Source organism: Cervus elaphus, chromosome 16 (genome assembly GCF_910594005.1).
Source record: "Cervus elaphus chromosome 16, mCerEla1.1, whole genome shotgun sequence".
NCBI classification, from domain to species: Eukaryota; Metazoa; Chordata; class Mammalia; order Artiodactyla; family Cervidae; genus Cervus; species Cervus elaphus.
In genome coordinates this window covers 37,075,027-37,135,974 of record NC_057830.1, presented here as the reverse complement: position 1 = coordinate 37,135,974, position 60,948 = coordinate 37,075,027, and the positions used below count along the sequence as shown (strand labels likewise).

Sequence of the window (60,948 nt, the reverse complement as noted above, 5' to 3'; positions counted from 1 at the left end):
TAAACACTTTGATTATATATCTGATAATTCTTAAAATAATGGCACTTTTCCTAATTTACTTGGGTGCATTTGTATTTTGTGTTATTCTTCATGCTTGACTTGGAAGTGGGCTATTCCCTGGCTACAAGCAGACACTGATCACTGATCAGGCAGTTTTCCAGATCTTTTTGGGAGATTGTTTCCGTAAAGTTTGGGTGTAGGTGTTGAGATAAACATCGTCAGACAGCTCTCGGAAATTCTTTGATTTAGCAGTAGCTATGATGATTCTCCTCCATGACACTAAGGGTTAGTTTCATATATTTACAAAAAACAAAACTGCTTAAAAATTAAAATGCCTCTATAAAAGGAATGCTATTATAAATTACTGTAACAATATTCTTAAGAATCAATTTTTAATTTCTTTGATGTAGCAAACTATAAGCCCAGCCACTCATGGTCATGGTTAATCTTTTTTTAATTAATAAAAATTATACTTAGAGTAAACGTAGTCTTGTCAAGTTGCGTATAGTCTCCCATTCTTTTGACACCTACAAACATTCATATTCTGTCCCTCTGTCTTAACCTTTTTGAAAAATAATAGAACTTTCATGCTTTTAATCTCGATCTTTAGTGGCTGGGCAATAGTTATTATCTAAATCTCTGTATCTATATAAACATGTTTATGTAACTATTGGATATTAAGCTTTCTTCTGTGAAACCCTTAGACTTTTGGAATAGAAAAGTGCATTCACACTTTTTCCTTTCAGATTAAGTGAGGATTTTTTAAAAACCTCAAATGTAAGACTTATTCTGGTCATAGACATTCCTAAAGAAAACAATAAAATTGAGGTTCTTACCTTTTTTAACAGTATTTATACAAGTAATGTGTTTATTCTTGGAAAATTATTTGTGAAAACTAAACAGTTACTGATAAAAGTATTTTTAGTGAAATTTAAGCCATTACCTTGCCTGAGGGACACTGCTTCAGCATCTTTCTGCCACAGAGAAATTCAAATGGAGATAGTGTGTGTACTTGCAGAAGAACAAAACCAAGCCCCAACCTTCAGAAAAGAAAGGTAGCGCTAGGCAATCGAGAATGAAGTCCATTTACTGTAGTATATAAGAGCACTACTATGTCAGGTACGTATATGTTCAGATGGTTTATAATTAAAGCTGTGTGTTTGTGAGAGAGAGAGACACCATGGTTTAAAAAGGTTTTTTACACACCCCTCCTCTCCAAAAAGCCTTGGAAACTGATTCTGCTTCATCTTACAACTATGCATATAAGGTCAAGGCGTCTTTAGTCTTAATCAGAAGTTCAGAGAATTTATAACATCTTGGGATTCTCAAGTGTTAGTTTTAAGTGTAATAATAAATTGAGTTTTGTCTGCCTGACATTATTGCACAATAGTTTTAAACTATGTGACCTACTATGTAAGAATTGCATGCCTAAAGTTAATAATACATATGAAAAGGCCACCTTAGCACAGTACCTATAGAAAAGAAGACACTACAAAATTGAGTTTTCTCCAAAAGAAGGAATTCGGCAAACAAAAATATGTGAATAGCAGCCAGTTACTTGAGGACTTTCCCACTAGGGGGCACCAGTTAAGCCTTGACCAACATTTAGGAGGTATTTTTGAAAATGCGTAAGTGAGATACCAAAAGAGCTTCATTATTAAGAGCTACACTGGGAACCAAACAAAGGGAAAGTCCAAAGTGTATTTATGCCCAAACAAAACGACTATTCAACACAACCCTGGAGTGAATGACTGAGGGGCGACCCAGATGTCCGCTCTGCTCTCCATCCATGGTCTGCCTTACTGGAGAAGTAGCAAAAATGACACAGAGAGAATTAGGAGCTGCCTTTTCTTTCAGTCAGAGATTACTCAGCCTGCCCCCTTCCCCTTGCAAAATCAGATCCTTATGTACCGTAAAGGAGACGGATTTCATGTTGCTCTTAACTCTGGAATGTCTAAATTGCTTTAAAAAAAAAAAAAAGTTAACTTTTTTCTTCTGAATACATGTTCTTCAGAAAGAACAAAAAAGAAAAAATACCCCAGGAGTAATTTAATCATGCAGAGAAAATTCCCATTCATATTTGTATGTACTTTTGTTGGCTCTCTTCTGGGCGTACTTGAAGCCAGATTTCTCCTCCAAATAGCCTCAATTTGTGGCTGATGCATTACTTAACTAGTCCTGTTATCAAAAGAGATTTTTATTTTCATTTTTGCAAGTGGAAGTATTGGAATAGTGAACATACACACCAGCCTTGGTGTGTAAGATTTTTAGGATACATTCCTAGAAATTACTGTATTAAAGGATATGGGTATATTTATGATTTGGTACATACTGTCAAATTTCCATTCCAAAAATGGAAGTTCTGTCACAAATATACCCCTAACTAAGGATAAAAATCTCATGCTTTATTTTTGTCAATCAGAAAAGGTAAAAATGATAAGCCGAATTGTGTTTACATATTTCTAGTCAGATATTATCTCCTATAATCTGGCTACAAGACTATCACCCGTGTGCTTTATAAGTATTTCTTCCCAGAATGAGGCTTGCTTGTTTTTCTTTTCACAGAGCTTTTTGAAGAGCAGAAGTTCTTAATTTTCACAAAAGTTCACTTTTTCAACTATTTCTTCAATGGGTTATGCTTTTGATGTCATATCTAAGAAATCTGCCTAACAAGGTGACAAAGTTTTTAAATATTTTAGAAACTTAATAGTTTTCAGTTTTTACATTTAGTGATGTGAATGTGATCCGTTTGAGTTGGGTTTTATATGTTAATATAAAAATCATATGTACCATATATAGATTAAGGTTCATTTTTCTTTGCACCTTTGTTGAAAATCGGTAGACACTATTAGTGTCTATTGACTATTAGTTATTAACTATTAGTTATTAGTCTATTAACTATTCTGTTAAGTTTATATGTCTGAACTTTCACTCATACTACATTGCATGATCACGGTAGCTTTGCATAAATAATGCAGCTATGTTCTTTTTGAAAACTTTTGCTAATTTTAGATCCTTTGCCTTGCCATATACAATTTAGAATCAGCCTGTTGACAAGAACAAAACCACCTACTTGGATTTTGCTAATGATTTGCATTGAATCCATAGACCACTTCAGGAAGAGAGGACATCTTAATATTTGCCCTCCAGTCCATGAGTGCAGCATATTGTTCCATTCATAGAGGTCTTTGATTTCTTTTATCAGTGTTCTTAGATTTTAGCATACAGATCTCGCAAATATGTTATCAGTACTTGTTTTCTCTGTGTGTGCTTTTATAAATGGTACTTTAAAATTTTTCAATTTCCAAAATGTTCATTGCTAATATCTAGAAATGATTGATTTTTGTATATTGACCTTGTATCCTGACACTTTGCCAGATTACTTATGTAGATTTCTTTAAAGTTTTCTACATAGCCATGTCTGCAGATTATTATTATTTATAATAAATGTTTTATTTTTTCCAGTCTTTTCAGTTTTCCTTTCCAATGCCTTTTATTTCTTGTCTTGCTGCACTGGTTAGACCTTCCATTATGATGGCGAAAAGAGTGGTGATGCCAGACACAACCTGCTTCATCACTGATATTGGGGAACAAGCATGCAGTCTTTTAGCATTAAGTTTAGTAATTGTAGGTTTTTGTAGATAGTCTTAACCAGGCTGAGGAAATTCCCCTTTACTCCTAGTTTTCTGAGCATTCTTAATCACGAATGGATGTTGGGTTTTGCCAGATGTTTTTTCTGTATCTATTAAGAATGATCATGTAGTTTTTCTTCATTATGTTGACATGGTGAATTACATTGGCTTTTAATTGTGGAACCAGCCTTGCATTCCCAGAGCATTGCTGGATTCTTTTGCTAGTATCTTGTTGAGTATTTTTGCTTCAGGTTTCATGAGGGATATTGTATAGTTTATCTTTTAATGTCATTGTCTGGTCTGTGTAGTATTGACCTCATAAAATGAGTTTCCCTTCTTACCTATATTATCAAAGACTGTAGGCAGAATTCATATAATTTCTTCCTTCAGTGTTGGATAGAATTCATGAGTGATGCCATTTGGGTCTCTTTAGAAGGTTAACTGAGTTTAATTTTTTTTGAAGACATAAAATTACACAAATTATTACTTCTTAAATGAGTTTTGGCTGTTTTCCCTTCAAGGAAATAGTCCATTTTACATAAACTGTCCCACTTAGGAGCACAGTTAATAACACTCATTTTTTTAATCTGCTCAAAATACTATAAACTGGGATTTCTTTAATTTTTTATTTTATAGTCAAACCAAAGAGTTGTTCATTTATAGTTAGAAAGGTCTTCTCCAGCTTAAAATGAGAAAAAGTTACTTTATGTTCATATTTATATTTGATGCTTTTATTTCTTAATACATTTTAATTTCTATTACTGGTGTTCCTGTTCTAATTCTGAACTTCATTAAAGGTTATGAGATAAAAATTACTACAGGTGAAGTGTTCACTTCAAGATACCAAATAATGTCCCTCTTAGCATTAGTTAATCTTGACCTGTACATCAAAGAATTACTTTATTGTTTAAAGGGAACTCAGACTTCATTAAACCAAACTCCTCATTTGAAAGATAACACAATATAAAATTGTTCTGTTGAGGGTCATGTTAGCTGTGAGTCACTACAAAGAAAACTGCAGTATCTGTCCCTTTTGAGAATTGAAATGTATTATTGTTTTATTATTCTCTGAATCTCTCAGCAGAGTTGGCAGAATGAACCATCATAATTTGAAGTTTTCCAAGTGACATTTTGCTTCCTCACAGGATCTTCGAAAATGTTAATGTATTAGCCCCAATCTAGATCAAACGCTTGCTGCCCAGTTTACTTAGCACTGCCTGAAAGGATCCACTGATCAGGCCAGGCAGCCATTGCTTTCAGTAGGAAAGAACAAGGTAATTAGGATGTGGTGAAATGCCACACCAGGAGCGCTGCCAGTCCAAGAAAATATTATAAAGTCCTTTCCTCCTGTGAGCCTCTTCACTGTCTCAGCTGGCAGCCGAGTGCTGACGGAGCGTGCAGAAAAGTTGATCCGGTCACTGGATGAGAAGGCTTCTCAAAGCTCAGGCTTCAGTTCTCCCACGTTTGCTTACCTTCCTCCCTTCTGAAACCACCGAGTTCACACCTCTTCTGCTTTAGAATTAGGGCCAAAACAAGGCAAAATTATTTGTAATTGGCTACGATATGTAATCAACTCTCAATATAATTTATAACGGGCTTCCTGGGTGGCTCAGTGGTAAAGAATCCACCTGCCAGTCGATACAGGAAACGCAGGAGATGTGGGTTGGAGCCTCGATCAGAAAGATACCCTATAGGAGAAAATGGCACCCCACTCCAGTATTCTTGCTTGGAAAATCCCATGGACAGAGGAGCCCGGTGGGAATACAGTCCATGGGGTCACAAGGAGTTGGACACGTCTGAGCAACTGAGCACACACACACACCCACAATAATAAAATGGTTTGCAGAGTACATCATGGTTTTGTCTCATAAACATCTCATTTGATGCCTACTACATCCCCGAGATGGTGAAAGAGAATTACTTTTCCTAGCTGACCCTCGATCAAGCTCAGAGAGGATGTGACTTGCCCAGCATCTCATCACTGGAAAGCCTGGACTCAGACTCAGTTTTTCTTACTCTGGGTCCCATGTTTTTTGCTCTATCTTACACACGATGCCTCTCTGAGATTAAAGACATATGTATTTTTACTTAATTTCCATTTCGTAATGGTAATGATGATGATAGTTGCACTTTACTAAGGATTTTACACAAATTAACATTTTCTCAAAGTAATTTGCCCAGAGCCACATGACTAGTAAATACCACCCAATTGGGTCATCTCCAGAGCCCACAGTCTTAACCACTACTTTAATAGACTGCCAGGAAAGGAAGATAAAGATCAAGTCTATCCACAATTCTTCCTCTCAGATATCATTTCTTTTGCTTTCATATATATACAAAAGTTGGAGGGCTATTAATACTGTTCTGTAAACTATTTTCACATGATGGCCCACATTTTCCCATCACTGATCAACATTTTCATTCTTCATGACTACATTACAAGGAAGTACCACTGTTATTAAATTAACTTTCTGTTGGCCACATCTAGACTTTTTAATCTAAGTTTTTTTTGTGACCAGTAATACTGCAATGATTATCCATGGACAGACCTCTTTAATTATTTTGTTAGGCTAATTTCCTGAAAGTGGAAGTTCTAGACCAATAGACTACATTTAAAATCTGGATGCAGTCTGCACCAGAATGGTTGTAGACAAAGCTTTGTTACGTAATGAGACAAGTTAAGGTCCTAATTTAGCTATCAGTGTTATAGGTACCAAAGCAATTACCAAAAATTGTGGATCAAAATGTCCATTTCCTGACTGACTTATATCACTTGGTCCTTTAATTTTTCAAAAGTTAATAACAATGCAGTGTTCTCAAACTTGACAAAACTTCAGAGATCAAGGCAAAACATTTTCTGCATGATACAATTATGGTTCTTCCCTTGAAAGCAAAGTAAAACTATAATTTGAGAGAAATCACTCCCTGGATTAACATACCAGCATTAACGCAGCATTTTTTTTTTTTTTGGTAGGAAACATTCTTTCCTACCAATCAAATGGTAAATAATTACACCTAACATACTGAACTTTGCATAAGCCCATAATTGATAAGTAGGAACTCTGTGATTTATAGTAAAAAGTTCCAAAGGAAGGATGCCTGGCAGTGCAGCCGGTTAGGATAATGCAGACTGTATCCAGGTGGGATCTCTGTAAATTTGGGTAAAGAGGAATCTGGCTCAACTGGAGCCGTTTTTCTAGACAGTGCCTTGGAGGCTAAGAAGCAAGACGATAATCAGAACACTGGCAGCTTCAGTCACGTGTGTGGAAATGAAGAGGGAGCGCAGAAGTATCGAGTCTGTGCTTGGCAAACGGTTCCGGGTCCAAGTACCACCCGTATTGCCATCATCATGTGTATGGTACTTAGCAAGTGTCATGGTTTTCTTATTTATAAAGTAGTGACAATACCTAACTCCTAAGATGGTTGGGAGAATTAAATAGGAAATTAGCTCTATGAGATAGTTATAAAGTCTGGCTCAGATTAAATGAACAGTAAGTTTAGCTGCTGAGCTTCCCAGGTAGCACAGTGGTAAAGACTCTGCCTGCCAATGCAGGGAACATGGATTTAATCCCTGGTCCGGGAAGAGCCCACTTCCTGTGTAGCAAGTAAGCCCCTGTGCCACAACTATTGAGTCTGTGCTCTAGGGCCCATGCTCCACAACAAGAGAAGCTACCACTTCTCTTGCGGCATGAGAAGCCTGCATACCACTAGAGAATAGCCCCACTGGCCACAACCAGAGAAAAGTCCATGCAGCAACAAAGATCCAGCACAGCCAAAAATAAATAATTTTTTTAAGTTAAAAAAAATGGGTAGAAGTACATCAAAATGTTGCAACTAAACAAAAACATCAACAACAAGAATAAAAACTCAGAATCATGATTTTAATATCAGACAAGGTTGGACTGAGGACAAAACTAGGACCAATTCATAATGATAAAGACACAGTTATGAACATCTATGCATCAAATAGTGAAGCCTCAATTACAACAAAATAGAAGAAAGAAACATCAGGAGTGAAATGCTGACCTCTTGAAATCCACAGAAAGAGGGAAAAATAAAAAAAACAATTATTAAGGTAGTTCCAACAGATACATCAAATGTGCTGTCTTCAACACAGGAATCATACCTTCTTTTCAAATATTCATGGAACATTTCCCAAACGGAACCATAAATTAGGCGCCCAAGAAAACCTAAGAGAAATCGCCAAACTAGAAGTAGTACGAAAACATACTCTGAACAGAGAAAAATTCTTAAAACACCCAAATAAATAATGAATGGAATAAGTATCAAATCTAAGAACTTAGGAAAAATCAGACGTAACTAATGAGCATAGGGTTTCTTTTGGAGGTGACGTAAGTTGAGAATTAGATTGTGGAGATGGCTGCACAACTCTGTAAATAAAACACTGAGTTGTGAACTTAATTAACCCATTTAAGGTTAATTGTACAGTATGAGTTATATCTCAAGTAAGCTGATAAAGGGCTTTCCAGGTGGCTCAGTGGTAAAGAATTCACATGCAATGCGGGAGATGGGGGTTCGATCCCTTGTGTTGGGAAGATCCCCTGGAAAAGGGAATGGCAATCCACTCCAGTATTCTTGCCTGGGGGAATGCCATGGACAGAGGAGCCCGTCAGGCTACAGTCCATGGGGTCATATAAGAGTTGGACAGGACTTAGCGACCAAATAACAACTAAGCTAATAAAAAAGGATTTCAGAATCATACGGTTAGGAAGAAGGAATTGGGTTAAAAAAGCCAGTAAAATAGATATACCATTAGGTAATATAATCATGAGAAAACAACATTCCAAATAACATAACATAAGAAATAAAGGTAACATCCTACAGAACCAGAGCTTACCCCTCCCTGCTAAAAACACTAGATCTGAATGTTTCCTTAGAGGAAACAGAAAGGTAATTTCAATTTTATCTACTTAAGACCACAGAAAAGGAAACCTTCTGTGGTTTTTTCTTTTTTAATGAGCATAAGATCATACCAAAACTTAAAAAGATGAAATGTTTAAGATCTTTTTGAAGAACGACTTTGAAAAATTTTAATAAAAACAGAATATGAAGGGATATCAGTATCTGAATAGAAGACAATTTTGTAAATATGTCAATAATCCCCCCAGAGTTCATCTGAAGAGTAATTAAATAGTCATAAAAACATTTTAAAGGACAAATGAGGAGAGACTTTCTCTAACAGTTATCTGATAGATATATTGTAGAGACACTGAAATGAACTCCTGTTTTTGTGGAAATTTAAAATGTGATAAGGCTTCCCTGGTGGGTCAGATGGTACAGCGTCTGCCTGCAATGCGGGAGACCTGGGTTGGGAAGATCCCCTGGAGAAGGAAATGGCAAGCCACTCCAGTACCCTTGCAGGGAAGATTGCATGGACAGAGTAGCCTGGTAGGCTACAGTCCATGGGGTCGCAAAGAGTTGAACATGACCGAGCGACTCCACTCACTCACTCAATATGGGATAAAGGTGTACTCTCAAGTCAGTGTCAAAAGGATGGCTTAAGAGATACTGTTGGATCAACTGTGAAGAACTGAAGTTAAGCAATTTACAACATACAAAAATAAGTTTCAGATGGACTAAGGTATAAGTATAAAAATCCAACCTATTAGAAAAAAATTCTAGGGAATAGATATAAAATCATGGTGTGAGGGTATTCCCAAGTCATAAAAATAACAGATTCGATTGCCTCAGCATAGTGAAATCCTGGGCTTCCCTCGTGGCTCAGTTGGTAAAGAATCTGCCTGCAAAGAAGACCCGGGTTGGATCCCTGGGTCAGAAAGATCCCCTGGAGGAGAGCATGTCAACCCATTCCAGTATTCTTGTCTGGAGAATCCCATGGATATAGGAGTCTGGTGAGCTACAGTCCATGGGGTCGCAAAGAGTCGGACACGACTGAGCGACTAACACTAGAGAACCCATTATAGTGAAACAAGGTTAAAAAAACAAATGACAGACCGAGAGAAACAGATGCCACACATAAATGAGACCACGGAAACGACAAAGACACGGAAATAGGACGTAGATGGAGGGTCAAGGAACATGATTTACGGTCAACCCACCTATAGGAAACAAGGTTTCACATGTCCTGTTCCAGAATGGGCCAAGTCATGCGATTTAGGTGACTATATTCTTCTCTGTTTTCCCATTTTAAAATTTCCCATTTTTAAAAATAATGATTACGTGTTGTTTGTAATTATGTTTTGTTTTTTTTTTTTAATTGTTTAACAACTAAAAAATCTGGCCTGCCTTATATTGTTCCTTGTTTGGCGTGTTCAGTGTTCCACTAGCTTGATTTTAGATTTATGACGGGAGGCACTTCCCTTCTGTCATCACGATACCTATTTACAGGTAAATATCTGAAGAGTCCTTAAGGAAATTAAAAAAGAAATGCTCACGGGTTTGATAAAACAATGTTGATCCCGCAGGTGTGGGAGGCCTGCGTGTCAGCACCAGAGGGCCTTGCACTTCCTCATTACACGTCTCCTCATCCTCTATCCCAGTTACAGCCGCATACCTCACTCCATCCTGCCAGTCAATGACACGCAGGAATTCATTCCTGGCGCGCGCGTCAGCGCGACTCCCGCGTCTCCACGTACCTTGCTCGCCTGGGCACGCCCCCGCTCCGCCCCGTCGCTTGTTGTGTTGTCCTCACGTGGTCGGGGCGGGTCCTGACGTCAGGGCGGGGGAGGGGCTGCGCAGGCGCGGAAAAGGGGGCGGGGGACTCGGCTTGTTGTGTTGCTGCCGGAGAGCCGGAGACGGTCCTTGCTGCGGGGCCGCAGCTCTTCCAGCCTCCTGACAATGTCGTCTCACTTAGTAGAACAGCCGCCGCCCCTGCACAACAACAACAATAACTGTGAGGAAGGCGAACAGTCTCTGCCACCGCCTGCCGGCCTCAACAGTGAGTGCTGGGCCAGCGGACTCGGTAAAGGGGATGGGGGAGGAGGAGCTGCTCGGGTCGCCGCCGCCAGCTCCGCGCGGGGGGCGGGAGGAGAAAACAGCCCATTGGTCAAGACCGAGGATGTGCGGGTGACTGACAGCTCCCGTCACCGGTCAGGAGTAGTCGCTTCTGTCTTCCTCGAAACCTGACTCCGCTCCCTCCTGGGGTCTTGGATGGGGAACGCTTTGGGTTCGCGGTTGGGGAGGATAGTTGGGTGGGAAGACGAGGGGGTCGAGTGGATCTTACCTGTGGTGGGCCCCAGAGAGGAGCCAATCGGGGCGTGGAGGGGTGGGCCTTGCGGCGCGGGAGGGAGGGTGGGCGGAGCGGGCAGCAAAGGGGACGTGGGCAGAGATGGGGACGTGCGGCTGGGACGCCGGGGGATGGACGCGGGCAGCGGGCCGAGAGGAGGGGGTGGCCGAGGGCGGGCAGGAGGTCAAGGGTGCTGGGAGCTTGGGCCAGGCCCGGCTGACCCCACCTCTTTGGGTCGGCCTTTCCCCTGGGCTCGGAACGTGAGCCCTCTTGTTGCGTTCTTTTGTTAGCACAGGCCGGCCAGGAAAATTATTTGGTAATTTAGTGGTTACTTGTATCACGTGAGGGTGGGGGTGAGGAGGCTGTGCTACTTTAAAAAAAAAAAAAAATGTTTCAGAGTTGCTCGAGTAATTTTTTTTTTTAAACGATCGTGTTGTGTGTCCTGTAAACCTGATTTTGAACAGCCTCTTGAACCGTCCAAGATTGCACAAATCTTGGCGTCTGGGGCAATGGATTTTCAGAAACGGGACTGAAAACTCATTCGTTTTTAATGTGCCAAAGCGGTCTATTGAAAATCAATGCCAATATCGAATTACGACCAAATAAAGTTGCTTTTCCTAACATTCTGGTGCATAGACGTCTTGTTCTGAGGTTTTTCCCTGTTGCCTTTAAAGCTCGCTGAAACTCTTGGGAAGGTTCTTGCCTAACCTTCCTGTAATTTACCTTTTGAAAGAGGTAGTTGGGACAGTTAGCATATGGCCACATAAAGTCATTTAAAAATCAGTTGGATGCTTAAATGACATTTAAAAGCACTGCAAGATCTTTGATCAAGGAGAGGTGTTCAACATGGACCAACAATTATTTTAAAGAAGAGAGTTCCTTTCCTCACAATATTGAGATAGAATTTAAGTATTTTAAAAATGTTTTCAATGCTTATTGTTCTTGCTCCATCTTTTGATTAAGTGATTCCTTACATGTTGGCTTCTCAAAAATTTGAAGTGTCTTATGTTCTGGGATATAAGGTTTATGTATTATTTCCCACAGTAAATTAGGATTAATTTCTTTGTCTTTTAATGTTATTTTCCTCACATATTAATATGCATTTTTAAATTATGAAGACTTTTTTTTCAGCATACTCTTTTAGAAGCATGTGATTTTAAAATGGAAAGAAACATTAGCAGTAGCTGTCCACTGTTCTTTACTGGTAAAGAAACAGGTCTGTTTAGAATGTATAAACAACAAAGTCCTACTGTATATGGTACAGGGATCTCTATCCAGTCTCCTGGGATAAACCATATTAGAAATAAATGTAAAAAAGAGTATATATTTATGTGTGTAACTGAGCCACTTTGCTATACAGCAAAATTTAGCACATTGTAAGTAAACTATGCTTCCCATTTAAAAAGAGAGAAACAAGTCTAGACTCAGGTGTGTTGTCCAAGTTCACCACAGGCTAGATCCTAGAGCTGAGGTTTTACTTTCACCCGATCTAGTGTTCCTTTCAGGACACTCCTCTTCAGTGGCCCACAATCCCCTGATCTTGTGTGTTTCTTATTTATTCCCTGTGTTATCCCACCTGATGTACAGAGGTGAGCTGCCTATGGATCTCTTTGTAGTGTACTGTTTCTTGTTTGCACTCCAATTTTTCTGTGATACACATTAGCTGTTTGGTTAGTATATGTCCCTGACATCACAGAAAGCAAAGGAATTTTTCTTTACTTTTGGCCATGTAACAGAAAAATGGGGTTGCACTCCATGTGATGATTTTCCTCCCTGTCCTGACAGACCCCTGAGGTCTTCGATGTCCTTGACCAATCAGGTGCCGATAACATTTGTATTAGCTGTTACAGAAGTGCAAGGATGCTCAGCCTGTATGTGTAGTATCAAAATGTTGCTTCGGGAAGTCTGCTAGATAGAAAGTATTTTGTTGGAGCTAGGGTGAGCTGCTTTGAAATGTTACTGAAAAGCTTTTAGATGGTGCCACATTTCATTATGCTTCTCTTGCCTTTCACTCCTTTTTTTTTTTTTTAAGCCCGATATACAAATCTGGACTGAACAAAACAAGAAGGCTTATTGATTCCTTCAAGTGATTTTTGGACACTCTGGAAAACAACTTATTCAGGCATCTAATACTACCCAAATTGCTGATAAGTTGAAGTTCTTTGTTGGGCAAAGTTGCACAAGTCTGAAAAACAGGAGATGAACTCATTGTACAGATAATCTGTGGCTTGGGATTTTATCTTTAGTCCAGGGGTCAAAGCGGAGCTTTACTAGCAAATTACTGAAATTTTTGGAATAATGAAACCTTTCTCTGACTTTTTAAAAAAAGTTTATCCGTGTAGAGGGACTGTTTGCTTTCATTACAAATCAGTGGAGCAATATCTGAACTACTTCCAAAGTTAAAAGAATATTTTCCAGTTGCTACTTTTAGTTTAGAGAAAACTATCAAGTTGCTTAAGGATATTTGACATTTATGTCATAAAATTCAGTAGGTAAGATGAGGAAAATTACAGTAGTAATCCAGTTTTTGTTATTGTTTCATGTAGGCAGTACAGGCTTTTTTTGTTTGTTTTTTTAATCTTTTAAACATCTTCAGCGCTGGTGTGGTTCCCCATACCACGTGGTTCCCCAGTACTGCAAGAAGTACTTTAAGGCTATAATACGTGACACTTCAGTGCCTTATAATACATTTTTTTGTTGTTGTTGTTGTTGTTTTTTTTTTTTTTTTAAGAAAAATATCAGTGACTGTTCTCAGCTGGATTCCAGCATCAGGTACTTGAAGTAGAAGAAAGGTTTTGAGGAAAGAAAATAAGACATAATGAAATGTGTTACCCTGGATTAGAATGAGTTGCACATGGGATTGAAAAATTGGGGAAAGAATGAGAAAAACTCTTTTGCCTTCTCTCCCCACATTCTCTCACTTTCCCACTTCCCTTCTTGCAAGAGGATTGAACTGGTGATTATAAAATTTTAAAGAGTAAACACACCATACAGTCATGAATGTAATCACAATTACTGGGCCAGCCTTCGCAGTGAACTGTGTTATACAATGTAGAGGCATGCATCTCTGAATCCTCTTAGCAGTTCTCACACTTCAACTAGAAAATAGCTCCTGTAGTGTGTATATGTGCAACCTGACGCAACAGAACCATGGTTAGTTTATAAGTAGTCTTTTAACATAATAGAGCCTCCAGTTTTTTATTTTAAAGCTTATTTATTAGGAAGAGAATTCATTGAGGTTTTTCTTTCAACTTTGTAATACTTGGACAGCACAATGCTCATATCTTGCCTTGTTTCCTTTCCAAGGAAAAAGGGACTTGGTAACCTTAGACCAGGCAGGAATTCTGAGGCTGCAAATCAGGAATGAAGTAGGTGATGAGAAAAAGGCATGTGTAGTTCATCTGTTGAGAAAGACAAGTCTGCCTTTTTTCATTTTTACTCAAAAGATAAAGCTATTATGTAAACATTTAATGGATATGTGTGTCTAACTTGCTCTGCACTGAGTATTTCCATAGATGATATTACTGGAAGAGAATTAAGAGTTAATGGCAATCTTCTTTTTTAAGGCTTTTAATAGATCTTGGCAGATTACTTGGCAGAATGTTCATGGAAGTCCTGGTTGTAATAACAAAATATTAAGAGACAGTCACTTGGGTAATGATTGACTATTGCTATTTGGATAATGGTTAAAGCATGGTATATGTTTATGATGAGATGCAATGCAAAAGAATAAGGTAAAGCAACATATATTGACATTGAAAAACATTAAGTTGTTAGGTAAGAAACACTAGTTACAGAAAAGTAGGTGCAATACAGTTCCTTTTTTTCTCTTTTGTAAAAGCAAAACACAAAAAATGAAGTGTTTTCTGGAAGTCTGTATATGAAATTATTTAAAGTAGTTTCCTTTAGGAGTAGGAATGGGAGGTTGGGAAGAGGTGTGAATTTGTCCTTCATGTACTATTTACATTTTCAAGGAATGCATTAATTTTGTAATAAGTGTGTTTTAAAAGATAATGAGAAGAACTATAATAGTAACTAACACATAGCACTTTATTTTCATTATTCCTGTCATCCTCCCAACAACTCTATGAGGTAGATGTGTTTTGTTTTGTTTTGTTTTGCTTTCTCACTGTGTGTAGGCAGCCCTTCTGTATTATTTTAATTTTTTATTTTATGTTTGAGCATAGCTGATTAACAGTGTGGTGATAGGTTCACATGGACAGCAAAGGGACTCATCCATACGTATATATGTATGTATTCTCCTCCAAACATCCCCTCCCGTCCAGGCTGCCTCTGTGTGTGTGTGTGTGTGTTTTTAATTGAGGTGTAACTGAGATACAACATTGTATGAGTTTCATGTGTACAAAATAATGATTTTATTTATTTATTCTGAAGTGACCACTACAGTTAAGTCTAGTTACCATTCATCATCACAGTTACAAAAAATTTTTTTTCTTATGGTGAAAACTTTTAAGAACTACTTTCTTTTCATTCAGATACACAATGCAGTTATTAACTATAGTCATCATGCTGTTTATCACATGGTGATAGTACCAGGACTTATGCCAGAGGCTTCTTCTTCTTCTTCCTTTGAGATAATCTTCACGCAGTAGAGGTGGTTGCTTCCCAGGTGGCGATAGTGGTAAATGACCCGTCTGCCAGTGCAGGAGACAGAAGAGATGCAAGATCCCCTGGAGGAGGACACGGCGAACCACTCCAATCTTCCTGCGTGGAGAGTCCTGTGGGCAGAGGAACCTGGGGGCCGTGACTGAGTAACTGAGCGCGCACACGCATTAATGCAGTTGCAGGGCATTTTCACCAAGCCTTTTTAGGCGTGTCTCCTCCAGTTCCTACACTCTGATTACTTACATACATTTAATGTAGAAAGTGGAATTTACATATGGGTTTGGAAATCCTTCAAAAAAAGGCAAGGTCTCCAAACCCTGGTATTGTTACAACCTTTTTTCTCCCAATCAGCTGCTTCCAGTGAATGTTAATTATATTTTAGGGAAGACTGACTTTCACAGAGATCCTTCTAGAACTCCTGGTTCCTTAGTTCTACTTCTACCAGAGCAACTCTGGCTTTTTGTTTATTTGTCACATTGGGCTTCTGAATAAGAAGAACTGGTCCTATTGGTGTAAATTAGGTGTTTTCAGTCCTAGAAAAGAGTGGGAGTAGAAAACAAAACAGTTTGTTCATCATATACCTTTCTCTGTCACTCTTTTCAGTTAAATACTTGCCTGTTGTTGTTCAGCTGCTAAGTCATGTTCGACTTTGGCTACCTGTGGACTCTAGCACGCCAAGCTCCTTTATCTGTCCTCCACTATCTCTCTGAGTTAGTCAAATTCATGACTCAGTGATGCCATCCAACCATCTCATCCTCTGCTGCCCCCTTCTCCTTTTGCCTTCAGTCTTTCCCACCATCAGGGTCTTTTCCGGTGAGTCAGCTCTTTGCATCAGGTGGCCAAAGTGTTGGAGCTTCAGCGTCAGTCCTTCCAGTGAATATTCTGGGTTGATTGCCTTTAGGAAAGAAAATGTTTTGACAGAGCTGTAAACTTAAGGATGCTTTTGGTATATTTCTTACGCACTCCAGATGCCCTCCAAGCATAAGCATTTAGTTAAATGACCTTCAATGTTAGATCTTTCTTAGCTTTGCTAGTGGAATTTGTTCATCCATTTTGAGTACTGTCCAGTCTGTGTCCATTTTTGTGTGTGGACAGAAGAAGACCTAGGAGATTTCTCACAATTGTGTTGTCTGACAATACAGTGCCAAAGACGTGGTGGTGATGATGGGATTCTGAAAGCCACTGTGACTGCCTTGGAGGGAAAGGAAGGAAAAGGGAACTTCACTTTTATGGAGCAAACACTGTACATTACAAATATCAACTCTTAACTAGTGCATAGACGAGCATCTCCTGTTTACGAGACACTTTTCCTGTATTTCTCTGTTTAGTCCTCACAGCAACGCTGGGAGGAAGGTACTTTGTTATCATCTCTGTTTTACAGATGAGGCAGCTGAAGTCACAGTAAGTGGGAAAGTCAGATTTCCAGCCAGGGCTACCTTTTGAGCTTTTCCTTTGTAGACCGGTGATATTGAGTTCACTTCTGGGTCTGGATTAGCCATCACCTCATTTAGGGTGCAGTTTAGGGTTTGAGCCTGTTATTCTGACTTACTGGTAGGAGACTGTTCAGTCACAGAACTCTTTCGAACACTTCTCCTTGGAGTTTACAGGAACGGTTCCACCAACTTGTATGATTACCTTTTCTAAAACAAAATTTGTTGTAAGGAATGGAAATTATGAGAAGAAATGTACCACTCTCTCTTTTTGTTGTGAAGTTGCCTTATTGGCTATTGTTGTCAATTCTTACTAAAATTAAAGGACCTCCTTGTAGTCCGCACTCACGGAGCCCTGTTTTCAAGACCAAGCCAAACGCCCAGGGCCCCGCCCCTTTCCCGTGGCCCCGCCCCCTTTCCGTCAGAGGCCGCAGTGTTGCCCATGCGCAGTCCGCCCCCGACCCCGCACTGGCTGGCTTCATGAAAACCCTAGGCGGTGGAACTTGGGGGAGCGAAGAGAGAAAAGCCGTTTGCAAGGTATGTTGAGTGCATAGAGGAAGAAGAAGGAGTGGAAAGAACAAGGTGTAAAAGAAGGGAAGAAGCTGATGTGTGGGACGGGAGGGCTTTTCGCATTCTCACCTGATGTAGCAAAGAGCCAGCTGCGTTGGTTTTTATGCTCCAGACTCACACAGGAATTGACATGTTTACGATCGGCTACAGTTGCCTCCCCAGGAGCTTCTCAGTAGTTTGTACCAATTAGGGCACAGTTGCTAACTACTAAGATAAACTTTATGAAATTTCTAAGCCAGATGGAGACTAGACAACTAACTAGATAAAGGCAGACTATGGAAAATGCATACATATGTAACTAAAATATTAAAGGTAAGTAGCCTATCTGGTAATAGCTACTTATTTTCTGAAAAGCAACCTAAAAGTTCTCCTGCCGTGTTTATTGTAGATAAGTTTTAACCAAAAGAAAACTGGCTGAAAGACACGTTTCTTAAGTTCCTCATTTTAGAGTTCCAACTGCTTCTACATCGGTGGATTAAGCAAGAACCTTCAGGAACAGAGCGGTGTAGGTCTTCCGACTTTTATTGCTCCTTGTTTATTTTCTTGAGAATACTTGGACCTCTGGTTCCAGGCGAGCCAGAATTCTTATCTGAATTCACCATGGCCGCATGGTACATGCACACTCGAGCCTGCCGTTTGCTGTGGTTGACGGCAGTTATCTGACTTGTCCAACAGGTTCCTGGGTGGAGCTCCCCATGAACAGCAGCAATGGCAATGATAATGGCAATGGGAAGAATGGGGGGCTAGAGCACGTGCCCTCCTCATCCTCCATCCACAATGGGGACATGGAGAAGATTCTTCTGGACGCACAGCATGAATCCGGACAGAGCAGTTCAAGAGGCAGTTCTCATTGCGACAGGTGAGTGAGATCCGTGTTCTGGTGGAGTTCCGGACACGGGCGGGTTGCCACGTTAATTCCCATTAGGAAAAATAAATTGCTTCTATCCTCATTTGACAGAAATACAGCTCCCGATTTCTTGGCAGCATGTGTATAAATCAGACAGCCAGCTGACAAGGACATGAGTTGCCACTTTTTCCTTAGTTTCCTTCTTCAGACTGTATCATTTTCAGATATTTATCAGGCAGTGATACAAAGGTTTACTTAGAGAATTAATCTTTCTCCCATTTTCCTTTGTCCTTTCATAGATCTCTTTCTGCCTTGAATACAGTTACCTTTGTACGTATCTGTCCTCCCTTATATAGTGTTTGAGGCTTTAAGAGGCAGGGGTCCAGCTTCACTCTTGACAGTCATGGGCTGGCATATAGTAGCCACTCAGTAAATGTCTGAGTTGCAGGAACTACAAGCTGATTCAAGCTATACCAGTATTTGTCTGATGGAAGCACCAACCAGGGTCTGTAAAGATAGTTAATTTTGAAGGCTATTGAATTACCTTAAAGCTCAAAAGTTTTCTCGTTTTCCTATATTTGGCTTGGGGAGAGTAGTTCTTCTGATGAGGGACTGCTTGTTTTGAGGGAGTTCAGAATACAGATATATATGAGGAGACTGGAACGGAGTTGTTAGTTTACTTCTCAGTACAGCCTTCTCTTTTTTCCAGACGGACTAGGAATTACATTAGCAGTATATCAAACAGTTCTTAGACTGCTGACAGCTCTAGTATTAGCACTTTCGGGTATTGGATGATCTGGCTGATGAGAGTTCACTGACACTGGCCATATAGAAAATGCAGATACATAGGAAATAGATTACGGAGCCATCTCGAAATGTAAACAGTGATTATCTGTAGGGGATGCAATGCTGGCCATCGGCCTTCTTCAGAGTTTTTATACTTTGTAAAAATTGTGCATAGTACATGTTTCTTACCAGAAAAAGTAGAAAAGGAGAATCAAGAGTTAACTCATATTCAAAGTTCCTGCATGACGGAGACCCACTGCCTTTACTGAGGCCACAAAGGACCGGTCTGACGGCCTTGTGGCACGCCCCTCACCCCCAGCACCTCGTCACATCGCTCACATGTCCCTGGGCTTCTGAGGAGCCAGGATGGCTCTTGTCACGAGCAGATGGCGTGCCTCAGAGCAGCTTGCCGCCAGGTATAGGAGTTCCAGCAGAAGTCTGTTTCTGTGAATCACTTTTATATTATGGTGCATTTATGTTGTGGGACTCGCTGATGAGCTTCTGAAGTTTTCTGCTGGTTATGGGCCTACTGATAAGGCTTTTCTTATACATTCAAATATGCAACCCTGGATCATGGGAACTGGCGAGTCCTTTAGCCTGCCGTTCCCTTGGTGCTGTCATTGAGCAGAGAAAAGATTCCCTGCCTGCCCTTCTGGTCATCTCGTGTCATTTATGTGTGTGTTTAGTCAAGAAGTCATGTCTGATCTTGTGTGACCCTGTGGACTGTAGCCCACCAGGCTCCTCTGTTCATGGGATTCTCTAGACAAGAATACTGGAGTCAGTTGCCATCTCCTCCCCCAGGGGATGTTTCTGACCCAGGGATGGGACACATGTCTCCTGCATTGGCAGGTGGGTTCTTTACCTCTGACCACCAGGGGTTGCAGTTATATTTGTGATCTGATACAAATTCATCTTCCTGTGAACATGTTCCAGTTGGGTTTCTAAACATGTTAATTGATGTGTGGTAGGTGCTCTTGGACACTTTTGTGTTCTCACTGACTCATCTTCAGGCTCTAGGTTACCAGTCACCCCTCAGAGGAGGCCTCAGATGCTAGCTCAGTGATGCTTTCTGGGGATATCTAACACTTGAACATTTAAAAACGTCTTTACAGCTCATGTCATCAAAATTGCCAATGTGTCTGTACTTGAAATTGTTACGAACTGTTTCTTGTAGGCAGAAGTGTTTTAGGAGTGTTGGCTGTTAGTTCCAGAGTTAACTTATGTGTTCAGTCCAGTCACTCAGTCGTGTCTGACTCTTTGTGACCCCATGAACTGCAGCACGCCAGGCCTCCCTGTCCATCACCCACTCCCGGAGTCCACCCAAAGCCATGTCCATCAAGTCAATGATGCCATCCAACCATCTGATTCTCTGTTGTCCCCTTCTCCTCCTGCCCTCAGTCTTCCCAGCATCAGGGTCTTTTCCAATGAGTCAGCCTTATGTGTATTTTTTTTTAATTTATTTTAAAATATTTATATATTTAGTTTTAAATATTTCTTTATTTATTTGGCTACATCAGGTCACTCCAGAGCACACAGACTCAGTAGTTGTGGCGCTCAGGTTTAGTTGCCCTGCAACTTGGGGGATCTTAGTTCCCGGACCAGGGATCAAACCCACGTCCCCTGCTTTGCAAGTCGAATTCTTAACCACTTGACCACCAGGGAAGTCCCTATGTATATTGTTAATTTAAAAATTATCCTGTAGCTATATGATTGCCACTTGGGGAAGGAAATGGCAGCCCACTCCAGTATTCTTGCCTGGGAAATCCCATGGACAGAGGAGCCTGGGAAATCCTATAGTCCATAAGGTCACGCTGGGTCAGACATGACTTAGAGACTAAAACAAACAAACATGATTGTCACTGCGATTGTTAGAAAATAACCTCTGTGTGTTTTGCTTTCTGTTCCAGCCTGTTGTCGGAGTTTCCAACCTATACACTAGATTCACCCCGGGAGCTTTTAAAAATACTAGCACAGAGACCCTGTCCCTAGAGATTCTCATCCTGTTGTCAGGCAGGAGAGAATTTTAAAAGCTTCCTAGCTGATCCTAATATGAGCCAGGATAATAATGCACACCAGATTATTCCGAACAGAATAGTGCTGTTGGGCTCAGCCAGTCAGTGAAACGCTGAGTGTTAATCTAAGCAAGCTTCCTTTGGGCTTGCCATGGTAAGAGGAGTGTAGAGAAGAGCAGTGCTTCTCTGGGGTTCTTGACTGATCATTTGGCTGCCTTGTCCTCATCATCATGGCTCTGTGAGGCTGGCCCCTCGCCCAATCTATGGCTGTGAATTCAGCAGTGTCAGCAGCCTAATGACAGTACACTGAGGATAAGAGGCCCTCGTTCTGCTGGGTTCCTGTGCTATAGCCTGAGATTTCTACTCCAGTTCAAGACAGACATTTTCTAAATACGTTAATATGGTGGTTTGATACAGAACCAGCTTTTCCCTTTTCCTACCCTCATTGTAGAATCTCTTATGTCAGTTGTGGGACTTTCCTGGTGGCTTAGATGGTAAAGAATCTGCCCGCAATGCGAGAGACCTGCGTTCCATCCCTGGGTTGGGAAGATCCTCTGAAGAAGGGAATGGCTCCCCACTCTACTCTAGTATCCTTGCATGGAGAATGCCACGGACAGAGGAGCCTGGTGGGCTAGAGTCCTCAGGGTTAAACAGTCGGACACAACTGAGCGACTAATACTTTTCACTTCACTCATGTCAGTTATAATAGTCAAAGACTCCTAGACCTAATATCAGACACATTTCTGGGGATCTCACTTTCTAGTCAGTCTCACCAGCATCTCTGTGTATTACCATCATACACATGCTCTTGGCAGCTCTAATAGTCATTATCAATTCCTTTGAGCAAGTTAAGCCTGGAGCATCCTTCACGCCCACTTGAGTTTAAATGTGGGGAGGTGGGTTGTGAGTGAAAGATGCAGTGACTCGCTGTGGTTACACAAGGACTCATCACTGCCACTCAGAACAGCACGTACCACGTTGTGTTCATCTGTTGTGTCCAGTACAACTCATGGTCATGTATCTTTGTCTAAAAGTTTGTCATTCTTGGAATACGTCTTGTAGTTGCTAAAGGTTATCACTTGTTATAAGCTTTTATAATTCACTCTGCAATATCTCAGAGTTAATATTTCTAAAAATCAGTAAAGTAGTGGTTCTCAGACTTCTTGGTCTCAGTACTCATTTACACCCGTGAAACTATGAGGGACCCCAAAAGGGCTTTTATTTATGTGGGTTGTATGTTTTGATATTTACTGTAGTAGAAAGTAAAACTGAGAGCATTAAAAAAGTATGTGTTCATTCAGTCAATGATAACAAACCTACCATACCAAACAACAAACGTTACCGTAAGTAACTTTTTCAAACAGAAAGTAACTGTTTTCCATAAATAAGAAATTTGTAAGAATAGTGGCATTGTTTTATATTTATGCACATCTCTTTAATATCTGACTTAATAGAAAACAGCTGGATTCTCACGTGCTGTTGCGTTCTCTCTGTCATGATATATATAATGCAGCCTTTGGAAAATTGCACTGGCCTCTCATGAGCAAATGAGCATGAAAGAGGCACATAAATCCTAATGGTGTTGTAAAAACAGTTTTAACCTTACAGACCTTCTGAAAGAGTCTTTAAGAGCTGCTTCACACTTTGAGAACTACTGGTGAATTATTTAATGATGAGAGAGCGTTGAGAAAAAGAAGCCCAAACTGGAGTTTCTGAATTTGAAGATCCTTTTACCGTTATTGGGGAAAAGAGTAAAAATAAGAAAATGTGACAGGCTTCTGTCTTTGGGTGATATTTCCATCGCATATTTATCATTGCAAAGGAATTTAGCACCACTGAAAAATTTTAGATCATTTGGACAGTAAGAGTGCTCAGTTTTAATTTTTATTACACAGCATTATGGTATACTTTCTGATTTGCTGCTTTTTCAAAGCCATACGACTGTAACCTTTAATTTTCTAATATCCAATAGAGGCTGATTTATTTGACAAATTGAAAGAAAACTAACAGCTCAGTGTCTTTTTCCTCCAGCCCTTCCCCACAAGAAGATGGGCAGATCATGTTTGATGTGGAAATGCACACGAGCAAGGACCATAGCTCTCAGGTGTGTATGTGTGTGTTTAATTTTGTGGTTGACAGTAATTAGGAATATGCAAATCCCTAAATAAGTCTGGTTTGCTAAAATATAGTAAAGAATATGAAGACTTTAAAAAATAGTTTGAAGCCATTTTAACTTACTGAGGCTCTCATGTTGAAATTTACTTAATGCCTATGGTCATGAATGTGCTCCCTTACAACCCAGAATTTGGGATCCTGTCACCTAAAAGAACTGGGAAATTCTTTTGTCTGTATCATTCCAGTATTCCAGGCTAGTGTCTCAGGTTTATAAATATTTGAAAACTGAGACTGACGACTTGTTTAAGGTCACAGAATAAATGAAAGTTGTTGTAGAACCAGGTGTGAAGCTTTTTTTGCACCTGGAATCAAGTCAGTGACTGTTGCAATGATTTTCAGCAGCAGGAGGTAAAACTCTCCTGAATTAAACACACCAAGTTCCTTGAGGTAAAGAAGTTAAATGTTGTTTCACTAGGAGTTGACACTGTTGTAAATATAGATGAATATAGTATTGAAAGCTTACAGAGGTTTTTATTATAAACCTTTGATAAGTAATGGATGTTAATGATGTAGAATGTTCATAACCAGCCCTTGACTTTATTGACATGTCAGATCACCTCCCAGTGTCAAATCACCTCCCAGTGTCAGAGTGCAAATTCCTGAGAACAGGAAGCATTGTTTTTTTCCTCCCATGCTCAGGTACCTGAAGAATGTGTGTTGAGTGAGTGTTTCAGTGAATGCTAACAAAAGCCGTTTTGTGGGGTTCTCTCTGCAGTGTCCTGGCTCCCTTTGCACTGGAAATATTTTGCATGTTACCTGGGATCCACCCAGTGTTCTTTCTGTTTGAGAAGCTGTACACTTTCTCCCTGTTGACTGTGCTTCATTTGTGCTGTTTTCTAAAACCTCGAAAATCTAGGGGACTGACTACTAACGATTTTACAATGAGCTTTATGTTGCAGAGAAGCTCGTAGCCCCAAGGCATTCATGCGGGGAGCTGGCTGCCTGTGATTGTGGAATTGCTCGCCTCTGTCCATCAGTTTTGCTGTGTGCAGTTAGCTGTAGCTAACAAGGAGAAGACTCTATGAAGCTTCCATGGGGGAGGGAGGGGGTGAAAAAGTGTACTAAGGAATCCCAGGATGGAGAAGTGAAATTAACTGTTTGCTCCAGTCTTTCCCTGAGTTAGCTGTCTCCATCCATATAGCCTTTTATACAGACAAGTCGAAAGTCCAGAGTTAGTGGTTCCCTAAAAACATTTTGAGGAACATTTGCTCGATGGGAGGCTCCATAAGGTAGTTCTGAAGTCAGATATCTGGGAAATACACTGCAGTTCCCAGGTTCACTCCCTTTCCCTCTCCAGTGGTACCAGGGCATGAGAAACACATTAAAGGCTCTGGAAATTCCTGCAATAAAGAAGTCTGTTGATTTCCACCAAGTGCAGGCGTTCCTCGGTATTCTCAGGGGACTGGTCCCAGGACCACCCCCACCACACCCGACACCCCAGTCCACGGATGATCAAGTCCCTCATGTAAACTGGCAGTGCAGTCAGCTTCCATAGTTGAGGATGTGCGACCAACCCATACTGAGAGCTGACTGCTTCCCAGACTTACCTGACCTTATACCTCCCTCCCCCTCTACACATACCTTTTCCCCCTAATAATCTACCTGGTAACTAACAACCACAGATAAGAACAGTTCTGGCTCATGGGGTGGCAGGTGTACAATTAGGCTCACCTGAGAATTGTATTTTAAGTGGAATTCTAGAGCTGACTGCATCCATCCTAGAATTCAAAAGGAATTTGTGAAATTCAGGAGAGAAAAGAGTTTGGTCTCTTGTCAGATTGTGATAGGATCGCTAGTGTGATCCCTATTCAGAAACAAGTACCTAAAAGAACACTGGTTATCATCAAGCACTGCGTAAGTGATGCTAACAATCAGATCAGTCTATTTAAGCCAGGTTATGTTTTTCAAAAAGCAGTCTAACTCCTGTAGAAAAACATTATATCCTTCAGAGTAGGACTCTTAGTAAGGGAGAAATCAATAGGTGTAATTTACTTACACTTTGAAAAAGCTTTTTTTTTTTTTTTTTTTATAGGGTTTGAGAAGGAATGCACCATCTCCCTAAGAAGTTTAATATTCCTTATTCAAGTTCAATCATCTCTTTAGAATGGGAAAAGTGATAGTACTTGTTGAACCCGAATTACTATCAAAATTAAAAAAGCTGACCATATTTGTTTAGCCACAAACCAATCTTATTTAAATCAGGACTGTCCAACAGAATTATTCCATCAGCCGTTCATGATCTGAATTCTAGTGTGTGAGATCAATTTAAATATGGTACACATAAAAAGTCATGAGACACTTCTGTTTCATAATAAATAAGGCAGTGGCCAACTATTACTCATTGGTAGCTTTTTTGAGATAAGCTATCAAGTCCTCCCTCTCTCCCTTCTTCTTAATGCCAGCAAAGATCATCTTTGTTCCAGGGATGTACTTCTTGGGATTCTCCAAGTACTCCATCAGCGTCTCCTCTCCCCAGGTGATACCTTTGTTCTTGTTGGCATCTGTGTAAGAGAATCCAGCAGCCTGACCCGTCTTTCGTCCAAACAGACCATGGAGGTTTGGCCCAGTCTTGTGCTTGCCTCCCTTTTCCACAGTATGGCACTGGGCACACTTCTGAACAAAAATCTTCTTGCCCTTCTCAACATCACCCATTTTTAAATCGTTCTTTCTCTGGGCGCGACCGAGAAGTTCCCGCTCGCAAGCCGAACGCCCCGCTTTCTCTGAAAAAGCTTTTTATATTGCTTGTTTTTAATTGAAGAAGAGATCATTTAGTGTTTAGAAGGATGAATTTTTTTCATAAATGGGAAGGAAGCTTAGGGTTAGGAAACAGTTAAAAACAGTTAACAAAGGCCTGTTACTTGCCCTTATTGAATATTTTTATATTGCCCACATGAAGAACGTATGACGTTTTTAGCCTTTTTAGGAAGACAAAGGAAAGGTGCTCATTTACTAGAATTTTTTTAAAATTTTAATTGGAGGTTAATTACTTTACAATATTGTGGTGGTTTTTGCCATACATTCACATGAATCAGCCATGGGTATACATGTGTTCCCCATCCTGACCATGCCTCCCACCTCCCTCCCCATCCCATCCCTCAGGGTCATCCCAGTGCACCAGCCCTGAACACCCTGCCTCATGCATCGAACCTGGACTGGCGATCTGTTTCACATATGATAATATACATGTGTCATTGCTATTCTCTCAAATCATCCCACCCTCGCCTTCTCCCACAGAGTCCAAAAGTCTGTTCTTTATATCTGTGTCTCTTCCACTGTCTTGCATATAGGGTCATCATTACCATCTTTCTAAATTCCATATATATGCATTAATATACTGTATTGGTGTTTTTCTTTCTGACCTACTTCACTCTGTATAATAGGCTCCAGTTTCATCCACCTCATTAGAACTGATTCAAATGCATTCTTTTTAATGGCTGAGTAATATTCTATTGTATATATGTACCACAGCTTTCTTATCCATTCATCAGCTGATAGACATCTAGGTTGCTTCCATGTCCTGGCTATTGTAAACATAGTGCTGTGATGGAACATTGGGGTACATGTGTCTCTTTCAATTCTGGTTCTTCAGTGTGTATGCCCAGCAGTGGGATTGCTGGGTTATATGGCAGTTCTATTTCCAGTTTTTAAAGGAATCTCCACACTCATTTATTAGAATATTTTTTCAAGTTTTTCCCACATTATTTTCAGTTCAGTGAAAGAGGTGACAGTATCCCCATGAATAAACTGGAAAAACGAAGCTTTGTCTTTTAAGTTACTTATCTAAGATCCCCAAGGAAGTAAGTGATAGGCCAGGGCTGAAACCCCGGCTGTCTGGGCCTGTGGCTCCTGTTGTACTAAAGTAAGTTGATGAATGGGATTGATTTCAGGAGCGCTCACAAGGTTGTAAGAATGAACCGAGACGTGTCAGGCAAGTTGTTCCTGGTACAGGGAAGCCTAGGGTGTAACGTGTTTAGGAGAAAGATTGTTCAAACTGGACTTTTAGGATGATGGTCCTCGTGAATCTCACGTTTGTAGCAGAAAATAGACCACAGATTGTCTCTCAGAGGCAATTCTCAAATGTGTTTCTGGGACCAAAGAGGCCAGCATGGGTTAGAAGATAATACACGCTGAAAATGCCTTCCTTTTCTCTCCAGTAAAACTGTGGTTTATCTGTACGTGGTATGGAATTTAATATCCATGTTTAGAGGCCTCAGAGAGCTTGGGGTGGGCCAAAGAAGGAAAATGTAAGCGGTTAGAAAGTAAGGGACTTCGACATGATGACGCACTGAAATGATCAGAGTCTTCTATTATGATAGATGTAGATGTGGGGCGAGGGGTATTGATTTGGATAAAGGCATGACTCTCAACTCTCACTTCATTAGATGAAGCACATTTTTACAGTATGCTAAAATTCTAAGAGTCAGAAGGCAATTTAAAGCCTAAAACTGGTAAATTTAAGGTTAATAAAAGTAAGCAAAGGATAGTGAGTGAGGAAAGTTTACAGCCCTTATTCTTAAGGTCAGCATTCTAAACTAATCAGGGTTTTGTTTGTTTGTTTTTTCCCTAAATCATAGTCTGAAGATCATCATCTCTAAAAATTACCATAAAATCTTATTATATTTTCATTCTTTTGGAAAGTATGAAATATGACCTTATTCACAAATTTAAATCTAAATCTTTGAGTGGTTTTAGAAGAGTTGATTGAGACCAAGGTTAGAAACTGAAGTGATCCACAGTGTGTTGAATGAGATACTGTGTGACAGGCTGATCTCTAAGTAAATTGTAGCGGTTGATCACTTTTGATTTAGTGTTTTCAGATTTACTCCAGAGAGCCAACTCATGGTTCCCAGTCATCTCAAAACCCAGTGGGAACAAGCTTAATCCAAAGGCTACATCGTGTCATTCTGTGGAATTTGTCAAGCCCAGCGGAACTAAGAATGATAGTACCAGAGTAGCAAAAATCCACAGGGATTTAATTTCAGTTTGACAGCAAACGGGGCCATCTATACCTAGAGATTCTCTGAAGTTACCTTCCTGGGGCAGCTGTTTCATAGAGAATTTTCATAACTACCTACTGAAAAGAATGAAAGTTTGGGTCAAAAAGTTAACTCTGCCCAAACAAAAGAATATCAAAATAATTCTTATCTTTGAGATCCTTTGGTTTCGGGTCATTTGAGACCCTTTGGTTTTGGGTCATAGCTTCATATTCCTGGAAACTGAATAAATAAAATCTGTCATTTTTCAGAAATTGTTCATCCCTGTGGGTTCTGTTGAAAGAGAAGCTATTGGAAATTTTGATTGTTCTTAGGCTGAAAGTTTAGGTTCTCATTAGCAAGAAAAAGATTTGATATGAAAGCTGTCAAATTCTTACTCAGTATTAAATAATTACTTTTTAAAACTTTTGGCTTATGTAGTTTGTTGTTCAGTTGTTCAGTCATGTCTGACTCTTTGCGTCCCCATGGACTGTAGCCTGCCAGGCTCCTCTGTCCATGGAGTTTTCCAGGCCAGGATACTGGAGTAGGTTTTCGTTTCCTTCAGGGGATCTTCCCGACCCAGGGATTGAACCAGCGTCTCCTGTGCCCCCTCACTGGCAGGCAGATTCTTTACCAGTAGTGCCACCAGTTTTGAATAAACTTTGGGAAATATTTGGATAGCAGTTTCTCTAAAAACTATAATCTCCTTCCAGGGACTAAAACAAAACCTAATCCCTAAGAGTGGGGGCTCTAGAGACAGTTTGCCTGGGTTTGGATATGGCCCTGCTACTTACTACTCATACAGTTTTAGGTGGTTATTTATGTCTCAGTTTCCTCATATGGAAAATGGAATAGTGATAGTTCCTTTTTTTTAATACGGTTGTTTTAAGTAGAGGTTAGTACATGGAAAGTGCTTAGATTGATACTTATCTCTTGGTAAGTGCTTAATAAATACTATTTATTTTAAATTATTTGTTAATAATTATTTAAATTATTTGTTTCTGCAGCACCTCTCCCAGTTTTTTTCTTTTCTATTTGTTAGCATATACTTTTTGATATGTTCCTTTTAGTTTTTAATTATGAACATTTTTGAATGCATACAAAAGTAAATAGAGCCTATTATGATGGCCATCCATACATGTATCACTCACATTCAACAATTATCAATGCTTTCCACACTTCAGTTAACATTATGTCCTAATGTACACTTTTTTCAGATTCATATTCTTTTTCTTAAATTGAGATATAATTCAAGTTTCAGGTTCATTTTATGTTTATATAACCACAGTGAAACTCACTCAAGGTTTTTTGATTTTTTTTTTTAAGATATTAAATACTCTGATCTTAGATTATTTTATCAGCCTTTTTAGAAACATGGCATGTTGCTTACATAAAAATTACTGATGCCCAAGTTTATGATTCTTGTATATTTTCTGTCCATATTTGTCTTCTGTAGTAGGAAGGCTCTATCTTCCTTTTCTCCTTTTTTAAAGTGTGCGTTCTTCTCTACAGTCAGAAGAAGAAGTTGCAGAAGGAGAAAAAGAAGTGGATGCTCTGAAGAAAAGTGTAGACTGGGTGTCCGACTGGTCCAGTAGACCTGAAAACATTCCACCCAAGTAAGTCGGTCCATGTCCCTTTTCAGTGGACGCAGTGCAGTGGTGTGGGCCCACTAGCACCTGAGATGCATTTATCCCCTCTGCGTTTCTTCCCCCAGGGAGTTCCACTTCAGGCACCCTAAACGTTCCGTCTCCTTAAGCATGAGGAAAAGTGGAGCCATGAAGAAAGGGGGCATCTTCTCCGCAGAGTTTCTTAAGGTGTTCATTCCATCTCTCTTCCTCTCCCATGTTTTGGCTTTGGGGCTAGGGTAAGTACTGGTCAATGGCTGAAGTTTTTTCCATTCATTTTCTGCACAGATTTTGTTCTCAGGATGTAAAGAATACATGTGAAAGCAGTTTGTGTTGTTTTCCTTTTTATATGTTAGCACAAGTGGAGTGAACTTAAAAGAATGAGTTGATACACTATTGATACACACGTTCCCCCCACCCTTCCCCACTCTGAAAGTAGAGCGTTTCTAGGAAACCTTCTGTAAGCTGAAATGGTATAAGGTGAAGCAGCGGTCACCTGAGGACACGTCTTGCTAGCGGGTGCAAGATGCCTTGAGATAAAGCACAGATGCTCACAGACTCGGTTCAAATCTCTGGAGGCTGGGTGCTGAGATGCTGAGTGTGGTCCCTAGGAAGGAGCTTGACAGGGCAATTCTCACTGCGTGGGGTGCCCTGTCTCCCTCACAGCTCTCTTCAAAACCAGTCCTGAGTGGTATTTTCACTTTTGCATTTTTTTTTTTTAATATAAGTGAAACTCCTCTTCAGATTTCTTTCAGTGAACAAAAACAGGTACTAATGTAGGTCTAACTTACGTAGTGAAGTGGCGGAAACCAAACTTTAGAAAAGCGGGGTACACCTGTCCCAACAGGGGTTTGTAATAGTAGAGTTTTTTCCCCTCATTTGAAAGCAAGTTGCTTCTGTGATTTAATCCCCTTAATGATCATTTTTTTAAGTGAACTCTTCTGTATCTGATTTTTCTTTTTGGGTTTTGTTGCTGTTGTCTATAAATTACCCAGGATCAGCTGAGTTTGAAAGTAGATGAACCTTGAGTGTGTAAAGCTGGGGTTGGTGTGAATATTTCTTTTTCCTAGGTGGGAAAGCACACTTTTCTTGAATAGTCCTTGCGTGAAACTGGAAAATTGGTTGAAACTGTTAGTACAATTCTTTTCTTCTTACAGTCTTTTTTTTTTTTTTTTCAATTTTTCTAAAACTGCACATTTACCATAACTTGTTCATTTTTCTGGCATGTCTTTTAAATTCTTTGTTCTTTTTGTCTTTGTTTTTAATTTGAACAATTGAGGAAATATATTTTTTAAATACTGGGTTGGCCAGAAAGTTTGTTCTTAACATAACATCTTGTGAACAAAACCCAAACAAACTTTCTGGCCAACCCTGTATTTTAGGAGTTAGGCACTTGCTTTTACTTCTATTCAGGATGTATCCGGCCTTCTCTTTGAGCATGCCCAGTGGGTCATTTTCTGTGTAGAATGCACAGAAGATACACATCTTTTAACTTCCCTGTAAGGAGCTCAGCCTGTGGGAGAGATGTTCACAGTCGTGAACTTGGAAACACACCTGACTGTCTCACACACCTCTTCTGTGTTTCTGGGTGCCTGCTTCCATGAGGGTGAGGACAGCCTCGGCACGCAGCAGGACAGGGAGTGTGTGAAAGTTGTGTGTGGTTGGTGTGGGGGCAGGCTCAGAGCTCAGGCTCCCCGCCCACCCCAGCCCAGGGTTGACTGCACAGAAGTTCATTTGCCCTCAGGAGGTTGGCTGGCTTTTGTACCTTGAATTATCTTGCTTTTATGAATCTTTGGACTGTTTCTTTTGCTGGTGTAACTATTGATATAATCAGATGGAGAAAAAAAGGATTTTGAAAAGTATTATTGGGGGACACCCCTGGGGGTCCAGTGTGTAGAACTCTAAGCTTCCAATGCAGGGACCCGGGTTTGGTCCCCAGTTGGGAAACTAGATAGCCCACATGCATGCCACCGCTAAAAAGTCAGCATGCTGCAAGGAAGATCCCACGAGCTGCAACTGAGACCCAGCACAGTTAAATGTAGAAAAAATGACGGTTTCATTACACTGGGGTGTGGGCTGGTTCTATTTTTCCTTCCCTTCCCTTCTGCTTCAGTTCTATCAGGGTAAAACCCCTGCTTGGTGTGGGAAAGTGATACAAGGCCCTTAAGAGTTAAGCTGGTATACTGCGGGGGAAGGGAGGGCTGAGCTGAATGGAGAGAGTAGCAGGGAAACAGACATTACCATATGTAAAACCAGTAGCCAGTGGGAATTTGCTGTATGATGCAGGGAGCTCTGTGACGGCCTAGATGAGGTGGGAGTGGGAGGGGGAGCTTCAAGAAGCAGGGAGCATGCGTTACCAGTGGCTGATTCATGTTGATGTATGACAGAAACCACCACAATATTTATTGTAAAGTAATTAACCTGCAATTAGAAGTAAATACATTTAAAGAGAAGAAAAGAATCATGAAACAATATTTTTAAAAAAGAATTAAACTGTTAGAACATTTTAAAGCACGGGCAGCTTTGTAATTAGGTAAATTGCTGTATTTTTTAGCTTAAATGTCGGTATAATTTTTTGTGCACCACAGCAGACCACCTCAGAGGAGGCTGGCTCTGCTTGTCTCTTCAGAAGCGTCTGTTCTCCCTGGCTTGACTGTGTCTAATCACTGCCCTGTGCTGTCCAGTCCTGCCCCACGAGTAAACACAACCACATAAAACCAGTTTAGCTGGCTGGTGACTGGCTTCAGGTAAGTCAGTAATGGTTTCAGGGTGTCAGGGAACCATGCACATAGACCTCTGGAGAGCCCTTTTTTGCAAACGGCTGAAGACGTTCCTTTGAACAGTTCAGGCTGTGGCCAGGACGGTACAGAGCTGTTGAAACAGATGAAACACGCACACTCTGTTTCCCTTTCAGCATCTACATTGGAAAACGACTGAGCACGCCTTCTGCCAGCACCTACTAAGGGAAGAGAAGAGTCCCCGGGCCAGCGTGTGACTTGTGAAGTGGTGTCTTGTCACAGTAGTTTATTTGAACTTGAGACCATTGTAAGCATGACCCAACCTCCACCCTCTTTTTACATATCCAAGTTCCAGTAACTCTCAAATCCAGTATTTTATTCCAACTCTGTTGAGGCATTTTACTAATAACCTCATTCCCTTTTTGGCCTGTAAAACACTTTAGAATTTCCTAATAAGAGTTTACTGTCGTTTAGAAATTTGCAAGGGCTTCTTTTTCGCAAACGCCACCAGCAGATTGTAATTTTGTCAAGAATGCCATTGTCTTCTCTCAGTACCACCAGATCTAGGCCTGCACCATTCATGGTATAAATCTTCCTCTTGCAAGATAACCCCACCTGTCTCTTCAAGTGAGACCAGGTTGCAAATGATATGAAAGCTTTGTTGTTTTGTTTCTCAAGACAAAGGCAAACTTCCCTAAGCTTGAGTTTATAGTTATGAAAAAAGAAAACAAAAACAAATAAAACAGACGAAATACAACACAAGGGAAAAAAATATCCTGGGCAATAAAAAGTTATTTTAAACCAGCTCTGGAGCCACTCTTTGTCTAAGCCTCTTAATGGCGCCTTTTTAATTTGTTGGAGGCAGGCTACGTAAATGATAGGTATAAAGTACAAGAACTAGAATACATTAGCAGATTTTAATACTAGTAGGTTGTAATGCTGTCTTTTCTATAGTGTAGAATCTTTATTTCTGGTAAGGAATGTCTCAGGCCTAGAAATCTATGAAATTGCTTTGGGGGTTTGTGCGTGTGTGAGTGTGTGGTATTTTTATGTTTATTAGCTGCATGTGAATTTTTCACGACTTGGAATTTTCTTTCCTTTTGAATTTTTTCCTCAGAGGCTTTGGAATGAGTTCCAATTTGTGGTATAAATACAGGCTTCTTGTTTTAGGAAGCATCGCTTACACTCTGAAGCCTTTCAGCTCTGAAGACAGTTGTCTCAGAGTTATTTCAAGCTCTTGGGAAACTTGGAAAACCAGACCTGGGTTGTGGGAACAGTTTGACAGAGCTCTGAAGAGAAGCCATTGGTTTTCTCCTGCTCACTCCCTTTCTCGTGTGTACCACACAGCCTGCCTGACCGATCCCTGTGAGTCCACAGGCGCCGGCCACTTCCTCCTCCCGTAGCCATCTTTCCAGTTCCGTTCGAGCTCCGCAAGTCCCAGAACACTCAACAACTTCCTCTCATGATACACTTCTGTGTTCGTTTCTCAGATGTGAAGCTTTAGGACCAAATTGTTAGAAAGCATCAGTTACCATTTATTTCAAGGAGGTTTATTGGCTCTCTGAACACACAGCATGACTCTGAAGGGATGCTGTTATATGTGTCATATATAAATAATTACTGTTTGTAGTATAGACATTGAATATTTAGAGAACCATAGGGAAACCAGGTTGACTTGAACAAAAGCACTCTGAACCATCAGGTTTGCTAGTTTGCAGAAACTGTCTTCTCTCTCACATCAAGTTTTGTAAAGTTGATGTGTTATAGTGGAAAATAATGTATAGCTTAAACAAAAAAAAAATTAGTTTCTGATCTCTTTATTCAAGAATACATCTGGATATCTTTAAGGAAGACGGTGTATCCAGGTAGTCTTCTGAACTCTGGCATTTTCTTTCTAGTTTTTGTTGTCTGAACAGTCTCGGCCGTCTGTTTATTAGGCCTTGTTTCCGTGTCTTATTCACAAATCTGATAACACCTGATTTGCCTTCTATAACCTATTTATTTCAAGTCTTCATTTTTCTTTGGGAAGAAAGTACATCTGCTGGCTTGTTGGACTTTGAAAAGCCTTGAATAAAATTGGAAAGGCCGGTAAACTTAAGCGAACTAAAGAGCTAAACTGTTCTGATACACAGTTTGTATTACATTGAGTATCATGGGAGGGAAAAGTAAAATTAGAGGAAAGCAAGTTTATACAGACAACACAGGACTCTCTTTTGAAATTCAATAGTAATCCTATCAGGAGTGTGATTGAGTACATTTATGGGGTTTTTTTGTTTTGTTTGTTTTCCAACATTGAAAATAAATGTAGTTCTGCCCCTTTTCTTCAAATAGCTGTGAAATTTTGGACTATTACTTAGAACATGAATACGCGATCACAGTAGAACTTAATCATAAGATGAAATCATGCAGTATTTATCAATAATCTTAATGTGTGGGATAAATGTTTATGCTCCTCCCCAGATTTGTTTTGATTGGAGCCAGATTGTGTGATTGGAAAGGAGAATTGGACAATGAACAGTTGACATGTTTTAAGATCGTTTAAAAAGCTTTATGCCTGTTCACAATTTGGGGACAAAAAGGCAGGCTTCCTTTTCCTATGTTTGATGAAAACTGGCATGAGATATTTGTAAATATAATCAAGAGCAAAACTGCACAAACTTGCACATTGACGAGTGCAGCAAGTTATTCTGATTGCAGTAAAAACATTGACTCTTCTAAACAATGAAAACTGAAGATTTAGCCAGTCAGATGAATCTTCAAGTGAACCAGTTGTTGAAATTATTGGACTTAACTGAGCCAAAGTGATTATGCATTCCTCATCTATTTAGTTAGCACTTTGTATCATTATATACAGTTTACAATCCATGTATAACTTGTAGCAACAAACATTTTGTGCTATTAAAGCTATCACAAAACTCTTTCTGTCAGTATATGATTTTATGTCCCGTGTGTTGCCTGGGAGTTGAGGGGAATACCTGTCTACATACACATTTTCCATTGAGTTGCTCAGATCCTAGAGGACCTGCCAGTGTGCCCAGCGCACAGGAGTGGATGACGTCCCTGCCCTCCTGGGACTGCTACCCTGGGGTTGGGGAGACAGCCATCACACGATAAAATCATTGATCATGTATGAGGTACGACGGGGCTATGTGTTTAGAGCAGGGGTCCCCAACCTCTGGGATCTCATGCCTGATGATGATCTGAGGTGGAGCCGATGTCATAATAAGAGAAAGTGCACAGTGAATGTAATGCACTTGAATCATCCCGAAACCATCCCCCCTCCCACCCCTGGCCCTCGGAAAAACTGTCTTTCACGAAACCAACCCCTGGTGCCAAAAAGCTTGGGGACTGCTGGTTTAGAGCATTTGTTCTGCCAGAAAGCATCAAGGCGTTGCTTCCAGAGGAGGGAATCTACTGAAGGATGAGTATTCAAAAGGGATTACGCACGTGCCTGTAACTGACATGTGAAAATACATTCCAAACATAAAGACGTTCATTGTGGCTGGAAAACATGGTGGGTAGAGAGGACACTGAAAATGTTGTGAAGTGGTGGACCAAACCTGAAGTTTACATGCCCTCGGAGGGGTTGAACTTATTTGAATAGTGAGATACCTTTCAAGGGGTTATTTAAAGCAGGAAAACACTTGAAGGCAACTTTTAGATGGTTATGAAAGGTGATGAGCACCAAGGCCAGGAGGCCTGTGAACTCTAAGGAAGGAATCACGCCGCACCCTCAGCTGTGACCCTCGGCGTGGGGAAGGTGGGCTGGGATAGGTGTGAGAGACAAAGCCAAGTCCATGGTAAGGAGATGGTTGAGAGAGGAAGAAGGCATGTGTGATCTTTTTTTTTTCTTGGCCCTGAGTGTTTATTGATGCCATTAACTGAGAAAGGGTCGGAAGAAGAGTGGAGTGGTAGGGGGAGAGCGAGATGATTTCAATTTTGACTACATTTCGCCTGGTTTGAGCTTACCCAGCAGACCCTGTTTTAAAATTTTTCCCTTTTTTGGCCTTGACAAAGCACCATGTGGGGTCCTAGTTCTCCCATTAAGAATTGAGCCCGTGCCCCCTGCAGTGGAAGTGTGGCATCCTAACCACTGGCCCACCCACCAGTGAAGTCCCTGAGACCTTGTATAGAACTAGAACTCAGGAGTGGGGTGTGGAGTGGAAATGAAACAGGCACACCAAGACACACTCGTGTGTGTATTATATCATGTTTGAAGATCTGGACATGAGGACAGATGAGGGAAGTCAGGAAAATAGTCCAGTGCAGCGTTGGAGCAGAAGAGAAGCTCAAAAAGGTGAGTGATGTAAAATAGTGTGGTGGGAGAACCACCCCTCCCTGCAAAGAGGTGGTGACCAGCCCTGTCCAGTTTAAGAGGGTGAATTGGAAAGAAGCTTCTGAACTTGGCAGTTAAATCACTGCTAATCTTTGCAAGAGCGTTTTCTGTCAGAGCAAAAGAGAGGTCCCAGGTTAAATTGAATTGGGTCAAAGATGAATAGCAACTAAGAAAGTGTTGACTCTTCTGAGTCAGTTTGGAGATGAAGGGGATAGGATTGTTTGCTTAGGTTGGGGTATAGAATGTGGGAGGGGTGAATGTAGGATTAGGAGAAAGCACAAAAGGAAATACTGAAGATGCAAGGGAGCAGATAAATAAAGGTCCTCTGGGATCTTGACCCGGAGAATCCTGTGGACAGAGGAGCCTGGTGGGCTACAATTCACCGGGTCACAGAGCCGGACGTAACTGAGTGACTAACCACGCACAAACAGGACCTTATCCGAGACAGAAATTAAGAATATATTTAGGACTCAGAGGAGATTAACGTTGGAAAGGGGGAGAGGAACTGTTGGAACCATTCAAAATTCACTGACTCCAAACATTTACAGTAGGAAATGATGAGATAGGTGAGAAAAGGTGAAGAGAGATCTGTGAGGAGCACAAAATAGAGGAAATTCACACATGATGGGCTCTCTCTCCATGAAGGCTAGGTCTTTAAAGGTGCGGATGGTGGTAGATGCTGAAGGAAGATGGAACTGTTTTTCATCAGTATCTCCTGATCTGAAAGCAGCTGGAACTAAGAGCAGGAGACTCCTGGAGCCTTTTAATTGCTCCTGGCGTCTTCCCCCAGCACTCCTTGAGGTTGAGTCAGCTGGAAGCTCAGACCAGGTTCTGCCACCTTTCAGCCTAGATGATGCTTTTGCGTTTTCAGCTGTCTCGGATTGGACTAAATGATGTCTTGGGACCTTTTAATTATGTAATTGCTGTCAATAAATTACAGTTTGGTCTAAAAAGCAGAATTGAGAATAGCAGAATGATGTATGGGCATTATGGATATCTTCTAAGCATTCCTTTATATTTGTTGGTGGAACAAGAAAGCATGTTTTTCTGAGTCTCGCTATGTCTCTTGGTAAATGGACGAGGTAATGAACCAGAATGCAGAGGAAAAGCTATATATTCTGGTTGCAGAAAAGCGAGGATTCCAAATAACAAATGATTTAATCATTAGTGAATTAGTAAACCCCATTCCTGATATTTAAATTTTTGTGTGTTTTAGCCTGGGATTGTTTATTATAGCTCTGCTCTGTGAGGGTTATGAAGTTCAAAGTCACAGCCACTTTTCTAGATTAATTCTAAAACAGTGAAAACTTTGGAGTGGAGAATTTGTAAAGATTACCATATCATCTACTTCATTTGTTATTATTTCTTATTTAGAAACACAAATGGAAAGGTCATGAAATTCATCAGTTTATAAGTTCAAATAAAAAGGCCTCATTTCTCCCCCTGAGAAGACAGGAGGCACTCAGCCAGAAGCCAGTGGACTGTGCTCAGTCCTGTAAACAACCAGAAAGAGCATCTGAGCTGCTTCCAAGAGTTTTGAGTAAGTGCTAAAGGATAGTTAAGCTGCTGTTCAAGGCTTAGACTTGCAAATGCAAATTTGAAGTTTGCCTAAGTGAAATGAGGCTGGAAGCTTGGGGTGAGGGAAGAAAAGCTACAAGTCACATCAGAAATCGTTTGCTTACCACTTAGTAAAAGATATACACACACACACCCCTGCCGCCACCCCCCACCCCCCACACACAGGCAGCTCATATCATTTCTTGAAATGCTCAACAAACAAAAATGTCTTTACTTCTTCAACCTCGATGAATTTGACCTCCACTTCATGTCCTGTCCTCTATTCTCACTCATACAATGAATATGGAAAAATTGTAAATATATTGCATAAGGAAAAAAATAACAGGCTTTTCAAAAAAAGCTCTAAAAATGATTCTTCTGCACAGCTAAGATTTTGACTCCCTGACTCACAGGTACATGGGAAGGATGCCCACAGCTGTAATCATGGCAGATCTCTACTGGACTCCAGATCCACATATCCAGCTACTATTGACATTTTATTTTATTTTAAGATTTTTGTTTCTTTTTAAAAAGTTTTGGCTGTACTGGGTCTTCACTGCTGCACTTGGGCTTTCTCTGCTTGCATTCGATGAGCAGGGGTTCCTCTTCATTGTGGTGCTTGGGCTTCTCGTTGCAGTGGCTTCTCTTCCTGCAGAGCATGGGCTCTAGGGCATGTGGGGTCAGTAGTTTTTGCACACAGGCTTAATTGCCCTGCAGCATGTGGGATCTTAGTTCCTGGACCAGGGATTGAACCTGTGCCCCTGCATTGCAAGGTGGATTCTTAACCACTGGACCACCAGGGAAGTCCTAGCACTGGCATTTTAAATTTCTTATGTCCTGAACTCATCTTCTTCATCTTCCCTTCCACATCTTCTTATGTTGTCTGTGAATTACACAAGTATCCTTTCAGCTGCCCAAATCCACAGTTTACCAGTTATTTTCCTTCTCCACTTCTCCAGTCTGTCACCATGGGCTATTAATTCCACCTTCAAAATAGCTCCACCTACTTCTCCCCACTTTCCCCTACCTTAATCCAGGCCACCTCTCAACCCCTGTTGTTGGGCCACTGTGAGAGCTTCCTAACTGATCTCCTTGACAGCCAGAGTAATTGTTCTCAAGTACAACTCTGATCAGATCACGGTGTCACCCTTAAATGGTTCCCTGTTATCCTAAGGGTAAAATTTCCTAAGTTTGCTGCCGAGATTCCTGGCTGGCATAGTGGTAAAGAATCTGCCTGCCAGTGTAGGAGATGTGAGTTTGATCCCTGGGTCGGGAAGATCTCCTAGAGTAGGAAATGGCAACCCACTCCAGTATTCTTGCCTGGAAGATTCCCTGGACAGAGGAGCCTGGTGGGCTACAGCCCATGGGGTCTCAAATAGACGAGTGATGAGCAGGCGAGTTTGCTGCCAGGCCCTTCCCATCAGGTCTCAGCCCGTCTCAGCCTTAACTCTCCAGTGGCTGTTCTTCACTCTCGCCCCCACACAGGTCAGACTGACCAGATCTTCATGCTCTTCTAACTCTTGGCCCTTGTGAATATGGTTTCCCCTGCCAGGATAGCCCTTCCCCCTCGCATTTGGCATTTACCCCCATTGCAGCACAGCTCGCCCTGAAATAGGACAGTCTGTTTCCATGCCTCGCAGGCCCTGGGGCTCTCTCAGTTAAGCGCTGTATCTGGCTTGTTTTCCACAGCGTCCCAGAACTGACAATGCTTGTCACCACATGCGTGCTAAAAATAGTGAAAATTACTGAATTTTGTGTTCAACACATATACACAGAGCTAGTTTCAGGCTAGTTTTATTGAATTTGTTGTTGTTTAGTCGCTAAGTCATGTCTAACTCTTTGCGACCCCATGGACTGTAGCCCACCAGGCTCTTCTATCCATGGGATTTCCCAGGCGAAAATACTGGAGTGGGTTGCCATTTCCTTTTCCAGTGGATCTTCCAAACCCAGGGATTGAACCTGTGTCTCCTGCATTGTAAGCAGATTCTTTATCACTGAGCCACCATGGAAACCTATTTCTTGGATTTACCAAGTGAATTTTGTTTTTTTAAATACACACACACACACACACCACAGAGCTAGTTTCAGGCCAAGTCTATTGAATTTACCTGAAGTGGAGTAGCAAGTATTTCGAGATAATCTAAGAATTAGGGAGGATTGAACTCTAGGGAAATTGTATAGAGTGGCAACAGATTTTTGAAAAGTTTCATTTTGGAGAGAGAAGAGGAAAATGTTTAAGAAACACTTAAGAAGGGAGGTGGGAGGGGGGGGGGATCGGGATGGGGAATGCATGTAAATCCATGGCTGATTCATGTCAATGTATGACAAAAACCACTACAATATTGTAAAGTAATTAGCCTCCAACTAATAAAAATAAATGAAAAAAAAGAAAAAAAAAAAGAAAGACTTAAAGAATAAAGCTCATGGAAATCTCTTGAAGCCGCATGGGTGAAGCTGATTATTTAGCCTTCTAATTAAACCCAGAATCTATTCCCCATGTTGTGCAATATATCCTTGTAACTTATTTTATACCTAACAGTCTGTGCCTCTTACTCCTCTACCCCTGTACTGCCCCTCCCATCTATGCCGGTAACTGCTAGTTTGTTCTCTGTATCTTTGAGTCTGTTTCTTTTTTTGTTATATTCACTAGTTTGTGGTATTATTTAGATTCCACATATAAGTGATATCACACAGAATTTGTCTTTCTTTGACTTCCTTCACTGAGCATAATGCCCTCCAAATCCATCCATGTTGTTGCAGATGGCAAGATTTCCTGAGAATTTTTAAAATCAGTGTTTCTAACACGTCTTCACTGCCTGCTGAGAAAAACTGCATCCGGTGAGGATTTTCTTTTAGCTGAGCATTGTGGTTGCTGTTACTTAATAGACTGCTATATTAGGTAATTTTATAGATGAGGGAATCGGGGCTCAGAGGTCTTAAATAATTCACCTGTATTACACCATTCATAAATTAGAGTTGACATGCTAATTTTTAAAAAATCACTTTTCAGGGCTTTTTTTAAAATCAAGTGTGTGGAGTTTCTTAAGTGTCTATTTATATCCTGAAAATCACAGCTTCTAACCCAAACATTAGATTTCTGCAATAACTAATTTTCTTGAAAATACTTTCAGCTGTTCTAATGGTGCACACGGGCTCTGTTGCTAAGTTGCATCTGACTCTTTGTGACCCCATGGACTGTAGCCCGCCAGGCTCCTCTGTCCATGGGATTTCCCAGGCAAGAATACTGGAGTGGGTAGCCATGTCCTCCTCCAAGGGATCTTCCCAACCCAGGGGTCAAACCCACGACTCCTACATGTCCAGTATTGGCAGGTAGATTCTTTACCAACAAGCCGCCTAGGAAGCCCAAATCCAGGAAATAACAGAATCGAATCAAACCCTGGGCAGTATTGTCAGAGTGAGTGGCATATTTTGTTATATTGGCAACATTAACATGCCTTGTGCAAAGATAGATTTTTTTGAAGCTTCAAGCCATCCATGTGGGCATCGCCAAGTTCAGCGTCGGGAATAAATCTGAAAAAGAAAGCCCATACACATTTTAATGATTTCTGAAAGTTAATTTTCATATCATATGTGCCTTTATCCGTGTTATAACGTTCCTGCCAAAGAATCTGTATTTTGGGTGGCATGTAATTCAGGCTGAGAACAGCATGAAGAAACTGTCAGTATCACTGGCTTCTTAAACATTGCTGTCTTAGCCATGTAATTTAATAAATATACATCGTTTTTTGAGATGAAGAGTGAGGGGCAAGGGAAGGAAGACTGGAGGGAGGAAGGATATATGAAAACACTGGGGGACCATTTAGCACCGATCAGAAATTGAATCTTATATTCTTTTAAAAAAATTTTTTATTGAAGTATAGTTGCTTTACAATGCTGTGTCGGTTTCTGCTCCACAGCAAAGTGAATCAGCTGTGTGTTTACATATGTCCCCTCTTTTTTTGGATTTCCTGCTCATTTAGGTCACCACAGAGCACTGAGTAGGCTTGGGCTCTTACATTCTTTAATCCTCACAACAGCCCATATTGTTGCTCTTGTGATTTTACAGAAGAGAAAATCTAGGTTCAGTAAATGACCCAGATCTCACCCACGTTCTTGCTCATAGAGCAACTTCTGAATTCCTTTGGGTTTTAGCCTATAAGCCTGGTGAGCCTTAGCTCCAGGTGAACTGCCCTTTCTATAATGCAAACTCCCTGGTTGCTGGGTCAACTTTTTATTCTTTGGAGGATGTGATTTTTAAAAAATATTTATTTATTTATTTGGCTGCATCGGGTCTTAATTGCAGCATGCAGTATCTTCATTTTGGCACACAGACTCTAGTTGTCCCACACATGCTTAGTTGCCCTGTGGCATGCGGGATCTTAGTTCCCAGACCAGGGATCGAACCCTCACCCCTGCATTGCAAGGCGAATTCTTAACCACTAGACCACCAGGAAACTCCCCTTTTTTTTTCCTAGTGGGAAAAGAAATCAGGTATTAATACAGTGAGCACAGTCTTAAATGAATTTCCAATATCAACAAATGCAGTGTTTGCAAACTTTGGTTTAACTTTGGTGACTTTTGCCATTTAAATGTAAGTGAAAGTGAGTCACGCAGCTGTGTCCAACTCTTTGAGACCCCGTGGACTGTAGCCCCTCAGGCTCCTCTGTCCATGGCATTTCTCAGGCAAGAATACTGGAGTAGGTTGTCATTCCCTTCTCCAGGGGATCTTCCCAAGCCAGGGATCGAACCCAGGTCTCCTGCACTGCAAGTAGATTCCTTACCATCTGAGCCACCAGGGAAGCCTCGTTTAAATGTAAGGTAGATGTGAAGTTTGAAAAGTGTCCTCTGTAAGTATACAGGCTCTTCAGTCCACAAAGACATTCATGATCCTTTTGTTTCATGCATTCCTTTAACCAGTGAATATTAATCGTGTATGTGTTTCATGTCAGGAACTCCTCTGAGATGCTAGATTTATAGCTGCTGCATTCATTTGTCACCTCTGGCTAGTGGATTGTTATACTCTGATGCACGTAGGGTCTATTAAAAAGTTCATTACAAGTGACAGAACCATGGAGAGAGCTGGAAAGCCACACCTCTGAACTAGTGAAGTTCCTAAATCCTAGGACTCCGTTTTTCTGTCTGTCTGTCTCTTTTTTTAACTGATGGTCACTTTATTTTTTTTTCGTTTTATTGGAGCACAGTTGACTTTCAGTGTTGTGTATTTCCGCTGTACCACAAGGACCCTTTTCAGTCCCACTGCCAGGACCTCACTTGGCGGTCCCTGTCACTGCTGGGACCAAAACCGCCTCTGTCCCTGTCACTCACTCTTGGAGCCACCACCACTGCTTCTGCCAGAAGGAGAGGCATGATGCTTCCAACTCTGCGATTCTTCCTGTGTGATCAGTTCTTGATCCCAAACCCTCTGTTGATGTGCCTGGTGGGGGGATGCTCATGTCTCAGGTGCAGGGGAGCCTCAAAAGGCAAATGGAAAGGCAAATGAGTGGTCTTTGACCTTCCTGCCTCTCCCACCAGGATTCACTAAATTGTTGGTTCTTTATTTTTTTGACTGCATCTTGAGGTCTGTGGGATCTTAGTTCCCCAACCAGGGATTGAACCTGTGCCTCCTGCAGTGGAAATGCAAAGTCTTGGACCACCAATGCATAGTATATCAGTATGCTCAGTATATCAGACCCTTTGCGACCCCAGGAACTTTAGCCTGCCAGGCTCCCCTGTCCATGGAATTTTCCAGGGGAGAATAGCTCAGATGGTAAAGCATGTGCCTCCAATGCAGGAAACCTGGGTTCGATCTCTGGATCGGGAAGATCGTCTGGAGAAGGAAATGGCAACCCACTCCAGTACGCTTGCCTGGAAAATTCCATGGACGGAGGAGCCTGGTAGGCTACAGTCCATGGGTCACAAAGAGTCGGACACGACTGAGCGACTTCACTTCACATACTAGAGTGGGTTGCCATCTCCTCCTCCAGGGGGTGTTTCCGATCCAGGGATCAAACCCGCGTCTCTTGCATCTCCTGCGCTGGCAGGTGGATTCTTCACCAAATGTGCCACCTGGAACCACCAGGGAAGTCCCTAAATGGTTGATTCTTTTTTGTTTGTTTGCTTGATTGATTCTTCTAAGCTAGAAAGTTTAGGTGCCAGGTCGCTAAAAGGAAAGACAAATGGCATCTATGACTGAACAAAACAGACATGGAACTGTCCGTCTAGCAGGGAAAACAAATAAATAATCGTACATATCATTGCAGTAAGTGTTAAGAACAGGAAACCTGGAGAGCCTGTCATGGAGATTTATGTGAATGTGAAGGAGCAGAGGAGGTGGCGTTAATCTGAGCCCTGGAAACCGAGAAACAGCTGCAGGAAGAAAAGGGTGGAGGAGATCTTTGTAAACACAGGGAGCAGCATGTGCCCTGAAGGTAAAAGAAAATGTGTGTGACTGACTGAAAGAAGGTCAGAGTGGTGTGGTTTAGAGTGTTGGAGGGAAACCAGAGAGGCAGACAACAGAACATGCAGAGTCTTGGAGGCCAGGCCAACAACTGTGGACTTCATATTCCAAGAGTTCAGGGATATCATTGAAGAATTTTAACCAGAAAATCAACAGGCATAGGTTTGCATAATTAAAAGACCACTCTTTCGAGCTTAGAGAATGAACTTGAGAAGGACAAGAATGGGTGTGGGTTGACCAATTAGGACAAAGAGATTATAGTGGTTTAACATGAAGATAGCTCAGTGGTTAAGAATCCACCAGACAATGCAGGAGACACGGGTTCAGTCTTTGGGTCGGGAAGATCCCCTGGAGGAAGAAATGGCAACCCATCCAGTATCCTTGCCTGGAGAATCCCATGGACAGAGGAGCCTGGTGGGTTATAGTCTATGGGACTGCAAAAGAGTTGGACACAACTTAGCGACTGAACAACAGAAAATCTGTGGTTGAAGAGATGGGAGGATAAATGGATTTGAGGAATATCTGGGAAGTAAAATCAACAGGTTGGAATGAATAATTGGCTGTCACCCAAAGACGAAAAGGGTTGCTCTTAGAGTACCACCAGGTGAGAGTCCAATTTCCTGAGGGACAGTCAGCCTAGTGGTCCAGAATGAGATGGAGCGCTTTCAGATCACCAAACAGACTTGCACACCAGGTCAGTGGATGGATGAGTCTGGAACTCATAAGAAAGACCAACCTAGAGTTTGGTCTTAATCAGATGCAGCCATGGAGTAGGCACCACCTAGAGCAAGGGTCCCCAACCTCTGAGCCAAAGACTGGTACCTCCTAGCAAATCACCTGCAGCCTTAGACTAGAAGTAAAGTGCACAGTATATGTAATGCTCTTGAATCGTCCCAAAGCCATCCCCCTACCCCCAGTCTGTGGGAAGATTGTCTTCCACAAAATCATTCCCTGGTGCCAAAATGGTTGGGGACTGCTGGTCTAGAGGGAGAGAGGAAAGACAGTCTAGAAAGAGCCCGAGATAAATGGCAACGTGGAACGATTTGGACAGGGGAGAAGCTAAAAGGAGGTTGAAAAGGAAGAGCCAGGGCGGAGGAGGAAAGCCAGGCGTGGGAACTGAGAGAAGAGTGTATTTATAGAGCAGCGATGCCAAATGTTGTTTCAAGATCAATTTACATGAGGGACTGCAGAGCCTTTGCTGGTTTTATCAACATGGAAACACTGATCGGAACCACAGCCCAGTTGCAAAGTGGCTGGGGGTGGGAGCTGGACTAGAAAGCTTTACTGAGGTGGAGGAACGGGGACAGTCCTTTCTGGAACACATGGCCACAAAGGAGAAGAGATAGGATGGTGACTGAGGCATAGGACTTGAGGGAGGATTTTTCTTTTTTCTTTTTTAAAGCTGAACAGATTTCAGCATGTTTAAATATGTAAGAGAAGGATCTAGTAGAAAAAGAAGTTGAAGATAAAGGAGAAATACAAGTGACAGGGTTTTGCTACTACCCTTTTGCACATAAAGATCACTAGAAAAATGTTACAGATGAACCTATTTGCAGGGCAGGAATAGAGAAGCAGATGTAGGGACACGGGGGCGGGGGGGAAGGAGAGGGGAGGACAACTGAGAGACTAGCACCGACATATGTACACTACCACGTGTAGACAGCTAGCGAGTGGGAAGCCATTGTACGGCGCTGGGTGCTCTGTGATGACCCAGAGGGGTGGGGTGGGGGGTGTGGGTAGAAGGGAGGTCTAGGAGGGAGATCGTCATTTACTTGCTAAGTTATGTCTGACTCTTTGTGACCCCTTCGACTGTAGCATGCCAGGCTATGTGTATACACACAGCTGATTCACTTCATTGTACAGCAGAAACAACACAACATTGTTAAGTGATTATACTCCAATAATAATAAAAAAAGATCAGTGGCCCTGAGAAGGAGGAAGCTGCCTTAAGATGTCTCACGGGGACTCTCTCCTCCAAGCCCTTGAGTGCTCCATAGCCCAATGCCTAGCATTGGGTGAGTGGGGGCTGGGGGGTGGAGTGCAGTTTTTCTGAGGACAGTGATGTGGTTACCATCAATGCCGTTAAAACAAAAAAATATTGCTTCTAAAGTGATTTATCTTTTGACTGCACCTTGAGGCATGCAAGATCTTTATTCCCTGATTAGGGACTGAACCTGTGCTCCCTGCGGTGGACGTGCAGAGTCCTAACCACTGGGCTACCAGGGAAGTCTCTAAAATGATTTTTAAAGGTGTATGTGGACAGAGAAGTCTGGCGTCCATAGGGGGTTGCAGTCCATAGCGGGTTGCAGGGTCAGAAACGACCGAGTGACTGAACAACAACGAATGTGCAACTACACCCAACCATGCAATCACACCTGGTCTGTCAGTTTGAGAGCTCAAGGCAGAAAGCTAAACTGTTCTTCAAAATCCGGGCAGAGGAATTTGGGGTGAGTGTAGAGGTCAGGTCCCTAGGGGATGGAGAAGTAGCCCGGAAGAGGAAAGAGGACACAGATATGCTCTATGTGAGAGGCACTTTGGAATGTAAGTCTCTTTTTCCCCAAGCAAAATCTCCAGTGAAATCTGCCCTGCTTGTCCCAGAGGCTAAGTAGATTATCTGGGGGGTACTCAAAGGGATGTTGTGTTTCACAACTGAGTCAAAACTGTAATTCAGAGAAAGCTATACTTACCAGATAACTTGTTTTTCTTCATGAAAAAAAGTTAGGTTTCAGTTACATAAAGTAAAGCTTTTCAGTATACAGTTCTTCGAATTTTGACAAATGCATAGAGTTATATAACCACCACCGTAATCAAGACACCAACAGTTCCGTCACCCACCCCCAAATCTGCCCATCCTCATATTGTTCATATTATTCTCATATTAAGAACAAAATCCCGGGGCTGCCTTCCCTGGTGGCTCAGTGGTAAAGAATCCACCTGTCAGGAGACACGGGTTCGATCCTTGATCTGGAAAGATCCCACATGCCATGGAGCAACTAAGCCCTTGGGCCACAACTACTGAGCCCGTGCTCCAGAGCCCGGAGCCCCAGCAAGAGAAACCACCACAGGAAGAAGCCTGCGTGCAGCAACAAAGCCCCAGCACAGCCAAAAATAAAGAAATAAAATTATACAAAGGAAATATATAAACAGGTCTTTAATATTCTGCACCAGAGGATAGTTGAAATACATCACAGCTGGGGAGCCTGCATACTGCATTCAAGACCCAGTGCAGCAAAAAAAGAGAAAGATATGCAAAATAATAGAATGAATGCCACCGGCCCACTGAAAAAAGGCAAGCACGATCTGGGAGCTCCTTTATGCCTTTAAGAAACCCGTCTTTACTGTCATTTCAATAGGATCTCAGGGGGTAACAGAGGTAGATGAGTGTGTTGGATTTGCCCTCTCCAATCCAAGACCTCGATTTGACTTTGTTGAATTTTGTAGATGTAGCACTTTAATAAAAATAAAGCTAAATAGAAGTAAAAGAAGCTCAAATTTATAAGCCATCAGGAAAATTGCAATTGAAATAAACATGAGTCACTGCTTTATATACAGCAGACTGGCAAAACTTAAAGAGTTCTCTCATGACAGGAGGGAAGGAGGGGATTTTGGGGGCCATTAGGAGATGATCTGGCAGCATTTACCATTTGATGTATATATAGTTTTTGGTCTTTGAATCTGACTCTTAAAAAAAAAAAAAATCTGACTCTTGAGAATCTTTCTTGTGGGGAAAAAAGTTCCAAGTGTGTAATGACAGGAATACAAGAGTGTTTGCCTGTGGTGTTTGTAGAGGCCAGAACTAGAAAAAAGCAAAGGCCTATAAGTGGGGAGGGGCTGATCCGGTAGCTCAGCAGTAATGGCTCAGTCTGCCTGCAATGCAGTAGATGCAGGAGATGTGGATTTGATCCCTGGAAAGATCCCCTGGAGGAGAGCATGACAACCCACGCCATTACTCTTGCCTGTAGAACCCCCATGGACAGAGGAGCCTCTAGGCCTATAGTCCATGGGGTTGCAAAGAGTTGGACAGAAGTGACTGAGCATGAGCCTGTAAGTGGAGATGGCTGAGCCATGGTTCACCCACACTGTGGAATGTTAGTTAAATAGCCATTAGCTAGACATCAACCACAAGAAAAAAAATTACAAAAAACACAAATGCATGGAGGTTAAACAACCAATAGATCACAGAAGAAATCAAAGGAGAAATTTAAAAAAAATACCCCAAGAGGAATGAAAATGAAAACAACAGTCTGAAATCTATGAGATGCAGCAGAAGCAGTTCTAAGAGGAAAGTTTAGAGTGATACAAACCTACCCCAGGAAACAAGACAAATTCTCAAATAAACAACCGGACCTTGAACATAAAAGAACTAGGAAAAAAGAAAAGAAGCAAACAAAACCCAAAGTAAGCAGAAGGAAAGAAGTCGTAAAGAGAAGAGTAGAAATAAATGAAACGGAGACTAAAAAAGGTCAGTGAGACTAAGAGCTAGTTCTTTGAAAAGATAAACACAATTGATAAACCTTTATTAAGACTCATCAAGAGAAAAATAGGGTCCAAATAAAATCAGAAATGAAAAAGGAAAGGTTTCAGCCAACAGGATAGAAATATAGAGAGTCATTATAAGTTACTACAAATAGTTATACACCAATAAAATGGACAACCTGGAATAAATGGACAAATTCCTAGAAATGTACAATCTCCCAAGACTGAATCAGAAAGAAATAGAAAATAGGAACATACCAATTGCTAGTAATGACATTGAATCAGTAATTTAAAAATAAATGCCCAGCAAACAAAAGTTCAGGACCAGAGAGCTTTACAGGTGATTTCTACCAAACATTTAGAGAAGAGTTAATACCTATCCTTCTCAAACAGGCCAATATCACTGATGAACAGTGGTGATCACCTTGAAATGTATAGAAGTACTAAACCACTATTTTGTGCAAAAGGAAATAACAACATTGTAGGTCAATTATACTTCAAAAACAAATTCATAGAAAAAAGATCAGATTTGTGGTTACCAGAGGTGGGGAATGGGGAGGAGAAATTGGACGATGGTGGTTAAAAGGTACAAACTTCCAATTATAAAATAAATAAGTACTAGGGTGGAATGTACAACATGATAAACATAATTGAAATTGCTGTATGTTATATATGAAAGTTGTTAGGCTAAATCCTAAGAATTCTCATCACAAGGAAACACTTTTTTAAAAATATATTTAATTTTGTATCCATCTGAGATGATGGATGTTCCCTAAACTTATTGGGATAATCATTTCAGTATGTATGTAAGTCAAATCATTATGCTTAAATGATTACACCTTAAACTTATACAGTGCTGTGTGTCAATTATGTCTCAGTAAAACTGGAAGAAAATAAAGAATAAATTAAGGTCATATCAGCTGTCTTGCAAGGAACTCCTTGAGGTATTGTTCTATGAAAGAAGTATGATGCAAAACAGTCTGTAAATATTATTATTTTTATTCAATAGTATCCACTCTCATTCCTATATCAGTGTACATATGTAGATGTGGTGTGTGTGGCACTGTTAGACTTTGGAGAAAAATGATTAGTAGGAGATATGGCAATGGGGGACCTGAAATAGAAGAAGGTGAGGGAGAGGGAAGGTCATTGCCCCAAACAGCATGTATGATATAATCCCATTTCCATAAACCTCTGTGCATGTGCATGTTTATTTTTAAAAAATAGAAAAAGAAATTTTGACATAATGGACTTTGACCTATATTGCGTATCTTTTCTGCATCTTTTGAGAGGAGATGATATATTTTTCTTTTGTATGTTAACCTGGCAAATTATATTAAGAGATTTAATGCAAAACCATTCTCCCTTTCCTGGGATAAACAAAACTTGGCCATGGTTTTTTTTTCTTTATACTTTCTTATTTTAAAAATTTTTGGCAGCTCCACAAGGCATACTAGAGCTTAGTTCCCTGACCAGTAATCTAACCTGCACCCTCTATGGTGGAAACTCAGAGTCCTAATCATTGGACCACCAGGTAAGTCCCAATATTCCTTGACTATGATTTTTTTTTTTCAATTGGAGGGTACTTGTGATAGCCTACTCCTAACAGTGTTGGATTTGTGATCTCCAAAGAAGAAGATTTAGCTTTGGGACCAGGGACTAGCCTTGATCACTCAAGAGCTTTTGTGTAGCAGAGTTTTATTAAAGTCTGAAAAGGGACAGAGAAAGTGTCTGACATAGACATCAAGAGGGGGATGGAGAAAGCCTCACTAGTCTTATCAAGGCCTGATATACTTTTACCAGACCACTCTTACAACATACATCTTAAATTAACAAGATTAGAACTGAAAATAGAAAGGTGTTACCAGACCCACTCCCACAATATAAGTCTTAAGATAACAAGATTAGTCAGAAGGTTTTTATTAAGGAGAAGCATGTCTTTGAGCAAAATACATTGATTGTTATATTGACTAGGACAAAACAATGTAGAAAGAAAGTTTGTCCTTTTCTGCTTGACAGCCTCAGACCCCTTTCTCCTTCTTGAGGACTCCAGACCCCTTTCTCCTCCTCGGGGACCCTGAACTTCTTATCAACCTGCCTAGGAATTGACTCTCTCATTCCCCCCTTTTCTTTTAGGAGAATTATGTTGCCAAGGGAAAGAGGTGTCATTTTCCTTCCATAACTACTTCCTGTTGTTGGGGGCATCATCCCTAAATTGTTGAAGCAACATATTCTCCTAACCTTCATACTGAGGGTCTCTATCTAGGGGCCCCAAGTAATAATTGGAGAAGGTTGTGGCACTCATAGGAGCTTGAACAACCATTTGTAACTTAAAAGCCTTCAGACTGTTAGAAACAAACCTCATTTTACAGTTACAGATGTAAGGCAAAATAGTCATTAAACCAAGTTAAAACATAACCAAAATTAAAAGACATCAGTCCATCTTAGGATTATTAGAAGTCATCAGATCAAGAAGAGGTCACATATGATTGTTGTTGGTGAAGGTATTTGCAGAGCTGAAGAAAGTCCATTCCTCAAAGTGGAGAAACTCACCATGGGAAGTCTTCAATTGATGAGGAGGTTGAGAAGCTGAAAGCTGAGTCACATAGTTAAATTCTAAGGTTTCAGGATCTATGTCAATATCTGTGAGCAAAAACAGTCTCTCACAGAGACAGTCCCTTCTTCTTAGGAGCAATTCAAGCCCTCATTAAAGCCATGGGTGAAACCTTAAACCAACTGTCTTGTGTTTGCTGAGTTAGTTTATGCGGATGTCTTTTAATAATGGCATTAGCCTTTTCAACGTTTCCTGAAGATTGGGGTCTCCAGTAACAGTGTAAGTGATATTCTATTCCTAGAACTTTTGACACTCCGTGAGTTACAGTAGCTTTAAATATGCAACATTGTTGCTCTGAACTTAAGATCAGAGTTTAAGATCCCACTTACATCATGAGAAGTCAGTACAGTAAGATTTCACCCACTCCTTAACCTCAGGCTTTAGCGAATACTGCTTTTGATGTGAAAATAGGTGAGGGTCTTTGAGCTTGATAACAACATGAACAGTATTTTGTGCTCAACCCACAGGTTTTTCATCAGCCCACACTCTAGGATTTACATTTTGACAATTAAAAAGAGCAGGTTCCATACTCATGAAAACAGAGGCCTGGAGCTTGCTCAGTATATCCCTCCCCAGAATGGGTGAGGGAGTCTCTGGGACGATTAGAAACTCAAGAGAAAATAGTACAGGATCTTTGTTGCAGCTTAGAGGACTACTGAAATAATAACATTTGGTCCATCCAGATAATCTCATTATGGTAGTGGATCAGGAGGATCAGGGGCTTCAGGGAGGACCAAGAAAGTTGCCCCAGTGTCCAAAAGGAGTTGACTGATTGGCCCCCCACAGTTATTAATACCTGGGGTTCCTTAGGTGTAATTAGGACAGAAGCTTGTGTGGGGACCCCCGGGCACCTTCAGTCCTGACTGTCCTGAGAGCCTGACCACTAGGGCCCGTGCCTCGGAGGGCAGTCTCTCCTCAGGTGTGGTCCTTTTACAGACCCAACAGGGAGCCGGGTTGGCTTAGATGCCTGAGGGCAATGCTGCTTTAGATGCCCCTCCTTTTCATACACCTGGGTTCCTCTGGGCGTTTTTCCGCAGGCTGTCTCAGAGCCTACAGATCTAACAGCCATGCTGGGCTTCACTCTTTTGCCTGGCTCCTTTTTTGCCTCCTATTTTCCTCCTCATATTCTCTAATGTAATATACTGTCTGAGCCAGTTGTAACAGTTTTTTGAAGACTGATTTGGTCCAAACACCTGTTTTCATAACTTATGGCAGATATCTGGAGCCAACTGAGTGAGAAATCTATCTTTTAAGATTATTTCTCCCTCTGAACTTTCAGAGTCAATGTCAGTAAACTTTCAGAGAGCCTCCCATAGTCTAGGAATTTATGAGGACTTTTCTTCTCTCCCTGTTCTATGTCAGCCAGCTTGGCATAGTTTAAAGTCTTAGTGTGTGCTCACTTGAATCCTTCAAGATTACTTCTAGCAAAGTGACTCTTATGGGAGCTGCTTGGCTCCCAGTAGGGAGGAAGACTATTTCGTGTTCCTTCTTTCCCCTTGCCTCACGCTCAAGTCATTCATCTCCAAAGGTAGCTTCCCCCAAAACTTGAGTTCTCAAGTCAGGAGTCAGCATCTGTCCGAAGGTGTACATTACATCTGTCCAAGTAAGGTCATAAGTAATTGTGTTAGTCGCTCAGTCGTGCCCAACTCTTTGCGACCCCATGGACTGCAGCTCACCAGGCTCCTCTGTCCATGAGATTTTCCAGGCCAAGGATACTGGAGTGGGTTGCCATTTCCTTCTCCAGGGGATCTTTCCAACCCAGGGGTTGAACCGGGGTCTCCTGCACTGCAGGCAGATTCTTTACCGACTGAGCTACAAGGGAAGCCCAACTAAGGTTATAAGTTAGTCCCATAAAGGCTTCTATGTACTTTTTGGATCCTCTAAACAGTCTTGACCACAATTGAGACTGTTTGAAATTCTCCCGAGACTGAGGCAACCCCTGCTGGAAGGGTGCCCTGAGTCTTAGCCTGTTCAGTTGGGAGCCCCAGATACAGGGGCAAAGGAGGAGGACAGGAGGGAGCTGAAGGTTTCACACCCAGATCTGCACCCTTAGGACATAAGTCTACCATGTCTTGCAGAGGGATAAAGAGCAACATATATGGCACTTCTGCCCATTTCTCTTCTTTTCTACAGAACCGGTCTAGTTGTAAAGCAGTATTGTAGTTAAGAGACCCTTCAACAGGCCAGCGTTCCCTGTCTTCCAAAGGATACTGTGGCCATTCAGTATCACAGAAGAAGATTAGGCGTGTCTTTTTTTTTTAATTCTGGGGATCAAACTTGTCCCAGGTTTTTTTTTTTAAATACACTGTAAAGGAGTGGTTCTGGAACTGCTAGCTCCTATCTGTAGGAGAGAAAAAAGCGGCATCCACAGCCATGGCTTCTTTCCACCGGAGGTGTCCCTCCTTGCTCTAGAGAGGGATGTAGACAGATTTTCCACCAAAGCTTTCCTTCCCTGGCCAGACTTAGTCTCTCCCTTACTGACACAGGCACCTTACTTGTCCCTCCTGGTTCTACCACTGAGGTGGGTGGAGATGTACCAGGGGTAGACCTGATGGTATCCCAAATTGATTTCCAGTTCCTTACCACCAAGACCTTTGTTTGATTTTCCCTTTTCTTCTGATGCCACCTGGGGTGGAGCAGAGTCGCTTTCCCGGAATGTTTCCCAAGCTACGACTACTAGGGGACGCATCTGTGTTCCATGTGTTTATGCACATTGCTGAGTACAGTCCTGACCACAGTAGAAGCAGTGAGTCATAAAGAGATGGACAATAACTAAGATGTCCCTTCTGAGTGTCACCACACCAGTATATGTGATAGCAAAAGAGGTTGTGGATAGTTGACCAGAGAAGAAAAAGTGATTTTTGTCCTCAAGCTACTAGGACCAATCCTTCCAGTTCATTTCCACAGATTCCACAAAAGAAATACCTAAGGAGTTGAGACAGAAGCCACTGGAGAGCTTTCTGTGGTCCGCTAAGAGCTAGCATTACCAGAGGAAGATCCCCGCTGTACTTCCCACCTGGGATTTCTGACCTGTGTTCTTAGAAACCTCATGCTCGCTAGCAGCGCTTCCCTCCACATAGTTCAGAGGCACAGCCATGACGAGGACTCGCTTTTAGGACTCTGACCCCTGAGGCAGGCAGCCAAGAGAGTGACCTCTAGCCTGAAAGATGTTCCTGGAGCTAGAGCACTGCCTTGCTCCCAAATGCACTCTCGTGACTTTTGGCTCGTAGCAAGGCTAGGCGCTTCCATACATGGGGTCTAAGTAAATGTACACGGTAACAGCATGGATCCCAAGTCCCTTGAAAGTCTATGATCCAACAGATTAGGTAAGCAGTTCTAATTCCCCACACAATTATGAAATGGTCAAAGAGACCAGGAAAAGGTGACTGAGAAAGGGAAGTGCGGTCCACACGCTTTGCCCATTTCTGGCCGCTCCACTGGGTGTCTCATGGCATTGGCAGGTCGGTGTAAACCCCGTCAAGGCTCCCCTTTTGGGGGCTGCCTTCAATCATTACGAGGCACCTCGATACTGCAGAGCAGGGCTCATCACTTGCTTTGCGCAGGGCGTGTCATTCATTCACACAAGCACAGCGTAGAGTTAGTAAAGTAAAGCAGAAAATGTGTATACTGAGAAAGCAGAGAGGGTAGAGCTCTGAGTGTCCTTACCTTGTCCTGAAGATCCCGGACAGGTCCCCAAGATGCTAGTTTACAGTGTAGCTTCCCATGTGCTATCTATTTTACACATCAGTTCAGTTCAGTCACTCAGTCGTGTCCAACTCTTTGCGACCCCATGAATCGCAGCACGCCAGGCCTCCCTGTCCATCACCAACTCCCGGAGTCATGGTAGTGTATATATGTCAATGCTCCTTTCTGAAGAATTTTGACGTACGTAACTGGGTTCATTTGTACATGAGTGGGACTCAGATCACTGACCCTGTCCTGAATCACTAGCCTTTCCTCCTTCAGACTCAGTGAGTCCACTTTGCCTGAAGTTGGATCACTTCCCTCTTCTCACCAAAAGACTGACCTCTGGTACCCCATGGGCCATCCACCCTAATCGCCTGGGTAGATCTCTACCTTTGAAACACAGAGATCTCTCAGTGGCTTCCAGGGTGACTTGCTTGCCTGCCAAGTTCTGCTCTTATCCTAAAATGTGTGCATGTGCACACACACTGATAAAAGAGAATTTCACATATTGAGGTCTGGGGAAGTCATTGTGGCTTATACAGGAGTTAACTTGAAATGTTTGCTGACTACAACAGCCTTTTGGTAGCCTACATTGTACATCTGTTTTAATTTTAAAACATTTTATGTCTGGGCATTGTACATCTGGGCTTCTCTGGTGGCTCAGACCGTAAAGGATCTGTCTGCAGTCCTGCCGGGTTTGATCCCTTGGTTGGGAAGGTCCCCTGGGAAAGGGAATAGCAACCCACTCCGATATTCTTGCCTGGAGAAGCCTATGGACAGAGGAGCCTGACCGGCTACAGTTCATAGGGTTGCAAAGAGTTGGACACAACTGAGCAACGACACTTTCACTTCTCTGTTTTAACAAATAAAGAAAAGGGCACACTGACTAGAAGTGAAGACTATCCATGTTAAAAATATAGGTTAAATGCCTCTCTTCCTGGGATCCCAGTGTGGGTCCTCTTCAATAAGATTTCCTTCCCCAGGACAGAGCTGGTACTGACATACTGTGTGTGTACTGATCTGATTTTGTTTTGTTTTGTTTTGTTTAAGCCTTGAAAGAATGTGCCCCTGGCTTGTTTGATATTCTTTGTTCTGACAAGAGATTAAAGTGGGCTGAAAACCGTGCTTCTCCAGAGCAATTCCTCGGAGTTACCTGGGAGGCTGTCATCCAGGCTATAGTCCTCAGTTTGGCTCAGATAAAACTCTCTTCTGTTCCTATTGTAGATTTCAAGCTTGCAAGCAAAGTCGCTTCAGTCATGTTTGACTCGTTGTGACCCCATGGACTGTATGTAGCCCATCAGGCTCCTCTGTCCATGGAACTCTCCAGGCAAGAATACTGGAGTGAGTTGCCATGCCCTCCTCCAGGGAATCTTCCTAACCAGATGGAACCCAAGTCTCCTGCATTACAGGCAGATTCTTTATTGTTGAGCGACCAGGGAAGGAGCCCAGGTGCCTCATGGCACAGCCAAAAAATAAAATAAAATAACTTAAAAGAAAGATGGGCACAAGGAGAGGGGAGGGTAGAGAAAGGCACTTCCTGACGGTGGTGGGATTGGGGGTGGAGAGGGAAGGAGAAAGAAGCATGTGTGTGGAGTGGGGAGATGTGAATAAGACAAATGAACATTTCAGAGCTTAAAGTATTAGACAAATGGATAAATCTCCTGAATAAAGTCCTTCCAACTTTTTGAGTTAGAATATGACTAATCAGGATTTAATGCTTAAATTAAAATAGGTGGTTTTCTTGATATGAATAATTATATTTGCAAACATGAATTTATCAATCTTTTCTCATTAAAGTCAAATTCTGAGTGTCTCCAACTGATAGACTTTGATTAGTCTCTTTGAGACCAAAGAAGTTTTCTTTTTTAATTGCAGTAAAACACATAACGGGCTTCCCTGGTAGCTCAGCATTAAGAATCAGCCTGCAGTGCAGGAGCCATGAGTTTGATCCCTGGGTCAGGAAGATCCTCTGGAAGAGGAAATGGCAACCCACTCCAGTTTCTTGCCTGGAAAATACCATGGACAGAGGAGACTGGAGGGCTACAGCCCATGGGGGTCACAAAAGAGTTGGACACGACTAAGCAACTAAACAACAAGACACATAACATAAAATTTTACCATTGGAACCATTTTAAAAAGTATTATTTTAAATGTGCTTTACTTTTTTAGAGCAGTTTTAGGTTCACAGAAAAATTGAGTGGAAAGTACAGACTTCTCTATGCCCCCTGCACCCTGCCCCCAGCCCTCAGGCAAGCCTCCCACACTAAAAACATCTCCCACCAGAGTGATTAAGTTTGTTACAGTTGATGAAACTACACTGATACATAGTGATCACTGAGAGAGTCCATTGTGTACTCTTAGTTTTGAGTTTGAATAAGTAGATAAGGATATGTCTCCATAATTACAGTTTCTTTCTTTTTTAAAAAAATACTTATTTATTTATTTGGCTGCACCAAGTCTTAGTTATCATATTCAGGATCTTTAGTTACAACATGTGGGATCTAGTTCCCTGATCAGGAATCAAGCCGGGTCTCTATGCATTGGGAGCAAAGAATCTTCGCCTCTAGACCACCAGGAAAGGCCCTACAGTTCCACATACAATAGTTTCACTGCTCTGAAAGTTCTCTGTGCTCCACCTGTTCTTCTCTCTGTCCTCCCTAACCTCTGGCAACCAGTGGTCTTTTTACCCTGTTCATAGTTTTGTCTTTCCAGAATGTCATATAATTGGAATCCTACCAAATGCAACTTTTTCTGATTGATTTCTATCATTCAGTAGTATGCATGTACGTTTCCTCAGGTCTTTTCATGACTTGATGGTTCATTCCTTTTTAGCAGCAAATCACATTTCATTGTCTGGGTCTGCCAGAGTTTATTTGTCTATTTACCTACTGAAGGACATGTGGATTGCTTCCAAGTTTTGGCAATGATGAATAAAGCTGCTATAAACATGTGTGTGCAGGTTTTTGTGTAAACATAAGTTTTGAAGTCGTTTGATGATGAAAGGCTTTCCTGGTGGTTGAGTGGCTGAAGCCGTTTGTGTAAATACCAGGAGCATAACTGCTGGGTCATATATTAAGAGTATGCTTAGTTTTGTAAGAAACTGCCAACCTGTCTTCCAAAGTGGTTATCCCAGCAGCAATGACTGAGAGTTCTTGTTGTTCCACACCCTCTCCAACGTTCTGGATTTTGGCCATTCTAACTGTTGGGCTGTGGTATCTCATTGTTGCTTTTTTCCTATAAAATATTTATTTATTTGGCTGCATCATGTCTTAGTTGCACCATGAAGGATCTTTTGTTGTGGCACCCAGACTCTAGTTAACACAAGGGCTCAGTAGTTGCAGCTCGCAGGCTTAGTTCCTCTGAGGCGTGTGGAGTCTTAGTTCTCGACCAGGGATCGAACTCATGTTCTCTGCGTTGCAAGGTGGAGTCTCAGCCACTCGACTGCCAGGAAAGCCCTTCATCATTGTTTTAATTTGCATTTCCCTGATGACATATGATGCAGAACATTTTTACATATGTTTATTTGTCGGCTGCACGTCTTCCATGGTGACATGTCTGGTAAGGTCGTTGGCCCATTTTTAAACTGGGTTGTTTGCTTAAGTCACAAGAGAAAAGGGTGTTATCCAAGTTAAATAGTTCCCCAGTGGCTCAGGGGTAAAGAATCCGCCTGCAGTGCAGGAGACACAGGAGATGTGGGTTTGATCCCTGGGTCAAGAAGATCCCCTGGAGAAGGAAATGGCCACTCCAGTATTCTTGCCCGGAAAATCCCATGGACAGAGGAGCCCTGAGGGCGACAGTTCAGGGGCCGCAAAGAGCCAGACACGACTTAGTGACTGAGGACACACCCGTAACTGCTTCTAAGTGTACCGTTTAGTAGTGCTGTGTGTGTGTTGTTGTGTAACAGTTCTAGAAAACTTTTTCATCCAGAAACCGAAGCTGCATGCATTAAACTACATCACATTTCCTCATTTCCTCCAAACCCCAGCCCCTGTCAACCACACTTCTGTTTTCTGTCGCTACGAATGTGACCGCTCTAGATATCTCAGCTTAGTAGAGTCACACAGTGTTTGTCTTTTGCTGACTGGCTTATCTTCCTTATCACGGTGTCCTCAAGGTTCATCCATGTTGTAGCATGTGACAGAATTTCCTTCTTTAAAAAGGTCAGATAATATTCAGTTGTGCATATATCACATTTTCCATTACAATGTCAGTGGATACTTGACCTGCTACCATCTCTTTGCTGTTATGAATAATGCTGCTATGAACATGTGTGTACAAATATCTCTTTGAGGCCTCACTTTCAATTCCTTTGGATATATACCCAGAAGCGGAATTGCTGGATCATATGGTAATTCTATTTTTAACTTTTTCTGAGGAACTTCCATACTATTTTCCACAGCAGCTGCACCAATTTGCATTCCCACTAGCAATGTACAAGGGTTCCAATTGCTCCACATTCTCCCCACTCCCCAGCAGGTGTTATTTTCTGTTTGGTTTATTTTTTTCTCTTCTTTTTTTTGACAATAGCCATCCTAAATCTTTATAAGGTGATCAGTACTTAAATTTTCAATTTTTATCCAGAAATGATTTACATTAAGTTAGATATACAACATAGTTAGCATACACTTATATGTGTGTGAGTGTAAGAGAAAGGGGGAGAGAGAGAATGCATAGATATGAACTGCCTATTTTTGCTAATTAGCATGGAGAAAATCATTGGAATTATTTGAGAATGAAGGATACAGGTGATCTGGTGGCAAAAACCCAGGCAAAGGAGAAAGGAATTCTTGTCTTTTTGCCACTGACTTGAGTTTCTGTGAGTGACCTTGTGAATTCTGAGTCTCTTCACATGTTTGTATTCTCAGTCGTGTCTGACTCTTGATGACACTTCGGCCTATAACCCACTAGGCTCCTCTGTCCATGGTATTTTTCAGGCAAAAATACTGGAGTGGGTTGCCATTTCTTACTCCAGGGGATCTTCTTGTTCCAGGTACTGAACCTACATCTCCTCTGTCCCTTGCATTGCAGGGGAATTCTTTACCACTTCTCCAACAGGAAGCCCCTCAGTCTCTTCATAATGAGGATTAAAAGAAATATACGGGCTGACACGTATCAAACACTTAATAGTAAGGCCAGCTAGAGTAAATAAAGGGAAACCAAAAGGGAGCTGGGTCGATAAAAGTCAAGTTCAGCCCATAGC

At 41.5% G+C, this 60,948-nt stretch overlaps 2 protein-coding genes across 3 annotated transcripts; one reads left to right on the top strand and one right to left on the bottom strand.

Moving 5' to 3' along the window:
• The first annotated feature begins 10,345 nt into the window (after positions 1-10,345).
• BNIP3L (BCL2 interacting protein 3 like) lies at positions 10,346-33,425 on the top strand. Of its 2 annotated transcripts, none has more exons than XM_043927459.1 (6): positions 10,346-10,575; positions 18,141-18,324; positions 23,142-23,214; positions 29,771-29,874; positions 29,973-30,122; positions 32,798-33,425. In XM_043927459.1, the coding sequence occupies exons 1-6, from the start codon at positions 10,452-10,454 to the stop codon at positions 32,844-32,846; spliced, it is 684 nt and encodes a 227-aa protein (XP_043783394.1). In that variant the 5' UTR covers positions 10,346-10,451; the 3' UTR covers positions 32,847-33,425. The 2 variants fall into 2 exon arrangements, with proteins under 2 accessions (XP_043783394.1, XP_043783395.1); XM_043927460.1 differs by having other exon boundaries at positions 10,348-10,551.
• LOC122710011 (cytochrome c) lies at positions 25,453-26,019 on the bottom strand. The gene has a single exon (XM_043927461.1). The coding sequence runs from the start codon at positions 25,935-25,937 to the stop codon at positions 25,620-25,622; it is 318 nt and encodes a 105-aa protein (XP_043783396.1). The 5' UTR covers positions 25,938-26,019; the 3' UTR covers positions 25,453-25,619.
• Positions 33,426-60,948: the final 27,523 nt, after the last annotated feature.

Bases quoted from the DNA above. Each gene is read 5' to 3' on its own strand.
- LOC122710011 (XM_043927461.1), bottom strand. From the start codon at position 25,937: ATGGGTGATGTTGAGAAGGGCAAGAAGATTTTTGTTCAGAAGTGTGCC.
- BNIP3L (XM_043927459.1), top strand. From the start codon at position 10,452: ATGTCGTCTCACTTAGTAGAACAGCCGCCGCCCCTGCACAACAACAAC. The intron at 18,325-23,141 runs GTGAGTGAGATC...TTTTTCCTCCAG, and splicing joins GGCAGTTCTCATTGCGACAG to CCCTTCCCCACAAGAAGATG. The intron at 29,875-29,972 runs GTAAGTCGGTCC...TTCTTCCCCCAG, and splicing joins CCTGAAAACATTCCACCCAA to GGAGTTCCACTTCAGGCACC.